This window comes from Camellia sinensis, chromosome 1 (genome assembly GCF_055761805.1).
Source record: "Camellia sinensis isolate YWXY chromosome 1, ASM5576180v1, whole genome shotgun sequence".
Taxonomy (NCBI): domain Eukaryota; kingdom Viridiplantae; phylum Streptophyta; class Magnoliopsida; order Ericales; family Theaceae; genus Camellia; species Camellia sinensis.
Genome location: NC_138961.1, coordinates 16,152,225 through 16,205,303, shown reverse-complemented (window position 1 = coordinate 16,205,303; position 53,079 = coordinate 16,152,225). Strand labels below are relative to the sequence as shown.

The 53,079-nt window shown below is 34.7% G+C and overlaps 2 protein-coding genes, 1 long non-coding RNA gene and 1 pseudogene across 5 annotated transcripts; 3 read left to right on the top strand and 1 right to left on the bottom strand.

Annotated features, from left to right (window-relative positions):
- The first annotated feature begins 5,913 nt into the window (after positions 1-5,913).
- On the top strand, positions 5,914-7,354 carry LOC145789573 (ankyrin repeat-containing protein ITN1-like). The gene is made up of 2 exons (XM_082866395.1): positions 5,914-6,184; positions 6,719-7,354. The coding sequence occupies exons 1-2, from the start codon at positions 5,936-5,938 to the stop codon at positions 7,328-7,330; spliced, it is 861 nt and encodes a 286-aa protein (XP_082722521.1). The 5' UTR covers positions 5,914-5,935; the 3' UTR covers positions 7,331-7,354.
- An 8,319-nt stretch (positions 7,355-15,673) lies between these two features.
- On the top strand, positions 15,674-17,334 carry LOC145789572 (uncharacterized). The gene is made up of 4 exons (XR_014327623.1): positions 15,674-15,833; positions 15,927-16,005; positions 16,670-16,742; positions 17,234-17,334. It is a non-coding gene; the product is annotated as an uncharacterized LOC145789572 (long non-coding RNA).
- A 61-nt stretch (positions 17,335-17,395) lies between these two features.
- Positions 17,396-22,485, top strand: LOC145791825 (beta-adaptin-like protein A). Of its 3 annotated transcripts, XR_014331189.1 has the most exons (7): positions 17,396-17,471; positions 17,718-17,947; positions 18,114-18,280; positions 18,429-18,638; positions 20,353-20,427; positions 21,166-21,322; positions 22,235-22,432. XR_014331189.1 is itself a non-coding variant. In XM_082872273.1 (6 exons), exons 2-5 carry the CDS (start codon positions 17,746-17,748, stop codon positions 20,410-20,412), a joined length of 525 nt encoding a protein of 174 aa, XP_082728399.1. In that variant the 5' UTR covers positions 17,396-17,471; positions 17,718-17,745; the 3' UTR covers positions 20,413-20,427; positions 22,235-22,485. The 3 variants fall into 3 exon arrangements, 2 of the variants coding, with proteins under 2 accessions (XP_082728399.1, XP_082728395.1); XM_082872273.1 differs by lacking the exon at positions 21,166-21,322 and having other exon boundaries at positions 17,718-17,833; positions 22,235-22,485; XM_082872269.1 differs by lacking the exon at positions 21,166-21,322 and having other exon boundaries at positions 22,235-22,485.
- Positions 22,486-25,121: 2,636 nt separating this feature from the next.
- LOC145820399 (uncharacterized) lies at positions 25,122-29,791 on the bottom strand (annotated as a pseudogene).
- Positions 29,792-53,079: the final 23,288 nt, after the last annotated feature.

Sequence of the window (53,079 nt, the reverse complement as noted above, 5' to 3'; positions counted from 1 at the left end):
TATCTCTTTTTGTGAATGAAAGAATGAAATAACCGTTGATGTTTGTCAATATGTAGTTCATTGATCAATGAATCACCTTCTATACATCATGGAAACTCATATAAAATACCCTCTAATATAGAACACTTTATATTTTACACATCTCTTAAAATCTGGACAGGTAAATCTTAAAAATAACAAATGGCATACTTTATACTAAATAGAGTCGCGAAAACCACTTGAGCGCACACTTTACCGCTCGTGCACTCGAGCGGTTTAACTAAAGGTGGTGCTCACATATAGGCCAACCGCTCGAGCGCAACATCCATTGCTTGAGTGGTGAAACATCTTTTCGAGAAGTTTAGAACACAGATAGAAATACTGGATGAACTACTTCACTGTTCGAGCACACTCGAGCAGTCAAACAATTTTGAACTCTTCTTGGCTTTGGAGGCGCTGTTTAATATAAAGTGGCAAATAAAGAATACTTAAGTCAAAATATGATATGTCTGTACAAACTTCTCTAATACAATTCGGGTTGGATTCGTATCTAAACTCTCATAACTCATAGATATACTAGAGTGAATAAAAATACAACTGAATAAAGTTTTATCCAATGAGATTGCCATTTATAAAAATCTTACAAATCCAACCCCTTGTTTGAAGCATGTGGATCATTGATCTTCCCTCTCCGAAATACTTACTGTTTGGTTGGTATGAAACTGTTGTTCACCCCACTGGATACCAGTACGTTGTTATGAGCAAGGCATTAAAAAAAAACGAAAATCATATGGTGCAAAGATCATTAACGTAAACAAATCCCACACGCAAGAGGACAAAACAAAAAGTGGAGATACCAGTCTGTTGTAAGAGCAAGGCACAAAAAAAAATGGAATCACTCAACAGTGGGACCAAAAAAATAAAATAAAAATGAAGGGTGCAATTCATCAATGGGGCGCAACTCCCTCTGTATTTGTATATTTTTTTCTTTTTCTGCCTCACTTAAAAAAATAAAATAAAATAAAATAATCATGATACAAAGCATCATTGAAGTAAACAAATGCAACACTCAAAGGACAAAACAAGAAGGATAAAAATAGCTACCATGGACAAGGATGGAATCATACGAAAGGGCTGAGCAAATATAAATTGCTGATCATAAGCATTGCATTAGACACTGAAATAGGAACCATCTATGTAAACTAGCTAGCTAAGCAAGCTTTTTCATCAATGGCTTCCTCAATTGAGAATTACCCATTATACCCATACCCCTCGGACTTTAACGTGACGGATTTTGTCCCCGACAAACTCTCTGACAGCAACTACGAAGAGTGGAAGGAACTGATGTTGGACTTCATTGAGAGTCGAGGCTTGGTTGGTTTCATCGATGGCACAGTTGAGGCTCCTCCTTCTGCTCCACCTGAGAATGAGGAACAGTACAGGTCCTGGAAAAGATCAGACAGTCTCGTACGGGGATGGATTCTCACAACGCTCACCAAAGAAATCTTGACGCGAGTTCTGCCCTTTAAAACTGCTGAGGAAGTGTGGGCAAAGTTGTATGCAATTTTCCACTCACGACCTATTACCTTTGGTAATCACTTTTTAAAGGTTTTGGGCTTGTTTGGTTTCTTTTTCAGAAAATTTTTTGAGAAAAATTCTCTACAAATAAATTTTTAAGAGTAATTAAATTAAATAAATTTTTCAAAAAAAATCTTAAAATTTGGTTTGGTTACCTACTTTTCAAAATCACTCTCTCTCATATACATCAAATCAATCGCTTTTTTAAAACTCTCTCTCCAAAATAATTTTCTAAAACCATTTCTGAAAAAGGTAAACCAAACAAGTTTTCGTACTTTTTATCTCAAAAACTACTCTACATACACATCAAATCAATCATCTAAAAAGTTTTCGTACTTTAGATGCACCTTACTTTTTAGATGCACCTTACTTAGATGTATCTAAAAAGTAAAAAATTTGTAAAAAAAATATTTTAAAAAATTAATAAATGCATAAAAATACAAAAAATGTACTGAATTCTTGTATTTTTTTTTAATATTTTTTGTATTTTTAGTATTTAGTGAATTTTTAAAAGGTTTTTTTTTCACAACTTTTTTACTTTTTAGGTATATTTATGTTAGGTACGTCTAAAAAGTAAAAAAAATTACTTAAAATATTAAAAAAATTCATTAAAAACCAAAAAACACGGAAAGTAAAAAAATAAGATTTTCTGAAAAGTATTTTTGAAAAAATTGAACCAAGCAAAGTGTTATTATTTTTTCCCAACAACCTTTTCATGACAATGGGAGTCAATATCCTAAGGTTTTTTTTTTTTTTTTTTTTTTCAATAAAATTCTTACTTTGTTTGGAGGCAAAAAAAAAAAAATGTTTAGTTGGTAAAATTCTTAATTATTATATGTTGTAGTGACGTACGTGTTAAATGGATGACAGACGAAGAAACAGAGGAGATTCTTTTGGAATATCAGCCACTGGAAATAGCGGCAATCAAAGGTGATTGGGGGAGCGCCATTAAATTCATAGAAGAAGTACCATATGCAGTCAGGGTTCCCATCACTCGTTTTGGAGAAACGGCACTCATGATCGCCGTCAGGATTATTCGAAGAAACCATTTTGTGAAGAAGCTGTTGGAGAAGATGGTACCAGAAGATCTTGCTCAACATGATGCTGTTGGCCATACTGCCCTTCACATTGCTGCAGGAGTGGGCAACATTGAGGCAACCAAACTGTTGCTAGAGAAGAACCCGACACTGTCTAATGTTTGTGACGTTCGTGGAAGAATAGCTCTCCATTACGCTGCTGCCTGTGGGAAAAGAGAGGTTGTTCTTTACTTATTGGACGCCACAAAACAAGACCAACAGCATCAACCATTTGACGATAAATTAGGTGCTGTGCTGTTGTGTGATCTGTCAAGTTCTGGACTCAATGGTAAGTGATTATTAACTAAAACTGTAAATTTACAAGGTTAGTCCTCTAATAGTTTAAAGGTTAAAAATTATTTTATATGTTCCTTTCCTTGTCATCTTAGTCCCTTCAGTCGTTTTGGTCTTAAAGTTGTCAATTTGAGTTAATTTAATCCAATTTCAAACCATTGTTTAAATGGTTAATGGAAAAATTATAAATATTAACTATGATTCATAAAGTATATATTTTGTGTCATTTTGATTCCTAAAGTATCAATTTTGTCAATTTCGCCTTTCAATACTAGAAGGTTATGTTTCATTTTCTTTAGAGTAAACTAGATCGATAATCCCTATATTTTGCTTATTGTGCCATTTGGGTCTCTGCCATTTTAATTAGCTCGATTTTGATCATTAATTTTAGATTTTTTTGGTCAAATTAGTCCAATTAATAACACCGATTAGAGTTTTCAAAGAAAAATGGCGGCTAGTTGTTTGAGATTAACTTAGTAAGTTGAACAAATTTACAATTTTGCCTATAAAAACGCGACACGTGTTAATTACATAAATTGACACGAAATTATAAATTCAGGATCAAAATTGAGCCAATTAAAATTATAAAGACCAAAATGACACAATGACTAAAGTATTATGACTAAATTGATTTGAATTTAATATTTTAAAAATTTAATTAACAAAATCAAACTTGAGGGACTTAAACAAAAATGTGTTAAACTTTAGGAACTATAGCTTTAATTTATCCATTATAATTTTTTTTGGTCATTGTAGACAAAAATTTGACTTTTTGCAAAAAGTCAAATTTTAGCACATTTGAATGGCAAAAATGACTTTTTGCAATATTTTTCACATTTTCATAAAATGAACTTGAAATTGGAAAAAAAAAATTAAAAATGGTATGACATTGTTAAAATTGAATGACTTCCTACTAATTACATATTTTTCATTAATCTTACAGACATTGCTCTAACCTTGGTTCAACGCTACCCTAATTTGGCATGCATAGAAGAAGTCTCTCCTTTGGAGAAAATTGCTGCAAAATGTTCTTCATTTCGAAGTGGAACCTCCTTAAACTTTTGGCAGAATTTAATCTATACGTGTTAGTCTCTTCAATATTCTTTCTTATCTATTACCTACTCTTAAAATTTTCTTTATTGATTTTTTTTTTTTTTTAATCCATTTGTTGGCAAAATGATGGACTACCTATACCAGTGGTTCCCAAAATTGTACTTTCTTGCACTTTAGTTAAGGAAAGAGGATATATAATCTAGTTAAGCAAAAAAATTCTATGAATTTCAATCCATAAATCATTTTATACGAGCATAATTTGTTGGGATATTTTAACAAAAATAAATTATATTTGATAAAATAATTATAGTTTTATTACAAATTAATATTGTACATAATATGTATTTATTAGAAACTTTTAATATTTATGAAGGATTAAATTCATTATTAATTCTATTGATTATACAACTCCAATATAAACCCATCCTCTACACCTATTTTGAAAAGAGTAATGCTACACTTACTACTTGTTTATATCATTTTCAATGTACCACCTTATGTGTTAGCACATCATTTGATATAAATATGAGTGATGAGACCCATTACACAAATTATGGGTTATCTTGGAGAAGAAGAGTGAATTGAAAGGTGGAATGTTTTTTTAGAGAGTTTTATAGTACTTTTGTATATTTTATATGTTTTGGGCACCTCTGGTTCTTGACATGATTCAAGTTTTGGATGGTAATGAATATTGGATGAAAGACGTTATGAGCATTTTGAGTTTTATCTTAAAACTGCTTTACTCTAATTGTAACTTGACGAGGGAATGAAAAACAATTTTAAGATAGTGACAATCCGACTCTCAAAATCTTACATCTATTTTTCTCTACTCATGTTTTTGTCTATATATTATTTATTGTCTCTGTTACTACAATATTTGTGCTCAATATCTTTGCTAATTATTTTGCTAGACTAAAATAATTCACTGAACTTTCCAGTCTCTCTCTCATGTAGATGTTCCTGTGGAATTGGAAAACATTGCAAAGCCCCAAAGCGGAGGAGATATTAAGAATCCTATCGACTGCTTGATTTATGGTAACCTTTAATCTAACTCCATCCCCACAAAATACCATATATTTATAGGGACAAAAAATTAATGAAATATGGTGTGTTTGGTTGTAGGAAAAATTTGATTGTTTATTAAACATTATTTTTTAAGGTAAAATTGGCATTTTGGATAACAAAGAATGTTGACAAGTAGTGTAATTTCAAAAACCTCACTAATCCCCCTCTAAACCTGTCAATCAAACAAAACAACCCAAATAATTTATCATTCTCCTCAAATTTTCCAACTCGCGGCCCTCTTGCTTTCCACTATTGTCAAAAAGGAAAATACATTTCATTTTGCTCTGTCATGTCATCCCTTTTCACTTATTACTAAATCCATACCACAATGCGTATCCACCAAAAAGTAATGATAAAATTTAAATCATAACTTGGGAAAAAAATACATTTATAATTATTGATTAAAATGATTCATTATGAGCATTACTTGTGATTGAAAATCTATGTTTTTGAAATCTTGGCTTTGATTTGGTAGCAGTAAGTTTGCCACCATGGCATTATTGCCTCTCATATTTTAACTGGTTTAGTATTTGTTGTGCAGTGAATCAAAGATTGCGTACAATGTTTTGGAAAGTTGTTGAAAAAATTGGTAGGGATCGGGGTGAATATATACCCTTTTTTTTTTAAAAATGTCTTTGCTAGACTATAATTCATTTTTTAAACTAAATCTTTAAAAAAAGTTCATTTTAATTATAGTGCCACACATAAAGCACATCCGAGAAAAGAAATTGGTACACTGTCAAGCACAGAAGCTTGTCGAATGCATTTGCATGGAAGTTGTAAAAAAAAAATTCCCAGAAGTTGTTAGGATATTTGCACGAGCGTTACAAGAAGCAACATCGGCTGGGATTCATGAAATTGTTGAAAATATTATAGATTCATGCCCTACTATGATTCAGTTTCCTACTACAAAGACGCAAAGCATATTCCAATATGCAATTGTATGTCGTCGTGAAAATGTGTTCAACCTCGTATATCAACTTGTGGAGTCTAGTTATATATTTCTGTCACGACAAGACGTGTCAGGGAACAATGCTCTGCATTTGGCTGCATTGTTGGGACCTCGGCAGCAACTCAGTATCAGAGTAAGTGCAGCTGGTGCAGCTCTACAAATGCAGCGCGAATTGCAATGGTTTAAGGTAAAATTTTCCATTCCCCAAAGGAAATAAATAAAATGATCAAGCAATTTCTTTATATTTCATTCTTCTCTTAATTACTTGACTTACCACACAAGTTACATATGCCCATATTACTATCCATGTTTTTAACTATGAACTTTGTCAATTCAGATGTCTTAGGACAATCCCTACCATACTCAAACTAGAGGTTGTTGATCTTAAAGCTGTGTTGAATCATGGATTTCGATAGAGATTTAGAAATAGAAAGGAAAATCAAAATTTTTTTTTCTTCTTCTTATATGTTTCATTCACATTATTTTCACGTTTTCTCTTTCCCTTTTTAAATCCTTATCTAAATCTATGATCCAAAAACATCTAAGTCTGAAATAGATGAAAGTTGCTTTCTGATTCCAAAATCCCCAAGTTTTGATGCAAAAACTTTCTCGACTGATATGTCTCATGACAACCCTTTCCCACTACTCAGATTAAAGGTCATTGAGTTTTTATGAAAATTGCCTTTATCATTCGAAAGCTATTTTTTGTTAATTTGTACAGGAAGTGGAAAAATTGGTACAGCCTAGAGACAAAGAAGTGAGGAACACTAATGGAATGACACCTGCAGAAGTATTTACTGATACACACCAGGAGTTGGTAAAGGAAGGAGAGAGGTGGATGAAAGACACTGCCACTTCATGCACAATTGTAGCTGCCCTCATTGTCACCGTGGTTTTTGCGGCTGCCATTACAGTGCCAGGTGGAAACAACAATGACGGACATCCATATTTTTCCAAACATAAAGCCTTTTTAATCTTCGGCATATTTGATGCATTGGCTCTTTTCTCATCCATTACTTCTGTGTTGATGTTCTTGTCCATCCTTACTGCTCGCTACGCAGAAGAGGATTTTCTCTATGCTCTCCCCAAAAGATTAATCATTGGTCTTGTTATGTTATTTGTCTCTATATTATCCATGATGATTGCCTTTGGAGCCACACTCTATCTAATGTTTGGAGATAATAAGGTCTGGATTCTTGCTCCTGTCGTTGGATTCTCCTGCATACCTGTGACCTTGTTTGCAGTCTTGCAATTTCCTCTCCTTGTAGTGATGATAAAATCCATTTCGGGTTCGGGCATCTTTGGCAAGCGAAGTGATCGTATGCTCATGTAGGTAAAAATTTTAAAAACATCAAATGTTGAGAGTGTGAAAACATATCTTCTCCAAACTCCTCTAGTATTCAATGGTATTTCAAATTACAATTGCTATTTGATTATTCAATTGCTTTGTAACTAATGAGTTATTACTGTTTGATTATTTTGTCATTGTTGTCAAATTTCAATAACAAAATATGTGAGTGGTAGTCATGTATGTGAGTTATTGCTGTTGGTATTGGTTTGGCTATTTTCTCTCTATTTCTTTTATGATGGGATTCACAAATGGTATTTATATTTAATTTTTTATTAAAGGAAATTTATTAAAAAAAATTCTTTGAAGTATTTGTATCTTAATTAGTTTATAAGATATTCTTATATATATTCTAATAAGTCTTATTATTTTGGACATTTGATCTACCAAACTCTAATTCTCATATTTAAGGTTATGGACAATTTTACCCTTACAAATATTTGTTAAACCCTTAGTAACTTGGTGACGTGAACATCCACATTAAATAAATTTGACAATATGAATGTTCGCATTATAAAATATTCACATTGTCAATGTGAATATTAATGCACATTTCACCTTATTATTATTAGGGATATTTTGATAACTATATTATCCATAGGACTTAATAGAACATAGAAAAAATAATTTAAATTAAGTGGAACATAAGTAGGTGAAAAAAGATTTATACATAAATGTCCCCCCCCCCCCAAAAAAAAATAGAACAAATAATTATTTGAGTTAATTACATTTTTCACTCTGGTAGACTTAAAGTGTAGGGATCAAATTGTTCAACTTGAAAATATAAAAACTGAAATGAAATTTAGGTCAAACTATTGAGGATGTGTACTATAACATTACCCCTTTTTGACTTTATTGTTTTCTTGTTAAATAGAACAAATAATTATTTGAGTTAATTATCCTTTTCAGTCCTGTAGACTTACTCCATGTTTGTTTGGGTGGACATGAGCTTGGGATTGGACTAATAGTCCAATAAAATTATTAATCCGATGTTTGGTTAAACAATTGAAGTATGGACTAATTATTTTAAACTTGACTATTAGTTAAGATAGGATACATAATCCAACGGATTCGTAGTCCTAGGACTATTAGTCATGAGAATGCTAATCCAGTCCACCCAAACAAACATAGCCTTAAAGTATATGAATCAAATTATTTAGATTTAAACTACAAAAAACTAAAATAAAATTTAGATCAAACTATTGAGGGTATCTACCATAACATTACCCGTTTTTAACTTTATTATTTTCTTGTTATTGTCTCTACACATCACATGTTAGACGAAATGCTGCAATTGTGGAATGCTCAAGGTGATTCACCAGGTTCTGTGGATCATTTCCTGTTATGGTGGGCAGGGGGGAGTATGAAGAAGATGGAGAGAAAGATATGGAGTGCTATCCCATTGGTTGTGTTGTGGTCAGTTTGGAAACATAGAAATGAGTGTGTTTTCAGAGCATCTAATCCAAACCAAACTGAGTTGTGTGACTTGATTAAGATTATGATAGCTTTGTGGTTGAAACCACTCTTTAAGGATTTTCATTTACAGTCGATGACTTCATTCTCAACTTGAGGCAGATCAGGATGTGTTCGGGAGGAGTTGTGATGCAATGAGTTGGGGGTGATTTGCTAATGGGGGTGGCCCAGGGATTAGGCTAGTTTATTAGCTCTGCTGTTTGTTTTTTGTTTTGTTTTTCTTGGCTGTAGTGTTGGTTAGTCACCAACTTTGGGGTTGTGCTAGCATAGAATCGGGGTAGGCTTCACAGCGTCAACTTAGTTGGAATGACGTAAGTCTATTGTAATGCTCTTTGCATTCCTCCACTTTGTTGACGTAATTCAAATGGTTGTACATTTATTCATTAATAAAGATCCTTTTTGACCGATAAAAAAAAAAAAAAAACATTTTAGACGAAAGCAAAGTGGTTTTTGAATTAAGGATTTGAGACGATTTGTTGAGGAAAATAAAAATTCTATTTTATTCACTTTTTATTTTTATTTTTTCCCTATAAATCTCAAATCTTAAATCCAAACACAATTTGAAAAGAAAAAAGAAAAATGTGAGTGAAATGTAAATGAAAAATAGTTACATTTCACTTATATTCTTTTCTTTTCTTTTCTAAATCCTTATTCAAATCTAGGGCAGGACAAACATCCATTCAACCCGCTAAAACCGAATGACCCGAACCAATCCGCTACAGAATGTACGATTTCAATGGTTTGAGCGGATGAATGTGGATGCATTTTCCCAATCCGCCTAAGTTTGAACGGGTGGCAAACCACCCGATTTGCCAACACTCCTAAAAAAATGATGTTATAGCCACCCGACCCAACCCAATCCGGTGAAGCCACCCGACCCAACCCAATCCAAACACAACCAATAGACATCACATGACAAATATGCTAATGGCATCTAATAAAACCTTAACAATTCAATTGGGTACATATACATTTTTTGCCACAGAAATGTTATCTACTGAGTCCAAAATGTTTTGAAGTAGTTAGGATTTGGGTGGATTTGGCTGTAGGAGGTTTATCAACATTGATCACTGCTAAAAAGACGTTGCATTGCATGTGAAGGACGGTTCACATGCTCTTTTCTTATTAATTACCAGGTCTCATATTTTTTTTTAAATTTCATTCATATGTAACTATGAGATGTTTGTTGTTTTAGAAACAACCCAAAACTACTTGTTTTAAACGTTTATTTTTGGATTAATTACACTAAGACCCTTTAATTATTAAAAATTATTATTTTATCTTCTTTATCGATGAACTCATGACTCCTCTATTGTGCCTAGGACTCAAGGACTCAGAAAGAAACACCAAACACACACAGAAAAGAGACACACAAAGATTTACGTGGTTCGATAAATCACCTACGTCCACGGGCAACGAAACTCTCAGTAATTGAACAAAGAGATACAAGTTCTTCTCTATACTCAACCTCACCTTACTCACTGATCTCACTCTGTTTTTAGCTCATATTTGCTCATCTCTCACCCTCTTTATTAATGGAGGCCATTTTTTCCTCTTCCTTACGGTACTCCTTTTGACAAACTTGCACATGGCAAGTCTTCAACCACTTCAGACTTTGAGCATCCTTCTTTCGGTGCCTACACCCTGACTTGGAGTATCCGAGCCAACTACCCCAACATCCTCAACTATGAAAATCATATAAACACACCCTTTTGGGAGGTGGCTTAGAGAGGATTTACAGGGGTGAAAGTAATACATTTTTACAGTTGAGTGGGTCAAAATATATATGGTTTATATATGAGAAAAGTAAAGTAATATTAGTTAATAGTTGAGGAGTCTTAGTGTAAATAATATTTTTTGAAAAAAATAATTTATTGTTTATGTTCATAAAAATTATGGATAAAAACTTGTCTGATATTTATTTTTGTTTTTATAAAACTCTAAATCTCAACGTGTTTTACAATTAAAGAAAGAATAATTTAAATATTAGGGACCAAATTAAAACACTTATCTTCTCTATGCTTGTCTTGCCCGGTACACCTGCGACTTTGTTCGTGTTCCTGCGATTTCCTCTCCTTGTAGACGTGTTCAAATCCACCTACTGTACCATTTTTGTTAAGCAAGATGTTGATATGCTCCACTAGGTCACTTCAAAACAAGTTCAGAGACTCCATATATATATATATATATAATCTTCAGCTCAGCAACTGTTTATATATTCAGTGGTTCCTACTCTCATTTCTTCTCTAGAATTCTCTCGATAAGAACTTGTAATATTATTTGTGTTATTAATAATAATAAAAGAAATAAGCTAATATCATTATAGAATTATTTAGAACTTTTTATAAAATAATGTAACAATGGATATATAGTACTGTAATTTTAATTCAGAAACAAAAAAATAATCCAATTTTTTGGATGGATAGTTCACAATCAAATGTAGCATTATTTTGGGTGTTGGGAAGAGCTAAATATGTAAGAAATTATTAAAGGTGACAAGCTCATCTTAATTGTAAAAGTAAATATGTAAATAAATAAATAAAATTAAATAATTAAATAATAAATTTGACAATTTAAAAATTAATAAATATGATAAATTACTCAGATATATAAAGGAGCTTTATTTGAAATTTCTCCCAAGTCTCTAATCATGTATGTTTGGATTCAGAATTAGATGAGATATTTGGGAAGAGAAGAAAATGTAAAGGGAAGGGAAATCAAGAACTGGCATGTATTAATTTGATTCACAAAATTTCAAAATTGTGTCAATTTTAATTTTTAATTTTTATATATTATCAATTAGCATATTACCCGTATTATATACGGAATAAAATAATATATTATTTAATAAAAATATGATAATTATATTTAATTTTTTTATATTTTGTAAAATAAAAGTTAAATGAAAGCTAGTCAATCGGGGATGTTCTTAATTGTTTAAAATTAAGAAAATTAAAAAATTAGTATGAGGTATTGATCATAAGGTTTCTCACTAAAAATCTTCTTTTGTTCATATAAAAGCGAGCATAAGATTCACTTTATGTAAGTGAAATAATTCATTTTTTCTTTCTGTTCTCGATGTGGGATTATAAAATAAAAGTTAAATGGAAGCTAGTCAATGGGGATTTTCTTAAGTGTTTAAAAGTTAACAATTGTTTGGGTGGAAAATTTATTTCAAAACAAGCAATTTTAGCCGTTCAATTTTAATTAGGTCAATCTTTAATTTATTTCGAATAAAACAAATTTAACCAATATATTTTGATAAAACGGCTAAAATCGCAATTAAACTAGCGAATCAGTCAAACCGAAAATAGTTCACCCTATCGGCTAGGTCAAAGAACCAACCAACTTTTACAAAAATTAATTAATTAAAAAAAATTATATTTTATTTTAATTTTAAAATAAAAACTGTCTTGAACTGAAACATACATAACACTACAATATTAAATGGGAGCATAAGGTTTATATAGTGAAATAACTCATTTTTTCATCCCTTTCCTGATGTATGATTGTAAAATAAAAGTTAACAATTGTTTGGACAAGAAATTCATTTCTAATCAAGCAATCTCAATCGTTCAGTTTTTAATAAGCTCAATCTTAGCTTATTTCAAATCTAACAAATCTAAGGAATATATTTTGATAAAATAGCTAAAACCGTGGTTAAACTAGTGAATCAGTCAAATCGAAAATGATTCAGCTTAATCGCTTGGGTCAAAAGACTAACCAATTTACAACAAAATTAATTAATTAAAACTTTTAAATTTTATTTTAAATTTAAGGGTCCTGCTTAAGTGTGCAACCCCCTTAAGGTTGCACACCATATGCAACCCAATTGTTAGCCGTTAGATTACAATAATTGATCAAGACCATTGAATTATTTAATCGTGAAAAAGTTGAAACCGGGGCAACCGGTTAATGCTTGTATTTGCATGATTGCATCCCACTCACTCTCTGTATTTCGTCTCTATCTCTCTCTGTTCTCCTCTCTGTGTAAGGTTGAGTCAGTGTAACTGTTGATTTCCATTGACAGGGAGAAGCCCCTGTTGGGTTCGTTCCATTGACGAAGCTCTGTAGGGAACAGTATAACGGGCAATTTCCAACAACAACGTAACTACAAGGCTGTGTTGGTTCCATTGCTGAAGTGAAGCCCTTCTCTTGAACTAGATATGAGGTATGGAGCTGTCTCCCTCTCTCTGTCTCCCTCTCTGTCTCTCTGGCCCGTTCACTTCAGCTATTTTCCCTCAACTAAACCCCCATCCTAACTTCAACCGCTCTATGCTTCGCTCCAACGGAAACCCCTCCATTGGCAGCTAACCATTCTCTTTCTCTTTCTCAAGCGAGTGTTTGTGTTTGCACAAACAGCTAAACCGTGTGAAAATGTTATGTTTGTGTTTGTGTTAACATTTTTCGGTCATCAAGTAATTGTTTGTAGTAATGTGATGTGCAGTATGGCCCTAACGGAAGTTAAAAGGGAAGGTGATGATTATGACATTCCAAATGAAGCAGATGACATTCGTTTGATGAATGAAAGTCGGGCAGAACCTGATCATGGTTGCGAAGCTGGTCCGAGCAATGAAGAAGCAACCAACATGAACGTTGAAGATGGCGGAGCCGATGTGAAAAAAGAAATGGTTGACGATGCTCATCGCAATGACATGGTTGGTGATGTTGAACGTGCTATTCTGGAACAGAAATTTGATTCGGTCGAAGATGGAGAAGATTTCTACAATGCGTATGCTAAAGCTAAGGGATTTAGTATACGAAAATCCAGATTTAACACAAATAAAGAGGGAAAGGTCGTTAGTAGGCTGTGGTTGTGTTCAAGGGAAGGTCAGAGATTACCAAAATACTTGGACCGTGTTGCTGAGAAGAGTAGAGCTCCCAAGGCACTAACAAGAGTAGGTTGCAAAGCCCAATTTCGCATACGGTACGATGCGGATGCTAGTGAAGGGGGAAAGTATGTTGTGACTCACTTCGTCGCAGACCACAACCATGAATTGGCAGAACAACACTGTGTGATGTATCTGAGGTCACATCGCAGTTTAAACAGCGCTGACAAAGCTCAAGCAATGGCTATGCGCAATGTCGGTGTGAAGACTAGCCAAATCATGGACTATATGGTAAATCAGTCCGGGTCTTATGAGAATGTTGGTTTCATCCGTACGGATCTGCACAACCACATTCAAGCCGAACGTAGAGCAGAAGTTGAGGATGGTGATGCGCAGGGTGCGTTGGTTTACCTATGCGCAAAACTTGATGTTGATGCACGTTTTTTTTACAAGTATGATGTGTATAACGATAACAAGTTACAAAATCTGTTCTGGGCAGATTCGAAATCGCGGGCCGACTACGCAAAGTTTGGTGATGTGTTGATATTTGACTCAACTTACAGAACCAATGCATACAAGAAACCTTTTGTCATGTTGGCTGGTGTGACTAGCCACTTTAGGACCACGATATTTGCATGTGTTTTGCTAGCTAATGAGACAATTGAGACATACACATGGGTTTTGGAAACATTTATGGAGGCGATGGGCAATAAAGCACCTGTGTCCGTACTGACAGATGGGGATAAGGCGATGCGAGAGGCAATCAGAAGAGTATTTCCAGACGCAAGACATCGATTATGTAATTGACATCTTGGGAAAAATGCTGTTTCAAATGTTCACATAAGTGGCTTTGCACATGTCACACCCCAAATCCGGGCATGACCGGCCGTGGCCCATAGGGACTTAGCCCAAGGCACACGTAAGCCTAACACGAATCCAATCACATTGAACAACTAAACAATAGTCCAATAATAAATAACCAAAACTCAATCAAGACATGTCACAATTATAAACGGAAAAATCAACCGTAATCAAAAACCATCCAAACTTACGGGATATAAACAACCCACATATCAAAAATAATCCTAAATAAACTTCGATAAGAATAAATATAAATACGCACAAACTTGACATAACACTCTAAACTAAAGGAATGCCCTAGAGGTCCATGCAATTAAGTCCCCGTTACGCCATGAGTCCACTCTAAGTCCTTCTAACACTTGGAAATGGTAAACAACTAAGTCAGCTGATAGCTCAGTGAGTAGCAACATGGATAGTAAATACAGTTTTGAAAACAGGATTCAATTCCAAAATAAGATATATATCACAGAAACTAGATTGGCATACAGTTTGGCAAATACAATCTGTTTCAAAAAAAAGGTTCCACAGTTCAACACTTAAAATACTCATGTCTCGCAAGAACATGATAAACGACATTTTCCACTTAAAACAGATTATAACATGAACACCAATAATTTTCTGGGTACCAAGAAAAACAAATAATCTGCCACACAGTTCTCAAGGCTATAAGCCCCGTTGGATCCAATACCGAACTAAGAGTCATCCTCAGGGTGGCACCTAGGCCTTTTCTCAAAGACGATCCGATTGAAGGTCACCTAGTTGTTTTTAAAAGTCTTTTCCTTACAATCGTTGAGCACTAGAGTCATCACGGCTCAACCCGGATCTGTTCCCTAGTGGCACTACAGGAAAAAGAGGCTTAGGCGGCGTTTTTTTAACGACGCATTTTTAAACGTCACTTTTTTTTAACATTTAACGACGTTTTTTAAAACGTCGCATATTTGTTCAACAAAACGACATCGTTTAATAATAGGAGGCGTTTGAAACGCCTCCGAATGTGTTGTGCCTCACGCGCTTGCGCTTGGCCTCCTCTTTTCAAAGCCTAATTTTGAATCTCAGACTAAGACCCAACTTTTCGAGCTCTCTCTCTCTCCAAATCTCAGAACGATTTCGAAGCTCCACCACTGTCTCTCTTTCTCTCTCTAAATCTCTCTCTAACTCTCTCTAAACCCTTATCAGAGCCATTCAGAGATTCATCTCAGTGATTTCATCACAAAGATTCAGAGCGATTTCATCTCAGTGATTTCATCGCAGAGTTCAGAGATTCAGATCGGTCTCCACCATCTGCACCATCGTCTACATCATCATCTACACCATCGTCTCCTAAGGTGAGCTCCACCGTCTCTCTTTCTCTCTCTCTGAAGCTCTTCCTTCCCGTCTCTCTCTCCGTTTCAGTGATTGATGAGTTGTATATGCTCTAGTTAGCCCCAATCCAAGATTGATCCATATGAGGTTAGGGCCCGTGCTAAACAGGTTGTGCAAGATCAGCGCCGTCTGAAGGTTGGTCTTCCAATCTCAGTTTTATCGATTCTTCTCTCTCTCGATCTCTCAATCTCTCTCGATCTCTGTCTCTCTCGCACAATCTCGTTATATGCGTACACATTATCTGTATTTTTTTTTGGATAATTTTTTTTTCTCTTAAAAATCTCTCTATACAAGTATATATATGAATTTATATATGTATTGATTGAATAATCATCCTTTTTTTTGCCCTGGCTCAGACGAAGGGTCATCTCCTTTTCATCAAACACAAGATGAAAAATCTGACAAAATAAATTGCTCACTTTGAACAACATATTGATTGGATTTCCAAGTTGATGTAGATTGTTATTGTGACTTGTATATATATATAGTTGGTGGAATGTTGAAATTTGAGAACTTCGTTATTGTTTATGAACTACAAATAACTCATTTTGGATCAGTTGGAGTTGTAGGAGAAAAAGGGGCAGATGAATGTGTGGGTTTAACTGTTTCTGATTTAATGAAGTAACTGTTGAACATGATCTTGCGTTTGTCTCATTTTTTCTCCTCCAAATTATTTATTTCTAGTCCTCTCACTGCCACTAATACTATCTCATATTTGAGTTCATGGCCAGTAACCCCGTATATTCATTGTGCATGCCACATCTGTATCTGTTACTAACTGGACTATAATCTTCTGTAGGTCACTATGTTGTAATATGTGGCTATGATGCTATGACAGATGAGTTTGAGATTAGAGATCCAGCGAGCTCTGGGTACATCACTTGTTTTCCCTCTCCTTTAAACATCACTATCCACAAACATTCGAAAAAACAAAAAACAGAGCTGCCTCTTTTTTTTAGTTCTTTTTTTTCTTTTTTTCTTTGGTCATAAGAAGATAATTAACACCTAAGCATGTTGATTAAGTAAAAGAGTTGTGGAATCCTTTAGTGAATGCTTCTTGATGTGTGTTAGTTAATTTGAGAAAATACAGTGAAAAGGTTGGAAACTAGTCTTTTTCTTCCCCAGGATGTGTGTCTACACGTGCATGCACATTTAAATTTGAAATGTTTTGGGTCCATTTGAAGAAATCTAGTAAGTGTGAAGCTTTGTGCGAAATCTCATTAAAAGAAGCATCTTAACCAGAAGTTCACTATGTTTTGAAACTTTACCATGCCATAATGCACTGAGTTTTACAATTTGTGCAAATCTTTGCTTGAGCAATTGGTTTTGTTTATTGTAGTTTCCACTTTGGATGATTGTGCAGGAAACATGAGAAGGTCACATCAAAGCGCCTAGAAGAAGCTCGCAGATATCTTTGGAGAAGGGAGAGAATCAGAACACCCATTCGGTACAGCTCTCTTCGCTCGTCACTTTTGATAGATGACATTCTTGTATTTTGTTTACTCGTTCATCCATTCATTCTTGTATTTTTTTGCATCTAGTATGTTGGGGCACCATACTCTTGTGATATCAGCTATATGAACCATTTCTTGGGGCCTGAGGTTTGTTCCTATTTTCTTTTCAATTTTTGCTTCTTTTGAACATCACAATGTATGTTAGTGGAATGATGACTCCAACACATCTCCGAATCTGATAAACATATTTTGGTTTGATTTGAAAGTCATGCTGAAAGTACTATATGGTTTTATTCTTGTTTTATTTTTAGAAATGGTTCTTTTTTTTTAAAAAAAAAGAAAAAGACAAACTGCAAATTCTGAGCATGACAAGTCAACTATTGGTTTTGGCAGCATTAATACCTAATCAGGTGGGAATGTCATGCCTGGCAATATGTGGAGACTTGATGAAGAAATTGTCTTGCAGAGTACTTCAGCTGATACTTCAACCCAGCAGCAGCAATCTGCAGGTTGATTTCCCACCTTCGGTATGCTCTCAGATAAGGTACAAGTATCAATATTGTGCAAAGCATTAAGTGTTCCTTCATTGCTTAAAATCAATGAGAGCAATACTTATGAAATTGGTAAGTGAAATACCATAGCAGTCACATAATGCTTCACAGAAATAGCTGGCATGGGCAAATCTTTTTGTCCTTGTTGGTGACCCATTTTTTGGTCGCAGGTGTTGTCTTTTCTTGTGAACTATTCAAGTATGACTGATGCATTGTAATCTTGTTGAGTCCATTTCAGTGACAGAATTATGTGAATATGCTGCAAATGTTGATATTCCCATTGCAAGAGAGTCAATTCGAGCTGTTGGGAAAATAGCTCTGCAGCAGTATGATGTGAATGCTATTGTAGACAGACTGCTTCAGTTTCTGGAGATGGAAAAGGACTATGTGACAGCTGAAACTCTGGTAAAATTTTTCTGTGCTTGCTGAACACTTGCAATGTTCAATTTGATAATATCCCCAATGCCAACATTGTGAAATTGTAAATGCGTGCAACTTAAACTTTCTTAGTATTGTTGTCCAGATTATTACAACTTTAGAGTTCTTTATGTAGGTGCTTGTAAAAGATCTTCTCAGGAAATATCTTCAATGGAGCCACGATTGTATTGCAGTTGTTGGGAATATCAGCAGCAAAAATGTTCAAGAACCAAAAGCTAAGGCAGCTCTTATTTGGATGTTGGGAGAGTATTGTCAAGACATGCAGGATGCTCCTTATGTCTTGGAAAGTCTAATTGACAGCTGGGATGATGAGCATTCTGCTGAGGTATCACAAGGGTGAATTTTATCTATGTTACTTAACGTGTTACACCTTCATTTGGGCTTTTCTCATAAGAGTCAGTATTGATTGGATTTTTTTTTATTTTTTACTTTTTACTTTTTAACTAATATGCTTGGCTGATTGAGTTGAGGAATCTTTTAGTTTGCCAAATGCAAAAGGTTGATTTGATGTCTTTGAAATCTAGACACAGATTCTCCTTATAACAGTCCTATGAACTGTTTTTGGGTTTTGCTTTTGGAGCCACCTAAAGGCAAGCAGATTTTTAAACAAGTTGGGACTTTGATTAAAAGTTGTGGAAGACCTGATTTTTTTTGGAAATAAATATCCAACACACACAAACTCACAAATTAGAACTTTTCATACCAAACAGCGAGGGATTTTATGGGTTTTGGATCTTAGTTGCATGAAGCAGAGGCGGGGGCACTTAGAAGAGTCTAATGTTGGGAGCATCTAGGAGAACATTTATGTATTTTATATATAAATATATTGTAAGATATATTTTTGTTCCTTGGTTGTAAGTTTTATGTTAAATTTCTACTTTGCGCCATAATGGCAAAGCCATGTGGCAATGCAAAAGTAGATGGTCAATAAATACTCTCTTCATGCTTCCTACATAAGATGCACCACTGTGGAAGTCAAAGATAATTACTTATGAATCATGTCATTGGTATTAAGCTTTCTATGAATCATGTCTCTGAACAGGCCAGGCTGTAGTTTCGAGTGGGATCACGGGGCCAAGGGAGGGCTGCTTGAATGCTTAACCCTCCCTATTGCCATCCCTATGACATGAGTTCCACCTGCCTTAGGTATTGTTTGGACAACGGACACTGTTATGGAGAGACACATCATGCCTTTTGTCCAATAACTTCACATTGAAGCTATAAAATATTTTATATTTTCACTCTTAATGTTTGTCACATGAATGCACAAACTCAAAACAAATTTATGTATTTTTTTTTTAAAATTAATACAGTACAGTTTTAAACATGTGGCCATGTCCTTGTTCCTGTCTGTAGAAGGTAGAGAATTGTTGTGCCTGGCATCCCATGTCTATTTCCACAATACTTCATTCCTCGTCACATGCAACACCTTTGCATCTTCTCTGATCATAAATTATTACCAAATCTCAACTTAAAGTGCTATATTTTGTCATTTGCTTAAAATCTGTTTGGCCATTCCTGCATAATCTAGGTGCTGTATGCTGAAAAGAGTTGTTTTGGCCTACTGATTGTTATTTTGTTTTAAAAGTGCTTTCATTACTTCTAATTCGAACTTTATTGTTAATCCGACATAATCTCGTATTCACTACCACAAACTCATAGTGTAGGTTAGGTTTTCTTCTCCATCTAGTTTATGTTATACATCTGTGCTAAGAGCTGTTCAGATCTGAGGTCATCCTGTCATTTTGCAGCCTCATAACTAATCCCATTATTGGATGATTTCCAAAATTTGCCTAGTTTATTATTTCAAATAATTTTTTGTTGGAGCACATAATGTTATTGTAGACCTTTTCACTTGTCTCCATGTGAAAAGGTGATGATGGAGGATGAATATCACTGGATACTGGCTTGGTCTCAAATCAATTCTTTTATTCTCCGAGAAATCTCTGATGCTTGAAAATACTAGTGACTTAAATTCGAACAAAGAATTTCCAGCTAGATGTCCTTACAGCTAATTCTTTTCTACCATGTTCAACTAGGTCTTGTGTATTGTATGGATTACTTGGAGAAAAATGTTGACTGGTTGGAGTCCAAACTAAAGCCTCTTCTCAAAGGTTAGTATTCAAGGCCTACATTGGCATTGACTTGTAACTCTTTGTTTTTTGGAAGTGATTATCAACCATCCTGGATTCTAGGTTCTTGTCATGCTTTCATATTTATCAGGTCCAGAATAAATATTGAATCGTTTTATTATCATTTGCATCTTACTAACTTACTATACATTAGACATGACAGTTAATGCAATAAGAGAACTGTGAGAATGTCGTTCCTGTTACTAGTTTTAAAACACAAATCATTTTTGAAAAAATTGACTTTAAAGCTACATGTTAAACAAATTATTTTTTAAAAAATCAATTTTTTTTTTTTTTAAAAAAATAAACTTTACATACAGAAAATGAGACAAGCAACATAGATACTAGCAGCCATTGTAGCACATATCCACTGGCTGAGTACCATTATACCAAGTATATTTTTTCCTCCAACATGAAACACTTACAAAGAAGAGATATTAAAGCTTGAAGATGGTATCTAACCAGTGAGACAGAAATTTCTGATAGATAGTATCTTCAAACTAACAAGATTACCCATACCACTGGAATTTCAATATACAAATCCCATGAATCCTTTACTAGTATTCTTGCATTGTAATTAATGAAATTCAAGTGGTAGGAACATGTCAATATCAAATAAAAGCTTCTTTTGAAATGGTCTTGTTTAACATGCCCAGTTACTCTAACCTAATACCTTGGCCCCATTTTTTTTGGAATTCAAATGGGCTTCATTTTATGCAGCTGACGGTTGCGCATTTAGTAGATGCACACCTGTGCAGTAATCCAGGAAAGTATGTGAGTGCATTGATTCTCTCTCTATCAACAATGTTACATCTGGAACTTTCCCACATCAATGTTTTGTCTAAAATTGATCTCATCGAGAGCTATGGAAAACTAGGTACAAATGAGCTTCTATTAAATCATATCTGAAATAGATACGACTCAATTCGCTATCCTTTTCTGTTTAATATACAACGGTTGAAGTGAGGTCACTTGATCAGTGGAATGCAGAACATTAACTATGACATATTTATGAATAATACGCAATGATTTTCCCTTTTATTTTATCAATTTTTTACTAGTTATAAGGTAGTGTTTTTTTGTTTGTTTGTTTGTTTTTTTTTTCCAGTTTTGTTTTGGCAAGTTTGCAGTTTTGTTTTGTTTTTGTTTTTGTTTTTTTGATTTAACATTTGATTCAATATATCTGTTATTCATTATAGTGTGTTTTGTTTTTTCAACGCGGTTGAACTTCGGAATAGTTCTTCAGTTTTTTTTTATTCTTGTTTCAGTTACTTCAATGTGCACTTTCTTTCTCAGTCATTATTGTGTTTCATTGGTGCACTCTAAAACAGTACATACCAATTTTGTCACTGAAATGTTCACTTTTGGGACCATGAAACAGTACATATCTATTGTATAACATGACTTTTTGTGATGATATGTAACTTTATGTGTGAATGATTGGTTGATTGACATAATTAAGGGAAATCATTGAGTTAGTTTTTATCTATTTTTTGAGGTTAATTAGGGACACCAGAGTTCATGGCTTCAGAAGTATATGCTGAGGAATACAATGAATTGGTTGATGGCTTATTTCTAGTTAATGACTAGATATAAGTTATTTTTCTGCCTTTTTTTGCTGTTTCAAAGCCTTAGAAATGACTGATTTGTTTAAATTGTTTTTCCAAGTACAAAACATTTTTCAACAGATGGTGAGTTGTAATGTAGATCTTATGTTTTATAGTTGTAACACTTCTACTATTATTGATTTATGCACTTTACCTGATTTGGCTTTCATGTTCTGATGCAGGTATCTAGACCAGTGAAGACTACAGATTCTATGCTATATCAGTTGAGTTCAGTGAATTTAGTAACAAGGACAAGACATTAAATTAAATCATAACTCATGGAGTTTGTCTTGATGTTTTTCTTATTATTTTTTGGAAAATGTTAAAACATGATTTGTGGATATGTTATTTTTTAGTTAATGGTGATTGGATATTAAATTGAATGGGAAAGTGAATTACTAATATATTTGCTAATTGACAGCTTTTCATATAATCGGCTTATCTTTTGACAAATGTTCATTTGAATGAAAATAGGAGTTATTGTTTCATCTTAGTGCTACTTTGCAATTTTATTACAAGTATTTTTTTAGTTTAACCACATAAAATTAGCATAATTTCAAAAAAAAAAAACAATTAAAAAAATAAGAATGTAATGGCATTATTCAAAACCCCACTATATAGGTTTTTTAAAATTAAAAAAGCTATGACGACGTTTTTAAAACGTCGCTAAAAGTTGTCAGATTTGCAGTATGGATCACATTTAGCGGCGTTTTTGAAAAACGCCTCCTATAAAAATTTTGCGACGTTTCTAAAGCGTCACTAAAAATTGTCATGACGTCACTTTTGCCATATATACCACATTTAGCGGCGTTTTGAAAAACGCCGTCTATAACAAATTAACGACGTTTTTAAAACGCCACAATGCTATAGCGACGGCCGCGTCCTCGACGTTTGGTGCTAAGCGTCACGAAAAGAATTAGTGGCGTTTTTGACACTTATCGCGGCGTTTTTAAAACGCCGCTAAAAGCTTAATTTCCAGCAGTGTGGCCAGAGTCACCACACACAGTGGAATAATTTCCCTGGACTAAATACACACATGGTCCCAATAATCAATACACATCAGTTTTCGCAAAACATGGTGGTTCATCATTATAAACATGAGACCAAAACAAATAGTTTACAGTATGCCAAGTTCACACATGTTTCAGAAATAATTTGATTCAATTGATAATATAATAATTTATCAAAACAGTTTAGTCTTGAAACAACAATTTAATTTTCCAACAGTTCAGGGTAGGGGAACATTTATAAAAATACGTAGCATGAAACTACTCACCTGAAAAATGAAATAATATAATCCTCGTATAGAGTGTAAAAGTCCAACTAGTGCCCTGAACCAAGTATAAAAACTACACGTCACAACTAATTTAAAAATACTAAAAAAAAAAAAGTAACTAAGTAACCTCAAACTAAAGCGCACTAACACGGCTCAACCCAACTCAACGTTACTCTTAAATATTACCTAAGTTCATGTTCTTCAAGGTTTAAAATCACCCAAGACATGAGTTCCGGTTGAAACTTAATTAAATGTGACTTTGAGATAAAACAGAGTTTTAAACAAATTTTCCCAATCTAGTCGCCAACTTTGAAAATTACAAAACCCACTCCACGCTATTCGAAAAATTCCAAAAACCTCCAGATATCAACTAATATATCCTAAGTTTCAAACCCAATTGGTTTCACTTGATTTTCTTATCAAAATAATTATCTACAATTTATTATATCCAAACAGGTTGTTTTCTGCAGCACTTTAAAGAAATTGACGGTTCTCTTAATATACACGAGCAATCAATGCAAGGCCAAAAACGTACGAAATTAGACTCGTAACCGGTTCTAATGACACTAATTTGATAATTTTTGGATTTATACCCAAAGAGAACAACACTCCCGAATTTACTGTTTCGGACTGGTTTTCTGGACAGATTTGGATACCTCAATTTATATGAATTTTGACTCCCAAAAATTATGAAAAAAATTCAGATATGCAATTCAATATGTAATTGATCTACTGTAAAAATTTCAGATTAAAATTCATCCGTTTGATATGGTTTCTTGATTTTTAAAGTTTGCGATTATGTGCAGAATTTTTGGACTAAGATTCACACCGATTGTTTATACATGAATTTAACTCCTTAGATTTCTTAGCAGTATACATATATACAAAATACATAAATCTACAACCTCTCCATCAATGAACTAAATAATAATAGAGTAAGGATAAAGAACAAAAACAAAGAAAAGAAGAAAGATGAAGACCTACCACACCCAAAAATTACTCCTTGTTTGCAATCCCTTTTTTTTTTTTTTTTTCTTCTTTTCTCTCAACTTCTTTCTCCCCGCGGCTGCTGTGGCTGCTGCTATAGAATGTATTAGGAACCTAGGGTTTTTTCTTTTCTTTTCTTTGTTATACATAACATAAATGACTCTAGACAAAAATGTCCTTTGTTTTATTTTATTTTATTTTGTCTCTCCATTAATTTAAATAAAATACAACTACTATTTGATCAAAATATGCTTACTAATTTGACACTTAATTTTATTTTATTTATTTATTAAAATAATAAATCTTGCCTTTAAATTGAAGACTTTCACCATAAATTTATTTTAGGTTTTAAAATTAATTAAAAGACCCTCCAAATATTTAATTTGCACTTTAAGATTCACCATCAAAATATTTGAGATTGTAATATTATTATTGTTATTATTTAATTATTTACTTAATTTTTATATTTGGGACAAAAATGTCCTTTGTTTTATTTTATCTCTCCATTAATTTAAATAAAATACAACTACTATTAGATCAAAATATGCTTACTAATTTGACACTTAATTTTATTTTATTTATTTATTTATTTATTAAAATAATAAATCTTGCCTTTAAATTGAAGACTTTCACCATAAATTTATTTTAGGTTTTTAAATTAATTAAAAGACCCTCCAAATATTTAATTTGCACTTTAAGATTCACCATCAAAATATTTGAGATTGTAATATTATTATTGTTATTATTTAATTATTTACTTAATTTTTATATTTAGGTTCTCACATTCTCCCCCACTAAAAAAAAAAAGTTTCGTCCTCGAAACTAACCTGAATAAATCATGAGAATAGATGTGGGTACTTCTCGCGCATCTCGTCCTCACATTCCCAAGTCGCCTCTTCAACTAGATGATTACGCCACAGTACCTTAACCAATTTAATGACCTTTGTACGCAACCTTTTCTCTTTTGAATTCAAAATCTGAACAGGCATCTCCTCATACGAAAAATCCTCTCTAATCTGAAGTGGCTCATAATCTATCACATGCGACGAACTATGCACATATTTCCTCAGCATAGACACGCAAAACACATTATGCACTCCTGCCAACCTAGGGGGTAGAGCAACACGGTACGCAACTTCACCAACCTTCTCCAATACCTCAAATGGACCAATGTATCTAGGACTCAACTTTCCTTTCTTTCCAAACCTGATCACTCCTTTCCATGGTGATACTTTCAAGAATACCATATCCCCCACATGAAACTCTAAGTCTTTTCTACGACGATCAGCATAACTTTTTTGTCTATTCTGAGCTGTCAATAATCTCTCTCTGATGGTGATAATTTTCTGTGTAGCATCCTCCACCAAATCAGGTCCCAACATTTGCCTTTCACCAACCTCATACCAACACAAAGGAGACCTACACTTCCTTCCATACAAAGCCTCATAAGGGGCTACTCCCAAACTAGAATGATAACTATTATTATATGCAAACTCCATAAGCGGCAAATAATCATCCCAATTACCTCTCCACTCCAAAGCACAAGCCCTCAACATATCCTCAAGGGTTTGAATAGTCCTCTCCGATTGCCCATCTGTCTGAGGGTGATAAGCTGAACTAAAATTTAACCGAGTACCCATAGCTGATTGTAACGCACCCCAAAACTTAGACACAAAATGAGGGTCCCGATCTGACACTATTGACACTGGTGCACCATGCAATCTAACAATCTCCTTCACATACAACTGTGCAAATCGAACTAGAGAATAGGTCATCCGTACTGCAATAAAATGTGCTGACTTGGTTAATCTATCAACAACTACCCAAACTGCATCGTGATTACTACTAGTACGAGGTAATCCACACACGAAGTCCATGGTAACATGATCCCACTTCCACTCCGGTATAGGTAAGGGTTGTAGTTTCCCCACAGGTTTCTGATGTTCTACTTTAACCTGTTGACACACCAAACACTGAGCCACAAATTCTGCAATATCTCCCTTCATACCATTCTACTAAAAATGTTCATGAAAATCCCAATACATCTTAGTGCTTCCAGGATGAATGCTGTAACTAGAACTATGTGCCTCCGTCATAATCTCCTTCCTCAAATCACCACTAGCAGGAACACAAATTCGGCTACGGAATCTAAGCAACCCATCATCACTAACCACAAAGTCTACGTGTTTACCCTCTGCCATCTCTCCTTTAATACGCTCACACTGGGGGTCAATCTCCTGTGCTAAACGAATCCGTACTCTCAAGGTCGGCTGAACTGTCAATTGACTACAATAAGCCCTATTACCAGGTGTAACAACCTCAAGCCTCAAACGTCTCATGTCTTCCACCAAACAACTCTCAATAGACAAAGCAGCTATATCTCCAACTGCGACCTTCCTACTCAAGGCATCTGCAACCACATTTGCCTTCCCCGGATGATATAAAATATTCACATCATAATCTTTTAGTAACTCAAGCCATCTTCTTTGCCTCAAATTTAGTTCCTTCTGTGTGAAAATATACTTCAAACTCTTATGATCAGTGTAAATCTCACATGACTCTCCATACAAATAATGCCGCCAGATCTTAAGAGCAAAAATCACTGCTGCTAACTCTAAGTTGTGCGTAGGATAGTTTCTCTCATGTACTTTCAACTGTCGTGACGCATAAGCAATCACCTTCCCATGCTGCATGAGCACACATCCTAAACCCTGCCGTGAAGCATCACTATAAATCATAAAACCACCTCCATCTGTAGGTAAGGCAAGGATTAGAGCTGATGTCAATCTCTGTTTAAACTCTTGGAAACTACGCTCACAATCATCATTCCACTCAAACTTTACCCCTTTCCTGGTGAGATTGGTAAGTGGCAAAGCAATACGGGAAAATCCTTCCACAAACCGTCTGTAATACCAGCAAGCCCTAGAAAGCTACGTACCTCCGTCACAGAAGTAGGTCGTGGCCAATCAACAATTGCTGACACCTTCGTACTATCCACAGATACCCCATCTTTACTCACTACATGACCTAAAAAGGATACACTGCTCAACCAGAATTCACACTTCTTAAATTTTGCATACAATCTCTTCTCCCTAAGGATCTGCAATACTACCCTCAAATGCTGCTCATGCTCCTCCTTACTCCTGGAATAAATTAGGATGTCATCAATAAACACTACCACAAATTTATCCAGTTGAGGTTTAAATACTCTGTTCATTAAATCCATGAATGCGGCCGGTGCATTTGTGAGACCAAAAGGCATTACCAAGAACTCATAATGCCCATAACGGGTTCTAAAAGCAGTCTTAGGAACATCCTCATCCCTTACCTTCAACTGGTGATAGCCTGACCTCAAGTCAATTTTAGAGAATACTTGAGCTCCCTGCAACTGATCAAATAGATCATCAATGCATGACAAAGGATACCTATTCATCACTGTGACTTTATTCAGCTCTCTATAATCAATACACAATCTCATAGACCCATCCTTCTTCTTCACAAACAACACAGGCGCTCCCCAAGGTGAAACACTAGGCCTAATAAAACCTTTGTCTAGCAACTCCTGTAACTGAGTTTGTAACTCCCTCAACTCCAACGGTGCCATTCTATAGGGTGCTTTAGAGATAGGTGTTGTATTAAGGACCAAGTCAATGGAAAATTCAACCTCACGGTCTGGAGGAAGACCAGGTAGATCCTCCGGAAAAACATCAACAAATTCCCTTACTACAAGCAGCTCCTCTAACCTCTGCTCTGGTTGTTCAGTACTCATCACACAAGCTAAATAACCATGACACCCTTTTCTCAACATTCGGTTAGCCTGAAGGGAAGAAATAAAACAAATAGAAGACCCTTTCACATCTCCCTGAAAGAAAAACTCATGTTGCCCCGGCATAGCAAAAACTACCCTCTTTCTAAAACAATCAATAGAGGCATGATGCTTCGTTAACCAATCTATCCCCAAAATCACATCAAAATCCTTCATCTCTAAAGAAATCAAATCCACTGGAAAAATTCTACCATCTAACTTTATCTCACAAGATCTACAAACATCCCCTAACACTACTGTTTCTCCTAATGGAGTAGACACAGCAATACATGCATCCAAAGGCTCACAAGGAATAGACAAGCAATGTAGAAACTTAGGTGCAGCAAAAGAATGTGTAGATCCTGAATCAATTAAAACTCTGGCAGGTACAAATGATATAAGGAGTGTACCTTGCACCACAGATGGAGCAACCTCAGCCTCCTCTCTAGTGAGAGCATAAACACGTCCTTGGGTAGCTGCTGACTTCTTTTCCTGAGTCCCATTCCCGGATGTCTGACCTTGGGTAGTCCTACTTTTGTCATTATTCTGCTTCTGGTTAAACCCACCGCTATAAAAAGTTCGTCTCTGCCCTTGCCCCTGCCCCTGAAATGACTGTGCTATTGACTGACCTCCCAGTCCCTTAGACCTACATTGTGCAGAGAGATGCCCAGGCTTGCCACACTTAAAACATATTCGAGCTGTGCCATCACAATTATACCCAACAGAATGTGACCTACCACATCTATCACAATTCCTCCGATTCTGTTGTCTCATGCCATTGCTAACCTGACCTTGGGTGTAAGGCTTCTTGCTAGGATTTCTACCACCACCACGTTGCTCTACTTGTCTCTCTTCTCTAAGTCTCTTGTTTTGTGGTTCCTTAGCCTTTTGTTCCTCAGCTCTCTTTTTCTCTTCTACTCCCCTTTCAGCTAGTAATGCCTTGCTTACCAATGCAGAATATGTCTTCATCTCCAAAATAGCTACTTTTGCATAGATCTCTGACCGCAAGCCATTCTCAAACAACATCACTCTATCTTCCTCTATGGCCACCTGATGTGGGGCATACCTCCACAACTCCGCAAACTTGGCTTCATACTGAGCCACTGACATGTCATTTTGCTTCAAATTGAGAAAATCCACTTGCTTCTGCCTTCGCACCGCTTCAGGGAAGTATTTCTCATTAAACAATTCTAGAAACTTGCTCCACACTAGCTCTGTTTCTCTACCCTCATATTGACGCTTCACCATGCGCCACCAATGCTCTGCTTGACCCTTGAACCTAAAAGCTGCGAAGGCCACCTTCTGGTCTGCTGAACAACCTAGAACATCAAATATTTTCTCCATCTCTAGTACCCATGCCTCTGCGTCCGTAGGGTCCACTGTTCCGTGAAATTCTGGAGGTTTTGCCTTCATAAATCTCTCAAATAAGGAACCTCTATCCAAAGTTAAAGTTGGGTGAACTGTTGGTTGTGGGGCTACATGATTGTTCAGTAATCCCAACAATGACTGTAAAACCCGTGGGGCTGGTGCAGCAGGAACAACTCCTGGTGCTTCAGGGATGACTGGAGCAACAAGTGGTGCGGTAGGGGGTATAGGAACAGGGGGAACTCTACGATTAGCAGCTGGTTGATCAGTTCCAAGAGCATTGACACTTCTTCTCCTAGGTGCCATCTCTTAACCTTCAAAATGAAATTAAGAAAAGCTCAACACAAGCTTAAACAAAACTAACTTAACCAAACACTTCTAAGGACTATAGGGACTCGGACCTCGTCTAAATGATGAAATGCAAGATATGAAACTCGATAACTACAACTCTGATACCACAATTGTCACACCCCAAATCCGGGCATGACCGGCCGTGGCCCACAGGGACTTAGCCCAAGGCACACGTAAGCCTAACACGAATCCAATCACATTGAACAACTGAACAATAGTCCAATAATAAATAACCAAAACTCAATCCAGACATGTCACAATTATAAACGGCAAAATCAACCGTAATAAAAAACCATCCAAACTTATGGGATATAAACAACCCACATATCAAAAATAATCCTAAATGAACTTCGATAATAATAAATATAAATATGCACAAACTTGACATAACACTCTAAACTAAAGGAATGCCCTAGAGGTCCATGCAATTGAGTCCCCGCTACACCATGAGTCCACTCTAAGTCCTTCTAACACCTGGAAATGCTAAACAACTAAGTCAGCTGATAGCTCAGTGAGTAGCAACATGGATAGTAAATACAGTTTTGAAAACAGGATTCAATTCCAAAATAAGATATATATCACAGAAACTAGATTGGCATACAGTTTGGTAAATACAATTTGTTTCAAAAAGAAGGTTCCACAGTTCAACACTTAAAATACTCATGTCTCGCAAGAACATGATAAACGACATTTTTCACTTAAAACAGATTATAACATGAACACCAATAATTTTATGGGTACTAAGAAAAAAAAATAATCTACCACACAGTTCTCAAGGCTATAAGCCCCGTTGGATCCAATACCGAACTAAGAGTCATCCTCAGGGTGGCACCTGGGCCTTTTCTCAAAGACGATCCGATTGAAGGTCACCTAGTTGTTTTTAAAGGTCTTTTCCTTACAATCATTGAGCACTAGAGTCATCACGGCCCAACCTGGATCTGTTCCCTAGTGGCCAGAGTCACCACACACAGTGGAATAATTTCCCTGGACTAAATACACACATGGTCCCAATAATCAATACACATCAGTTTTCGCAAAACATGGTGGTTCATCATTATAAACATGAGACCAAAACAAATAGTTTACAGTATGCCAAGTTCACACATGTTTCAGAAATAATTTGATTCAATTGATAATATAATAATTTATCAAAACAGTTTAGTCTTGAAACAACAATTTAATTTTCCAACAGTTCAGGGTAGGGGAACATTTATAAAAATACGTAGCATGAAACTACTCACCTGAAAAATGAAATAATATAATCCTCGTATAGAGTGTAAAATTCCAACTAGTGCCCTGAACCAAGTATAAAAACTACACGTCACAACTAATTTAAAAATACAAAAAAAAAATATGAACTAAGTAACCTCAAACTAAAGCGCACTAACACGGCTCAACCCAACTCAACGTTACTCTTAAATATTACCTAAGTTCATGTTCTTCAAGGTTTAAAATCACCCAAGACATGGGTTCCGGTTGAAACTTAATTAAATGTGACTTTGAGATAAAACAGAGTTTTAAACAAATTTTCCCAATCTATTCGCCAACTTTGAAAATTACAAAACCCACTCCACGCTATTCGAAAAATTCTAAAAACCTCCAGATATCAACTAATATATCCTAAGTTTCAAACCCAATTGGTTTCACTTGATTTTCTTATCAAAATAATTATCTAATATTTATTATATCCAAACAGGTTGTTTTCTGCAGCACTTTAAAGAAATTGACGGTTCTCTTAATATACACGAGCAATCAATGCAAGGCCAAAAACGTACAAAACTAGACTCGTAACCGGTTCTAATGACACTAATTTGATAATTTTTGGATTTATACCCAAAGAGAACAACACTCCCGAATTTACTGTTTCGGACTGGTTTTCTGGACAGATTTGGATACCTCAATTTATATGAATTTTGACTCCCAAAAATTATGAAAAAAATTCAGATATGCAATTCAATATGTAATTGATCTACTGTAAAAATTTCAGATTAAAATTCATCCGTTTGATATGGTTTCTTGATTTTTGAAGTTTGCGATTATGTGCAGAATTTTTGGACTAAGATTCACACCGATTGTTTATACATGAATTTAACTCCTTAGATTTCTTAACAGTATACATATATACAAAATACATAAATCTACAACATCTCCATCAATGAACTAAATAATAATAGAGTAAGGATAAAGAACAAAAACAAAGAAAAGAAGAAAGATGAAGACCTACCACACCCAAAAATTACTCCTTGTTTGCAATCCCCCCCTTTTTTTTTTCTTCTTTTCTCTCAACTTCTTTCTCCCCGCGGCTGCTGTGGCTGCTGCTATAGAATGTATTAGGAACCTAGGGTTTTTTCTTTTCTTTTCTTTGTTATACATAACATAAATGACTCTAGACAAAAATGTCCGTTGTTTTATTTTATTTTATTTTATCTCTCCATTAATTTAAATAAAATACAACTACTATTAGATCAAAATATGCTTACTAATTTGACACTTAATTTTATTTTATTTATTTATTAAAATAATAAATCTTGCCTTTAAATTGAAGACTTTCACCATAAATTTATTTTAGGTTTTAAAATTAATTAAAAGACCCTCCAAATATTTAATTTGCACTTTAAGATTCACCATCAAAATATTTGAGATTGTAATATTATTATTGTTATTATTTAATTATTTACTTAATTTTTATATTTGGGTTCTCACAGCACATGCTTTCAAGCAGTGCATGGACATGGAAACGGATGAGACAAAGTTTGAGCATGGCTGGACGACAATGGTCGAAAAATTTGGACTTCAAACCAACAGTTGGGTGTTGGAGACATATGAGAAGCGTCATATGTGGGCTGAGGCATATATGTGTGGACATTTCTTTGTTGGGATGAAGAGCACTCAGCGCTCGGAGTGTATGAATGCTTATTTCAATCCCTTCCTCCAACACAAATTGAAGCTATATGAATTTGTTAGGCACTATGATCGGGCTCTTGCAAGGATAAGGTATAACGAGGCTGGAGATGATGCTGAAACAAATAACACTTTTTCGGTATTGATTACTCCATTGCGAGATATAGAGAGACATGGAGCTGAGCTATTCACCCGAAATATATTTAGAATGTTCCGTGATGAAATCTTAGAAGAGGGGAAGTTGAATGTCAAGGACGTGTTCCCTTTGCCGGATGATCAGAAATGCTACTATATTCATAAGTACAAAGTGAAGGACAGATCATGGATAGTAACACACAGTCCAGTGGATGCTGCAATGAGATGTTCTTGCATGAAGTTCGAGTCGTTGGGGCAACCTTGCTGCCACATGATATGTGTTATGAAAGCTGAAAATTTAACGCAAATTCCCCCAACTTGTGTGCTGCATAGATGGACAAGGGCTGCAAGCAAGGATGGCCAGCAATGGCCTCAACCCTCAATTGATAGCACTACAACACAGACGGCCCGGTATGGGATATTGAGTTCTTCCTACAACGAAATGTGTTTCTATGCCTCGCAATCAACGGAAGGTTTCAAAGAGGCTAGGGATGCATGTCTTCCGATGACGAGCCGGATGAAGGAGTTATATGAGAGGAATTTGAACGGTGGGAATGGAGACAAAGGGAAACATTCATTCCGTCGACAATTTGGAGTAGAAGATCCTGATGTTGTGAAGACAAAAGGGAACCCAGGACGGGCCTCGTCCAACTGTCGAAGACCAAGAAAATGTGGGAATTGCAAATGCATTGGGCACACAAAGCGAACGTGTCCTAAGGTTCGGTTTAGCCGAACAGTGGGTACTAACTCAGATGCAGATACACCCCACATAACTGACCGTGAGTACAATGCGGAGTCATTGCCCGTTCGCTGCAAAACTGGGTTGGTGGATCCAAGTACATCGCACATTAAGCAACGGCGACTATTTTTCGATGTTTCTCCTGATTCCAAGCAGCCTATGGGCCAATACGGTAGTGTTGAAGCAGCAGTGTGGAAAAATGATTCGAACACAATTGATGAGGTGAATCAGGTAATTGTATAATTTGTATGATTTATATAGCGATCCAGGGTTTACCCTTGTTTCACAGTGATCCGGATATATGTCCGTGGATGTTGGTAGTTGATCATTATCTTGTTTACATCCCTTCTTACTTTGTATTTGAGTTGTAGGATGTGTTGGGCAGGTTTGTTATAGGTTGGTTAAGTTTAGAAACCAAAACTAGTTGCCCAGATTTTGACCTATCCGCTCGAGCGGGGAGTTTGACGCTCGAGCGGGGATTTCACCCATCCAATTTTTCCTGTGCGGTGTTGGACGCTCGAGCGTGGGATCGGACGCTCGAGCGGGATTGTGTGAGTGCCGCTCGAGTGACGATTCGAGCGCTCGAGCGGGAGAACTGTCTGCATAAGTTCTGGGAGTGTGTATCTGGCGTTCAAGCTGGGGAGTGGCCGCTCGAGCGAGAGTCTGTGAGTGACGCTCGAGCGGGGGTTTGGCCGCTCGAGCGGGGAGACTTTTATATAAATCTGAGATCCGACTTTTGGATCACTTTTTCAAGACCTTTTCTCTCTCTTACTTTTCCAAAAAGCCATTTTCAGAGCTTCTCACTCTAAAACCGGCCCTTCTCTCTTAGATTTGATCTAGTAAGAGTTAATTGCTCATCTTTGGCCTTTACAAAAAGGTTGTTGATCGTCGAGGGCTACTTCTTAATCTGAAAATTTCAGAATTTGGAGCATTTTGGTTTTGGTCTTCATCTCCATTGGAGCTCCGAATTTGAGGTAGGGATATCCTACTCCTCTCTATGGATTTTGTCTTTAAATTTTAGTATTTTGAGATGTTGGGGTTGGTTTGGTAATTTTGTGAAAGTTTGGGGCTTTTGTGTAATTTTACAAAAGTTGGGGTTTTATTCGTAATAAACCTAGATGCATGTTTGGTATAGAGAAATGGAATAAATGTTGAATCATTGATGAAAATGGGACCTTCAGGGTTGTAATGTTAATTATGGAAAATGCCCTAATTACATTGATTGATTAATTTGTATAATTAATTGTTGGGAATGAGAAATTGAGTTGAGAATGTGGAAATTGGAAAAGGGAAGGGGTTAAAGGGTGTAGTTGAATTATTTATCACTCACCTAATTGAAGTGTTGATTAAATATCCATTGTTGCATTTACTTTCTGTATAGAAATAACTGCTTGGGCTATCGGTGGAGGATAGTCGTGATTGTTGTAGACAATGCATGATGATTAGGCAAACGGAAACTAATCACTGGAATGAGTCATTGAGTATGATGATGGAAAGAACACGTTAAATTTATGTGTTGTGTGATGATGTGTATAATTATTGTTTTTATGCATTGTGTTGTGTTGGAGGAGATAGGGGATGTACTCCGCGGTTTAGGGGAAGATAGGGGATGGACCTCTAAACCGGATGTGTTGGGAGGAGATAGGGGATGGACTCCGTAGATAGAGCTCATATGCTTATCTAGTGATGTATTGACAGAGCTCATATGCTTGTCATTGGAAGTGTGATAGTGCTCATATGCATATCTGTGGAAGTGATGATATAGCTTGTATGCTTATCTGTTGTTGTGTGATATAGCTAGTATGCTTATCTATTATGAAATGGGAAGTGTTTGATATGAGTTACTGTCTCATATGAGTTGTTTGGCCAGGTTCTGAGCCATGGTTGTAAATTGAGAATCGAAAAGAATTGAAAATGAATTGTAATATGGACTTGCATGTCATGAAACTGTAAAGTGTGATAAGGGAAAGTATCTGTGTTGGCCATCTATCAACTGCTAATCTTTTAGTCATTGTTCATATTTGGTTTAGTATGTTTCTACTGGGCTGTGGCTCACCCTATATGGGAATATCATTTTCAGGTACAGGTAGCATGCCACGTCCAAGGACGTAGCTTGGGAGGCTAGAGGCGGACACACTTTTGTTGTCTTATTTTTGATGTATTACATGTAAACTCAAGCCAAGGGCTTAATGTGTAAACGAGCTAGTACTCTTTTGTTGTAACCAAGTGTTAACTTGGAAAGCTGTAAGCCCGTAGGGCATTTGCTTTTGTTGTTAACATGTAATACCTTTGTAAGGAACTACTTCCATGAATAGAAGAATGTCAATCTTTATTACCATTGCATGTCTTTATTGATGGGTTTTATATCATTATTTTGAGGACGTTACAATTTACTTATTCCCTTAATTTATTAGGTAGATAGTATTAGCTATTGAAAACACATGGAAATAATGTATGAAGTTTTCATTTTGCACAGATTGCTGTACGTAACGTGTAAATAATTGGTTATGTACAATGCCAGAAAATGGCACAACGTTACTTATGTACAAGGCCACGAGTTATAAATTTCCCATATTGTTTAGAGTGATGTTGTCATTTGTGTTTGCAGTGACTTGTCATTTTGAAAACTAATTGAAGGTGAGGTGAGATATATATGGGTTGTCTGTGTATTGTTTTGGGTGGGAAATTGGCTTATGTCTGTATTCCAAGATTCCTATTGCGGGTTGCTTGTTTCTGTTCCATATTTGGTTGGATCTAACTGAAGGGTTTTTTACGGTGTGGTTTATCAACTAACGATGTGTTTCGCTTCGTATTGATTTGTTATGACTTGTGTCGGTAAATTAGTATTATATTTCGAGTAAAATACGAATTTTGTCCAAGTGGGTTTGCAAAATTACATACCAGCACATGCATTTTGTGTATAATCCAAGTGGCAGTTAATTTTGGGTGTTACTTGGAGAAAGTAACCCAACGAACTCGTTACTTTATCTTCATGCCGATTGGTATATGAATTACGAGTTACGAACAGGAGTTGTGAAATTATTTAATTTTTACTATGGAAGTATGGGTTTGTTGTTAGTAAAATTATGGTGGGCCTATATCGACAGCAACAAAGCAGTAATTTAAAGTTGACAAGTTCAAGAAGAAAATCAAGCAATTGTGGTATTGGTTCAAATGCCTGAAATGGATGAAGACTTCTTTCGATGAACTGATGGTAACAAAGTAGAAAGTAACAAAGTAGAAAGTAGAATGTAGAAAGTAAGTTGTTGTGTTGTTTGTAACAAAGTAGAAAGTAGAAGGGAAAAAACTACACAGAAGTTACAATGTAGAAAGTAAGTTGTGTTGTTGTTCATGTCCTCTCTCTCTGCAAACATTCTGCCCTTTATAGCTATAAAATTCCCACGACCCCATGATCTGCCAATTCTGCAACTGCTTCTGTGCAACTTCTGTAACTGGACGGTCATTTCCGTGTATTGAAACCACATAAAAGCTTCACTTGTACCTGTCGAAGTGCATATAATTGAAGTTGCCACCTATGCCCAGGTCCTTTTAGCCTTTCCTCGACAGATACAGACTCCCAATTCGTTCATGTTTCCTCTTGGAGGGTGGCCACTAAATCCATGAGCACTACCAGTAACTGCTCCAGCGTGTAAGTCAAGTGGCATGCAAGATTCAATGTTAGTTGAATGGAGCAGCTGTTGGGAGGATGTGGGAAAAATAGGTGCAACAATGATAATAATGGTCAAATTAAATAATTAATTTATGATGATAAGCGATAAAGTGTAATTTCATTTACACTAGGAGCAATGTAGAATAAAGCAGATAATTGTTAAAGATACTCCAAAAAAAAATAAATAAATAAATAAATAATAAAAGGAAAATTAAGGCTTAGCAATTCCCTTAGTAGTGGTGGCCTAAGTATAATCTAAACTTATCTATTTGGCAACGATCTAAACTTATCCATTTAAAATTCAAATCTATATTTAAGATTCAAATCTATATAGCTTCATGATGGCAGCTAATAGAGAGGCTACGTGGTTGGGTTATGTGTCACCCAAACCGTGCTCAACAGTAGTATAAAAGGATGAGGAGTGTTGTGAAGCGATGAAGGAAAACAAGCAAAGAAAGGAAATGAAAATACTAGAAGGCAAGAAGGGTTTTGATAGTAGAAAGAAAGAGTGAGGTATTAATTTTAAGGTGAGTTATGTTATACCTTGAGTCACCGTAATATATTTTATGTATGTTTTGGGTTACCATAAATTATTTTACGCAATCTATGTTTTATAAATTATATTAATATTTTGATTACGTTAATTATTTTCTGAACTCTATTTGCTTAAATTGAAACCTATAGATATGTTTGTTTAACTTTTAGAAATTATTTGACAATGGTTTTATAAACAATTATGTTTTGTAAGTACCACCACGGGAGTCTCATGCCTTGAGGGACTTAAATAACCATTGGCCTCTGTTTGGCCACCTTGTGGTCCTCTATTTGTCATGAATCCATTGACCTCTGTTCTGTACCGTGGTTATGGTTATTTATTTACATAATTTTTGTATTTTAATTTCTGTCACTTTGAATAATTTGTTTATTCAAATTAAGTTATGTAAATGTTTTAGCTTAACTAACTATCCATGGTTATTTTGTTTTCCCTATACTCTTGGCATAATATTTCTCACTCTGCTGTGCGCTTATAGCTATTACCCTTTTAGGTGACAAGATACAAGGAAGACCCATAACCTCATGTAGTGGAACCCGTACAAGAATTTGATGTTAATCTATTATTTTGTTTTCCTTTCCTTTTCTTCCTTTTGTTTTTTATTGAGGGTCGGTCGCTGAATAAAAAAATAAATAAATAAAAGCCCTATAGATTTACTTTATTTTATCAAAATAGTCAAATGAAGTTAATTTTATGTTTATTTATTTTCTTCCTTCCATTTTTCCCCCGCTTGCGTCACTTAATTTGTTACGGTTAGAAATTATTTAGTAGGTTGCGATTCCAACCCTAAGCCCCTGGGGGTGGGTCATAACAAATAGCCTTACTATTTGGAATCACAAACTTAGTGATCAATAGTCTACTATTTGGAACTTCATAACATGGCCAGTAGTCTTATCACTAGGAATCACTCATTTCTCATTATGTGGTCAGTAGACTTTCCACTACTATGAATCACAGTGTTTTGACATGTGATCAGTAGTCACTCCACTACTAGGAATCACAAGGTCTTTGACATAGGATTAGTAGACCATTTCACTACTAGGAATCATCATCTTGGCATATGATCAGTAGACTCTTTTACTGCTAGGAACCATCATGTCTTAACATATGAGCAGTAATCTATTTACCACTAGGAACCACAATCTCATAACTGTGTAGTCAGTGGTCTAACACCTCCTAGGAACCGCCAGCTTTCTATCTCTGTGATCAGTAATCTTGTACTCACTAGGAGCCACACATTTAAGAATACATTTAGAATTATAAAAATTCAAAAAATACATTCACTCACCCTAACGGATTGTCTCATCTTTACTTTCAAGCAAAGTCACATAGGAATCATACATGCTATAATTGACACAAAGATAACATACTAATTACCTATGATAAATTCAGAGATGCAATCTTATGATTTCCTTTAATCACATTTGATCTCTTTAGATCTTCCTCTAAGATTTTAAGGTTTTCAGGTGGAACAACATTTCTATTGTCACCTCTTGAAGTCATTTTTGAAAAATCACAACAGAATTTCACTGTTTGTGTTTCCAGAAATTAAACTTAATATTAGAAAACCCCAAAGTCTGAAATTTAATTTAAAATTGATCTCACCACTTACCCTAGAATCGAACGTGGTTAGGAAAGTTTCCAGGAAGATTAGAGGGGTCACATCGGTTCCACTTAAGACCCAGTTAACCTTAGACAAAACTTTCAAGAGCATGTTGACTCCTAGTCCATGAGAAACAAATTTAGAATTAAGTTTTTCAGGGGATAAATTAGGTTAAAATAAACCACGTTTACAATGAGCAATTAAAAATTGCTATCAAAATTACATTACTCATAAAAGTTAATCGGTACTCCCGGAACTGAACCCATTATTTCTAAATAAAATCAAAAATATTTAGCTATTGCTAAAATTTGATTTCTTTTCTTAAAACCAAAACACTTTGGAAATAATCAGATTATAAACCAAAACACTTTAGAAATGATCATATTATAATCAAAGACTTTCTCCAAACTTGGTTTTCCAACACATTGAGAATAAAATGATTAAACCCAAATACTTCCTCAAACCCCAAAAGTTTGAAACCAAATTCATCTATAGTTATCATTTTTGAACAAATAAGAAATACTCTTTAGCCAAAGCTAAACACTTTGGTTTCTATTACAGAAAACCATGTCAAGTTCTAAACTTACAAGCAATTTAAAAATTGCTATCCAAATTACAAGCAATGTAAAAAATAAATAATTAAATAAATTTGCTACAATAATGATTAAGCAAATAAAATGCTTCTAACAATATAAGCAAATAAACTTGCTTTTACACAATTGGTAAAAACCAACTAAGCCCAAGCAAAAAATTGCTTCACTCCTAATCCATAAAATTCCTTTCCACGCTTAATTATTCCTGTTCATCACAAAGGTTAGTCGTCCATACTTTTTGTTTGTACATCTCAAAGACTATTCATTTGGATTTGTATTTTTGTTTTCATTCCCTTTCGCATAGGTATTCTTGAAAAAAGGTTAGCAGAAAACCACAACAAAATATACAGCAAATAATCTAAAGAAATTGTAAAAATAATAAATTCATTTAATAGCTTATAACTCCCAAATAAATTACAAACCTTATAACTCTAAAAATTAAATTAAAATTTAAATGACAGGAGTTATAGGAAATTATTACACAATAACACTCCAAAATTAAATTTACAATTTAATTTACATAATAAACAGGTACATAAATATAGACAAGTTACAAAATTAAAATTTATAACTCCACAATTAAATTAAATTAAAACTTATTACCATGAGTTATATATCAATTATTACATAATCAACATGCAAATAAATTAGACAAGTTACTAAACCTTAAATTAAAGTTTAATAGGCAAGAGTTACATATGAATTTATTTAACAATAAACATACAAATAACTCTTCCAATTAAAATCATGCAAATAATCCTAGAAAAATAAGCATGTAACCTACACCAAAATCTAGAAAATAAAGAACATGCAAATTACCTTAAAATTTTAGAAAATAATAAACGTGTGAATTAAACTAGGATCTAGAAAATCATGAACATGTATTAGACAAGTAGCAACTAATTAGCACGTGCATTTTAACTGAAACTTAAACACTCATGATCACACACATTATATTATAAAATCATAACATATTACGACATGCAAAGCATGATAAGAAATTATAAATCATCCTCATAACATAAAATTATACTAAAACAATCAATATGCAAATTTTACTTAGAGATCTAAACGTATTCTAATACCGTTTCATATATTAATTGACATATGAAATAGTAGTAAATTAAATTGAATGTCTAAACTAATATCATGTACATAGTGGGCTACAATTGGCTGGGAAAGCAAACATCATCATGCCTATATATTAATATGGGCCGTGCTTCAGACCCCCAGTGACGTGTCGCTGTCCCAAATAATTTTTTTTTTGGGCCAATCACCTTCCTACACACACGACCCCCAGTGACCGCCACTGGGGGTCTTAGGCATTTTTATATTAATATATAAGACCAACAATTGCCTACTATAAAATTATCAACTATTTCAAAATACTCCAACTGTAGCCTCTAATAGATCAACCAAATTGAATTTGTAACAATAGCAATTTACAGTGAACATCTTGGAAGGAAAAAAAAAAATAGATTCTTATTTTCCGGAATCACAAGCAGTAAGCAATTAATCATGTTGGTGAGTATAACACAGAATAGTGGGCAAACCCCTTCTAAACAACAACAACAACAACAACAACAACAATAATAATAATAATAATAATAATAATAATAATAATAATAATAATAATAATAATAATAATAATAAAAAAAAAAAAAGACCTACAGCAAATAACCAGCAACATATAATATTTTCCAAGTGATAATGAATCTATATCTCCTAATTCATGATTCATGGGAAAGTATATTTAAGTGTTTTAAGATTGTTGTACAAATTGTGTAAATCAAACAAAATAAATAGATTCATATTAAACAACCACTTTGAATTTCAGAATAAGAACATACTGGAATTTATAAAAATTCGTAATAAAATAAAACTAGAAAAATGAAGCAAACTGAAACATGTGTGATACCACAGTTTCTTTAAAACAAATTCACTGCCTCTCGATGAATGCTGAAGGTAAGCCGGCGTCTGTCTTTCAGGATATGACGATCGAAACCAACTAATGCAGAAGCACCTTCTGAATAGATTCGGTGAACTTGATAATGGTTTCACTCTCTCTAACAAGAACCAAAGAAGGGACTAGCAAAAGAACATAGGGAATTTTTCTTTGGTGTAAAAACCATCTCCAACTCTATATCAAAACACCATCTCCATTTTCCATCAAAAATCTCTCCAAAATTATCCTACCAAATTAGAGGGGAAACACCTTTATTTAAACAAGTAAGGGAATCCCTAGCCATGAAGGCTATGCATCAATAGGGCCATCAAATACTATTAACCAAGGCCATCAACTCTAGCCATTAGGGCTAGAGTTACAAAGGTTGAAAACATGTGGCCACTAATATGGTCATCAACTCCATCATCAAAATATGAGAGTTACAAATGCCTAAACCTCCCATGTGCTTAATATATACAAATAAATATGTAAATAATGATGTTTGAATAAACCAACTAGATGGGCCACAAAATGGATACTAATGTTGGGCAACAACTGTGATGACCGGTCATGTTATTCATTTGTTCTTCTTTGTTTAACCTCGGTTTAACAATTGTTATAGCGTCAGATTGTTGTTTTGGTTTGACTGTTGGATTGTTGTTTTCAAACTCCTTATCAAAAATTATAATTCTTATTTATTGCTATGCTGAGTTTCACGTGTTGCGGAAGGTGCGAGTTGGAATCCTTAGTGCCCAGGGATTGAGTTGGAGATTTTCTAGGCTGGAGGGCTGAACGTGGGCCGCATGTGCGGGACCTTGGGCCGTACGTGCGGGAAACAGGGGAGTTTTTGGGTTGCACTTTGCTTAAAAGGCATGTGCGGAGGGGAGATGCGGGAGAGTGCCGCACATGTGGGGATTAATGCTGCACGTGTGAGAAGCATGCTCCGTACGTGCAGGGGCAAGTGTCGCACGTGCAGGATGGGTTGCGTCAAAAACTCGATTTTTCTTTCTTTTTGGGCTGTGTGTATCACTTTTTACACTTCTCTCTCTCTCTCTAAAAATCATTTCCTCTCCCTTCTCTCTACATTTCCTACACCAAATCTCCTAAAACATTTGATCTCTTGCAATCCATTAGGATTTTGACCCAACATTCTTCACAAATATTGGAGAGCTAAGCTAGGGCTACGTTGTGTGCCGTGGAGATTGGGTTTTGGCACCGTTGATCTTGAGGGTTTCATTCCATTTTCTTCTCCAAACTTGAGGTGGGGATTATTCTTGGAGTTATATATATATTTTTGCTAGATTTTGTGGTTTTCAAAAATTTTCCATTGTAAATGTTGACATTTGATTTTGGCTCAAGAATGTGGGTGTTTGGGGATCTTTTTTTTTTCTTTCACCTAGTTTCTTTTAAAAATGATCTCTTGGAAATTTTGAACTACATTGATTGAGAAAAAGAAACTTTTTTGAAGAAAACCCCTTTCAAGAGATTTGAATGTGCATGGTTATGGTGAGGAAAAGCTAGGGTTTTGGGGTTTGAAAGGTCGTTGAGAACTCATAGACAACATTGTCATTATTTTACCCCTTTTGTGCCAAAATGCTTATTGATTGGAAATATCTCATCGATATATATATATATATATATATGTATATGTGTATATAAATAGATACACAAATGATGGATTTCATGAAATATGAGAAGCAGTGATGTTGGAAATTGTTGTGCTAAGATATTGTAATGTTTTTTTTTTTTTTTTAATGACTAAATTGTTAGGAGAAGTTCGAAATATGGAAACATTGCTATCATTTGATGGAATTAAATGCATATGTGGCTATTGTGTGTAATAGCATTGAAGGGAGAGATGGAAGCTTTGTTTTATTATGGTATTATTGTTGAGATACTTAAAAGTGAAGAAATGTTATGAGGCATTGTTAATTATTGCATTACATACTCATTCGATTGATAATTATACATTTTGAATTGAGTTTGGAAAAGTTTACTTTGAGAAAAGAATATTTTGAAATGGGAATTATTGAAATGTTTTAGGATAAATACGTTGGTAAGACCGGATAGGAGGTGTAGATAAGATTGATTAAGTTGGCTTGAGTGCCTGGGATGAAAGACCGAAAACACGCGTGGAGGAGGTACCACTTCTCTTCCAGTTAGCAATCGGTAAAGTGGAGTTTTGGTAGTACTAGTTATGCCTACTTGCAGACACCAACCTAGGGATTACCTGAATTATATTTACCGCCGCTCTGAATTAAATTGTAAATTTCTAAATTGTTGAGATTTCAAACTATCATTGTGCATGGTGGCTTTTATTAAAAGATGTAAATGAAATCCTCTTTTAATTGGCATAACATGGCATATGCATTTCATATTGAAAATCTTGCATAAATGTATATACTTCGTTAAGAATTTTCTACAGGGCTTTATGCTCACCCTTATGGGATTTTGGTGCAGGGAAGGACGTGGTGAATCCGCCAATTTGGGGTGTAGATATATGTATATAGAGCACAAGGCTCTATTTTGTTGTGATTGTATTTTGTAAGCCTAGGGCTATAACTGTTTGAGTCCAAGAGACTATTTTCGTGTAACCAAGCTTAAGCCTTAGAATTTATAAGCCCTCGGAGGCATTTTATTTACTTTTGAATTTGACGTTCTACATGCTATAGATTCATGTATGTAATGTTATTGAATGTATAATTCGCATCTGGGACTATTTTGTACAGACTTTAATGATCAAAGTTATGATGATTTGGGAATTGCTTTTATTCTATAATGAATGTTAGTCGATGCACCTAGATTATGTTGGAGAAATTTTGGGGCGTTACAACAACTCGATTCAAACCTAATTCTCAAACACATGCACAAATTAAGTCCAACATAACATAGTTTAGCCCAAGCTTAAGATTAAGTCCAAGACCAAACCCAACACATGCACGAGCACAAGTCTAGGGCCAGTCCAAATTAAGACTAAGTCCAAATCTAAGACCAATTTTTATTTATGCTCACTTTGTGAGACAATTTTCATTCACAGCTCCATGGTTGTAACCCATTATTTTTTGTATAACAATTTTCTCACTTAAGAGAATACAAATTCATTCAAACCCGCCTCAATTGACGGTTGGATCCTACTTTAATTTTAAATTAAAATTACCAAAAAACCAGTATTTTCCAACCAATTCAACCATACAATATAATTGCAGTGACAGGGTAATAATGTTCCAATTTTTTTTTTTCAATTATAAAAATATATAACGAAACACATCAATGCGGTTTATAATTAAAATAAAATAATAAATAAATAAAAGTGAAAGTGATGTTTTACTATGTTTAGGAGTTGTTTAAAGTGTTCTAAATAAGTGTACTTTTTAACTTTTTGAGTAAAAAAGTGAAGGAAAAAAAATATGATTGTTCAGGATAACTTTTTAATTTTTATGAAAAAATATATATTAAAATATTATATAAATTAGCAAAATTATAATTTTACCCATATAAATCCGCATGTATGTCAGTACGGATTTGGCAGATCTGTGTGTATTGAAAAAAGTTGGATTTTTTTATTTTTTTTATTTTTTTTTTCACCGTGGTCTGGTACAATACTTGAAAATTTGTTTTTTTGTTTTTTTTGTTTGTACGTGTGTGGAAGTGATGCAGGTCTCCATCAATCATATAAAAAATTGTTTTTTAATTTTTTTTGCTTTGAATCCTTGATGTGTACTGTTCTGGTACAATATTTTTATAATATTTTTATTTTTGTTTTGTACCATTAAAATATTGTAAATAGTGTTAATTTTTTTTTTATTTTTTTAGTAATTTTTGAACTTTTTTGTTTTTATAGTATATGCCAAACTAGGTCTTAGTGTACTTGCACGTTATTTGAGATTTATTAAAAATATAAATTTCTTTATCAAGTTTGAAAATTTGATGGTGTTATATATATCAATTAATATACATATTAATGTACCAACTAGTATTATATCATTATTACTGACCCAATTTATTATACAAATTATAAATATCTAAAACTTTTAAAATTATGCTACATCATCTGTTAATACACTAATTAGTACATTAATTAATACATATAACATTATTCTTGAAAATTACATCTTAATTTTTTTGACTTACATTATTTATTTCTCATTTTTTTTTTCAATTAATAATATCACTTTGTCTAATCATCGCACCACTATCTCTATTTAGAGTGTGTGTATAATAAGGCTAATGATCTTCATTGTTTAATTTAATGTGTTTTTTGGCAATAATTTTTTTTTTTTTTTTTTTTTGCATTTTAAAAATGGAAATAACTATATGTAAACATAAATTTCAGAATATAAACCTTAGACTTTGGATCATTTACCATGTGTATTATTAAGAAATCAAGACAAAATGACATACCTGAATCCATTGATGAACGGTTAAACGGAAGCGTGATTATCAATGAACTCTTTGTTATTGATTATGTTATTGCCTTCTAATCCTTTCCCTTTTGGTGCCTTATGTTTCTCCTTGAGAGGATTTAAGAAAAAAATGGCAGTGTTCTTATTTTTCCACTTGGGAAGGAATAAGGACTATAACCTTTTAAAGGTTGTAATTGGTTTTCAAAACTGAAAGGTTGTGGAAGTTCAAAAGGAATGAAAGTCAACTTTAACCATTATTGGTTTTAATTTCTATTTATTGGTTTTCAAAACTGAAAGGTTGTGGAAGTTCAAAAGGAATGAAAACCAACTTTAACCAATATGTTTTAATTTCTATTTCTGCCCCTCATAGAAATAGAAATTATACAACTAGTATCTACACATTAGGTCCATAACACATATACCCTTAAGCCTATTAACTAAATTGAATCACTTAAATTGTAGGCTTCTTATAAATGATAACACCACATTTAATTATGTGGTCCCATTGAGACATTATCTAACAATCTCCCACTGGACCACATATGTATCCTGAAAAATGTGCTTAACTTTAGTGAGCTCAGAAATTTGTTATCATAACTTGAGGGTATCCAAACAATCTTGTCCATTAACTATATTAATATAGGATCAAAGCGGTCTTTGTTACATCAATCGTAACTCGACCCACCAATGGTCACGTATACTAATACAGCTAAATGACATAGATCAATTATGGATGCGTAGCATGGAAATTACATGTGATGTGATCCATACATGCCTATTTCCAACTGGTCCTACTTAACTTTATTGAGATCAATACTTCACAATACGTAACAGAGCGTAATAAACTGAATATTTCATTTCTGCAGAAATTAATCTAATTACATAGATAAAACTCAAGGCTGACACAAAGCAGTAATATAAATACAAACTCCCACTAAACCAGAATGTTCTCAAATAGAACAACACTCATCTGAGCAGTGTGCTCATGAAAGACCTTGGGTGGTAGTCCCTTCGTAAGTGGATCCGCTATCATGGAGTTTGTCCCAATGTGCTCTATGGAAATCTGTCCACTCTGCACTCTTTCTTTTACAACTAGGAACTTGATATCAATATGCTTTGATTTTGTCGAGCTCCTGTTGTTATTGGAATATAAAACTGCAGACTTATTGTCACAATATAACTTAAGTGGTCTTGCAGTGCCTTCCAAAATACGCAACCCAGTGACAAAATTCCGCAGCCATATCCCTTGGTTTGATGCCTCATAACATGCTACAAATTCTGCAGCCATGGTGGATGAAGCTATGAGCGTCTGCTTTGCAGACCTCCAAGAAATTGCTCCGCCAGCTAACAGATAAATATAGCCTGATGTGGATTTCCTACTGTCTTGCCATCCAGCAAAATCGGAGTCGGAATATCCAATGACCTCTAACTTATCCGATCTCTTATATGTGAGCATATATTCCTTTGTTCTCTGTAAATATCGCATAACACGCTTGACTGCTTTCCAATGATCCATGCCAGGATTACTTAAATATCTGCCTAACATGCCAACTATAAACGCAATATCCGGACGCGTACATACTTGAGCATACATTAGACTCCCTACAGCCAAGGCATAAGGAATCTTCTGCATTTCTTGAATTTCAAGACTGTTCTTCAGGCATTGGCTGAGACTAAACTTGTCTCCCTTAGCAACCGGGGTTTCACCTGATTTACAACTTTGCATGCCAAATCTATTGAGTACTTTTTCGATATAGCTCCTTTGTGATAATCCCAGAATACCCCGAGAACGATCTCGGAGTATTTCGATTCCTAATACAAAGGAAGCATCACCAAGATCTTTCATTTCAAAATTCTTAGATAGAAATCTCTTGGTGTCATGCAATAAGTTTATATCATTTGTGGCAAGCAATATGTCGTCAACATATAAAACCAAAAATATGTGTTTACTCCCACTGAACTTGTGATACACACATTCATCAACAACATTAGTTTCAAAACCATACGAAGTGAGAATTTGATGAAATTTGAAGTACCACTGACGAGAAGCTTATTTGAGTTCATAGATGGATTTAGTCAATTTGCAAACCATATTCTTTGGGTCTCCTGACACAAAGTTTTCTGGCTGCACCATATAAATTGTTTCTTTAATGTCACCATTAAGAAAAGCTGTTTTGACATCCATCTGATGCAACTCAAGATCAAAATATTCAACAAGCGCCATAATTGTCCTAAAAGAATCTTTCGAAGAAACTGGAGAGAAAGTTTCTTTAAAGTCAATTCCTTCTTTTTGAGTAAAGCCTTTGGCTACAAGACGTGCCTTATACCTCTCCACATTACCATTTGAATCCCTTTTGGTTTTAAATATCCATTTACAACCTACGGGCTTCGCACTAACTGGTAATGAGACAAGTTCCCAAACTTTATTGTCTTGCATAGACTTATATTCTTCATTCATGGCTTCTATCCACTTATGAGAGTTGGAACTTTCCATGGCTTGACGAAAGTTGATTGGATCATCTTTCGACATTCCATTTTCTACCTCATGTTCCTGGAGATATACAATATAATCATCTGAAAATGCAAATCTCCTTTCTCTGGTAGATCGCCTTAATGGCACAGATTCTTGAGGTTGAGGTTGTAGAGTTTGTTCCTCAGGAACAATTACCTCATCTTGAATGGGGGTTTGAACTATATTATCTTGAACAACATTGTCTGGTTGAGGATCCGAAATTACTTCTCGAGCAATGACAGGTATAGGAACCTGTGATTGGTCAAAAGTAGTAGTAGGAAGTGGGATTACTCCTGCTTCCTCTTCAAAGGCAATGTCTCTAACTGGATTTCTCCCCCCAAACTCAACATCCTCAAAAAATGTTGCAATTCCCGTCTCAAATATTGACCTATTTGTGGGATCATAAAACTTGTAACCCCGTGATCGTTCGGCATAGCCAATAAAGTAGCTGCTAATGGTTTTAGAGTCCAATTTTCGTTCATGAGGTTTATAAGGCCTCGCCTCAGCAGGACACCCCCACACATGCAAATGTTTTAGACTAGGCTTTCGCCCAACCCAAAGCTCATAAGGTGTTTTTACAACTGCTTTAGTTGGCACCCAATTTAAGATATAAGTTGCTGTCTTTAGAGCCTCACCCCAGAGGAACTCTGGTAAAGTAGAATGACTGATCATACTTCTTACCATATCCTTAAGAGTCCGGTTTCGTCTCTGACATGATAACCAACTTTAATTTATGCTCACATTAAGTTACCAAACAGATAATCTCTAAATAAATTAATTTAATGACAACATCTCAAGATACCTAGCACAACATTAATACCAAGCCTTTGGGTAGTGATATTAACTGTAAGTGGTATTCTTGTTGTAAGGATCAAACATTGACAATAAGTTATGTCAAATAACAAATCTATCTTTTGATGGATTTATTATTCACATTAGGTTTTCTTGACAATTGGCACATGTTTATCACCACAAAATGTGTGTGTAATTCTGCCAAGTCTTAATCATGTCTTTGGACCGATAAATACCCGCATGAGATACACAGACATGAACTTCAAAACATTCCATATAAAACAATTTAGACAAGAGAGATCACTTTTGCGACATCTTGTTTGAATTGATTTATATTGAGAATGTTAGAAAATTAAATTTCTGTAGATGTTGTATGAAATTACATTAAATTTAAAGATTTCTAAATTTGTGACCCCGTATATGTTATATAATCTGCAGCAATTCCAATTATATATATACATATATAAATAGAATTGACGGGTCAAAAAACAAATAGTTTTTTTTTTATGATGTTCAAAATTAAACCGATCAAATCACAAGATATATCTATATATATATAAATACAAGATGTTCATCCATTTGAGAGGAAAAAAAAAAAACTGCCCACCGAATCATTTTACAATTCTAGAAAACAGATTGCCATTTTCACAGAACAAAACAGGAAAAAACAGAATTTACATCCATAAGAAAATTCAGAATCTGATTCCAGGAAACTAAATAGAATGAATAAAGCATATCAATTCTGATAAGACACATGATATGCATGCTCTGATACCAATTGTAAACATAAATTTCAGAACATAAACCTTACACTTTGGATCATTTACCATGTGTATTATCAAGAAATCAAGACAAAATGACATACCTGAATCCATTGATGAACGGTTAAACGGAAGCGTGATTATCAATGAACTCTTTGTTATTGATTATGTTATTTCCCTTTAATCCTTTCCCCTTTGGTGCCTTATGTTTCTCCTTGAGAGGATTTAGGAAAAAAATGGCAGTGTTCTTATTTTTCCACTTGGGAAGGAATAGGGACCATAACCTTTTAAAGGTTGTAATTGGTTTTCAAAACTGAAAGGTTGTGGAAGTTCAAAAGGAATGAAAACCAACTTTAACCATTATTGGTTTTAATTTCTATTTATTGGTTTTCAAAACTGAAAGGTTGTGGAAGTTCAAAAGGAATGAAAACCAACTTTAACCAATATGTTTTAATTTCTATTTCTGCCCCTCATAGAAATAGAAATTATACAACTAGTATCTACACATTAGGTCCATAACACATATACCCTTAAGCCTATTAACTAAATTGAATCACTTAAATTGTAGGCTTCTTATAAATGATAACACCACATTTAATTATGTGGTCCCATTGAGACATTATCTAACACTATATAGTTATTATTTGGGAGAGAAATAAGCCACTATTACAAAGGATATCAAATTTCTCTCTATAAGAGCTCAACTCATCCCCTCACACCACGAAGGTGTTACATATACAATTATTAGGTCAAATGTTCTGATTAAACCACCTTAATTTTGAAAAATGTATAAAACATTCATTTAGAGATAGTTTGAAAGGGTGAAAATAATACAATTTCATAATTAAAGTGGTCAAAATATATAAATTTATAAATGAAGAGGGTAAACTAATATTTATTAATAATTGAAAGAGTGTTGTTGTAATTAATCCATTTTTTTTTCATATAATGTGTTATTCATGAAAGTCATCGAGATCACAATGTACAACAACATCAACCATTTATGCAAAAATTTGAAAATAAAATAAAACAATCAATCATAAAATGGCATAATTGGATGTATTTGTAATTCTTGGGACTCTATGAATTGGGTCCACCATGGCCTTTTCTTTAGCCGGCACTCACCTGATGATGTGAATGTTTCTATTTTTATTTTAGCTCTTGCATGACTTAACTTTCGTTTGGCATAAGTTAGAATGAGAGTTTTTGACTAAAATAGTTATAAAAAGATAAAATGTCACATTCAAATCATGATCATTTTATTTTTTTTCTCACAAAAGTCAAAAAATCAAAAAGCCTATCACAAACGAAACTTTTTAGCCACAGGCTAAAAAAACCAAAAAGTCAACTCACATCCCAAACGAACCTGTATAATATATTGACAAAATTTACAGCCATAACCATTTTATATTGTTTTAACTCATTATTATTTAATGTTGAAAAACACACAAAAATAAAAAAATCATCAAAATAAACCAAGCCTTGTTATGTATAAAATCTAAAACTATAGCGATCCCGGTTTCCTTTTTCTTTACTAGTTATATCCGGACTTAGGTTCCGTGGAGCGGGTTGTTGAGAGTATGTTGTTTGCACCCTTTAATCCTTATATTGAGTCTTGGGTTATGTTGGAAAGATTTGGAGCAGGTTGGTTGAGCTTAGGAACCAAGTCTAGTTGCCCAGATTTTGGCTTGTCCGCTCGAGCGGGGGTTTGGGCGCTCGAGCGGGGAATACACCCATCCAGTATGTCTGGTGTAGTGTTGGACGCTCGAGCGGGGGATTGGCGGCTCGAGCGGGAGGTTGTGAGTGACGTTCGAGCGGGGAGTTGGGCGCTCGAGCGGGGACCTGTCTGCAAAAACTTCTGGGAGTGTGCATCCGCCGCTCGAGCGGGAGTTTGGCCGCTCGAGCGGGAGTCTGTAAGTGGCGCTCGAGCGGGGGTTTCCACGCTCGAGCGGGGCAACTGGTATAAAAATCCGAGACCCGACTTTCTGGATCATTTTTCATCTCCTTTTTTATTCTAAAACCCTAGAACCGTCTTCTCCCTCTCCCTACACACCTTCTCTCTTAGGTTTGATCTACCTAGAGTGTATTTCTACCCTAGTTCCTTTGGAAGAAAGGTAGAGCTTCGCGAGAGCTTTCTTTTAATCTGAAAAAGAGGGGATTTGGAGCACTTTGGACTTTCGTCATCTTCTCCATTCGAGTTCTTCACTTCAAGGTAGGGATTTCCTACTCCATATTATAGGTTTTGTTCTAAGTTTTGGTATTTTGATATGTTGGGGGTTGTTTGGTAATTTTGGGAAAAACCCTAGTTGTTATAATAAATTAATTTATATAATTAATTTAGGGAAAATTGGGAAATTTAGTTGAATTCATGGAATTTATGAATTTATTGATTAAATGGTGTAGTTGGTTAGTTTAATCGCTCACCTATGGAAAGGTTGGAATTATGTTAGTTGATACATTTCTTTCCTGTTTAGAAATAACTGTTTTGGGCTATCGGTGGAGGATAGTCGTGATTGTTGTAGACATTGCATGTGGATTAGGGAAAACTGAAACTAATCACATTGGTTGAGTCATTGATATAGACTGTTGAATTAATACAGAAAATACATGTATTGATTGTGTGTTGTATATGACAA

Bases quoted from the DNA above. Each gene is read 5' to 3' on its own strand.
- LOC145789573 (XM_082866395.1), top strand. From the start codon at position 5,936: ATGATTCAGTTTCCTACTACAAAGACGCAAAGCATATTCCAATATGCA. The intron at 6,185-6,718 runs GTAAAATTTTCC...TAATTTGTACAG, and splicing joins GCGAATTGCAATGGTTTAAG to GAAGTGGAAAAATTGGTACA.
- LOC145791825 (XM_082872269.1), top strand. From the start codon at position 17,854: ATGCTCTCAGATAAGGTACAAGTATCAATATTGTGCAAAGCATTAAGT. The intron at 17,948-18,113 runs GTAAGTGAAATA...AGTCCATTTCAG, and splicing joins GAGCAATACTTATGAAATTG to TGACAGAATTATGTGAATAT. The intron at 18,281-18,428 runs GTAAAATTTTTC...TTCTTTATGTAG, and splicing joins ATGTGACAGCTGAAACTCTG to GTGCTTGTAAAAGATCTTCT.